The sequence below is a fragment of the Protomyctophum parallelum genome (genome assembly GCF_964188405.1).
Source record: "Protomyctophum parallelum genome assembly, chromosome: 13".
In the NCBI taxonomy this organism is placed as follows: domain Eukaryota; kingdom Metazoa; phylum Chordata; class Actinopteri; order Myctophiformes; family Myctophidae; genus Protomyctophum; species Protomyctophum parallelum.
This window is the reverse complement of record NC_139708.1, coordinates 4,566,717-4,638,805: the sequence shown is the minus strand read 5'-3', so window position 1 is coordinate 4,638,805 and position 72,089 is coordinate 4,566,717. Positions and strand designations below refer to the sequence as shown.

The 72,089-nt window shown below is 41.7% G+C and overlaps 1 protein-coding gene across 1 annotated transcript; it reads left to right on the top strand.

The window, feature by feature from the left end:
* Positions 1-18,780: 18,780 nt before the first annotated feature.
* On the top strand, positions 18,781-65,056 carry LOC310868949 (protein tweety homolog 2-like; the record flags this gene model as incomplete). Its single annotated transcript, XM_083779446.1, has 15 exons — positions 18,781-18,909; positions 27,558-27,730; positions 42,063-42,174; positions 44,991-45,211; positions 49,588-49,683; positions 51,958-52,030; positions 58,624-58,693; positions 58,909-58,964; positions 59,611-59,703; positions 59,807-59,899; positions 60,193-60,335; positions 61,507-61,692; positions 63,152-63,230; positions 64,379-64,400; positions 64,836-65,056. 15 exons carry the CDS (start codon positions 18,781-18,783, stop codon positions 64,874-64,876), a joined length of 1,587 nt encoding a protein of 528 aa, XP_083635572.1. The 3' UTR covers positions 64,877-65,056.
* Between the last annotated feature and the right edge of the window lie 7,033 nt (positions 65,057-72,089).

Here is a 72,089-nt window from a genome sequence, read left to right as displayed (position 1 = left end):
TTAGATGGGCTGCATCGCTCCACATCACACGGATGGCCATTAAGGGAAAATCAGTTCCTCCCACCTCATCCTCACATAAAACGAGCTAGCTCCGCAGCTCTCGCCAATCTGCAGACACCCTCCTATTTCATGGCCCCAGTTTATGTGCTGCGGGTGTCCCTCCTGTCAGCATCCCCGTCTATACCGCACATCTGCCATAATGAGAGGCTGGAGAGAGAGAGAGGAGGGCGAGGCTTGGATTCAGGGACACAGTGGAATCCATATATTGTCATTGCTCAGCCTTGGCCACACGGTATAGCTTTTCTGCATATCAGCTCTGCCCATCATAATGTGCATCACGATCTCATTTTCCGAGGGTGATTGAGGCCTGCTGTGTAAATGAGTAGTCGCGGGCACTCTGTCGAAAAGCACAATGCTGATGTCAGGTCACTGCAGAGACAGAGCTTAACGTCGCTCTTTTCCCTTCTGATTCCCTGCATGCCGCATGCACATTTGTAGTCTTTACTTCCTTTGGAAACATTGCCAGGCATTCATTATCCAGCTGTGCATTCAAGCCATCTGTTTTAAATTCAATCGTATAAAGACAGAGGAACTGCACTCTCTCTGCTCTTACACACATATCCGCATGTACGTACATGCAGCTCATCGTGCCAGACAGCTCCATGCATTAATGGTGGGTTGGGGCTCACGATGCCATCTCCTGTCTCCCTTCAGTGCAGAGACAGGTACAGGGGGCCTGCCAACGCTCCTGGCCTCAGCTGTCTATCCTGCAGGATGCCTTCCAGAAACTTCCCAGCAGTGCTGTCCGTCTTGGCACTCTCACACAGTGCTTTGTAGTCATTACATGAAACATAAAATATATTCTGCTACTAGTATTCTAAGAGGAATCACTGGAGAGACGCCGGTAATACCATTGCCTCGCCGGCATCAGCTTAATGGAGTTTTTTTTCCATCGGTACAGACTAGAGTAGACACGACAGAAACTTACTCTCTGGCTATTTTTATTGTAATTCATATTTGGCCTTAGATACAAGGAATCCTAATCCCCTCTAAGAATTCGCCAGACTGTGGCAGCATATCTGTATCGTGCTCTGAGGGGAAGAGGGTTCATGTGGGCCTGCAGGGTAGGTTTCAGTGATGGATCTTTAAGCAGTACTCCATTCACATAGAGGCACGTGGGCTCTGGTGTGTTAGGCAGGGGGTGGGGCAGTGGCGGCAGCAGTGTGCGTGCGTGCGTGCGTGCGTGCGTGCGTGCGTGCGTGCGTGCGTGCGTGCGTGCGTGCGTATATGTGTCTGTGTATGTGTGTGTGTGTGTGTGTGTGTGTGTGTGTGTGTGTGTGTGTGTGTGTGTGTGTGTGTGTGTGTGTGTGTGTGTGTGTGTGTGTGTGTGTGAAAAGCTTTGGCAACCCCTATGCATGGCCCAGGCCCCGGGATTAGTCAAGAAGAGTGATGGTGTGTTCAAGGTGAAAACCAACTCTTGAGTGTACGCTCATCTATCTTCCCTCTCTCATTCAGACGATCATGGCACTCAATAAAAACATGTTCTGCACCAGCAGCACCGGCCAAAAAACAGTCCTGTTGTTTAAAACTAATGAAGACCCAGCTGGCCCAACTGTCCTCAAGCTGTAATAAACTACTCAGTGATAAGCCCCCTCTGCAACGTGCAAGACCACATATCAACAGATTTACATTTTGTCATACGACGGATTCAGGTGCTGAAATACATAGCAGATCTATACAGTACAAGCTCACAATGTGTTGTGTAGCAGTATAGCACTAATTTATAATCTGAAATAAATATGGAATTCATGTCATAATAATGTGTATCATTTTGTAAAATTTTATAAATCATGTAGCTATGGCATAGACTGTAAAAAATATGGACAAAGCGTTCGCCGGGTCTAACATGGACGTAAAATGAAGCCTGTTATTCCTGCACTGTAAGTCGCCATCTTTCTAGATCCGTTTGGTACCAGCTGGCCATTGGCTGGCTCCGTTTTGGACCAGCTGGCCATTGGCTGCCCAGACAACGAGGCGGGACTTCCCCCCTTCTTCTCTGTTGGTTTTAATTTTGACTCGAGTGGGAGGGGAATCCCGATCATAGACTGTAACGGTAGCCACGCCCCTCAGAACATACGCGATGTTTTTTTTTCTTTATGGTCATTTTTGTAATTAATGGGACCATAATTTTCCAAAAAGAATATTATGACATTAGAAATGAGACTTTAAACTAGTGACTGGAAGAAGAAAGTATTCATGACCATGTTTATTAAGGTAATACAGTCTAGGTGAAGTTGGGCCAAAATACATGGGCCTCTATGGAGCTATGGGGCTTTTTGGGTCCAGTCCAGCGCCACAACAGGCCATTATATGAACTACCGATTTCAAATGAGGCTTCACGAAATATCTGGCTGACTGCCCCCCTGAGCTATGGCCTATTCAGATATTCATGCTCACACCAAGGCCTAATTTTGAATTGCAGAAAACCTATATGTCTGTGTACTGAATTGTACTGAAATGTCCTAACAAAATCTGACCACTGATGTCTCGAAAGACCGTCTCCAAGCTGGCGGACACAATAGGACACACGTGTAATGATAGCAACATATTGCTCTTATGAAAATGTCCTTGGATTGAAAACATTCTATGTCTGAAATGTAAAACATTTCTTAACAATGTGATAGCAGCATGTGGTATAAATTGTGTACGATTTGAAGTAGTTGTACTTCAGAGAACACTCGAGAACAACTGACGCAACCTTCTAAAGCTGACGTAAGACTCCATCCTTGTCTTAAACTTGGCGTTGACGTTCAGTCTCTTTGAAACATTTCTTTCAGACACTGCTACAGCTATCCCATAATTCAACATGCCGGCGGCTAAACAGATAGGCAAGCCATTTTGGTCCGTCAGTGTAGAAATTATACTTATCTTTTCATTTTTTTTCCCCATAGAAAATCCATTCTTGAAAGTGTGTTCTAATTATATCCTGAATATGTTTGTCTACATAATGACGAGCGGCTAGGGAAGTGAAATGCAAAACAACACAATAATTCTTGCTGTAATGAAAGTGAAACCACGTGATGGAGAGTGTGGGCAGTATCTGTGCATCAGCGGGGAAGCAGGATGGTTATCACTGGCAGTGGACCTGTTCCCCATGGCTGTGTTCCAACAAGCAACACACGCACGCACGCACACACACGCACACACGCACACACACACACACACACACACACACACACACACACACACACACACACACACACACACACACACACACACACACACACACACACACACACACACACACGCACACACACAGAGAGAGCAGAAATTGATTACCACCTCTCCCTGATTGCAGTTCCTCTGTCTGCTAAATCTAAATTGCAACTCCAGACACGAAAGCAGTCCATGTTGCTCGAGTGCACTAAATCAATCTCCCACTTCCAGCCTCTCCACTGCCAAAAGTACAACAATCGCTGAGAGCTCCAAGGCCTTGGAATATAAAATATATGCCATGTCAGAGAGGTTCTCTGCGTACTATGACCTTGTACTCACGGAAAAAATAACTTATCAAAAATAAATGGTCTGTATTGGTAATTGACTCAATTTCTATAGCTTTAAAATGAAGGTTCACAACTCACTTTTTCACTCGGTACAAAACTTTATTCCTCCAACTTTTGTCAAATCTTTTTATGTAAAAAACTGTATGTTGTGGATGTGACTGCATTGAAATGTTGTTCGAGAAATAACGCTTCATGGACTTAAATGGTGGGCAGCGTGGGCTTTAAAGGAGGAGATGAGAGGATAAGGACAACTTATGCGAGTTGTGAGTGCAGTTCCATAGAAAGGGGGGCAGCAAGGCCCTGTCACCCCATGTTCGGTGCTTCCTCCTGGGGACTACCAGAGGATCGGGAGGGGGCATGGTGGTGGGGGAATGTCAGCGAGGTAGTGAGGACCGAGGTTGTTGGGGGTCTTGTTTCTTGTAGGTATAGGCAGTATTTTTTCATCTGTTCTGAATTTGACTGGGAGTCACCCACACCGAAATAACTTATATGAAACTTAGACATATATGTTAGACATATATGTCTAACACACACAGTGTCAGTGTTAAGATGTGGATGTCGGGGCAATTGGTATAGGCTAGACTCTAGAGCAGGGGTGCATGCCCAAAAGGTAGATCATGATCTACCAGTAGATCACACAGGCTGTGCAGGTAGACCACAAGACATGCCCATGACTAAAATATACAATTTTGGCACAATCTTTCAAGTGGCATCTGCCACTTGAATTAAGGTGACTTCATTGGATTGACATAAAAAAGGACAGCTCAAACCCACAATGCAATAGTTGTCAAAAGTGTTTTGCACAAACATCAGTTGTACAAAAAAGGAAAGAAAACTGCATTTGTCTAATACGTAACTACTTTCAGCAATGGAATAATATATATTTTTGGTGGGTAGATCTGGTTTAGCTGGTCATTTTGAAAGCAGCTTTGAAAGCAGCTCTCAAGTCTAAAAAGTGTGGGCACCTCTGGGCTAGAGATGAAATATGACAATGTAATTTATTATATTTTGTAATGATAATAATCTTCTCTTGTCAAGTAAATCTACTACCTGAGAAAAGCTATCAGTGAATCATGGCATACTGTGTCATGGTTAGATCATTGTGTATGCACAGCGGATGTCCATGCTTCTCTTGACAACATAGACATCTGTTATGAGTTTGCCACCTCAGACCTTATTCCGATTGTAATGACCCTAAATGTTGAAAATATCCCTATGCTATCTGTGTATCACAATAAATCCTCCACAAGGATGCTGGAATTGCTCAAATTAAGTGAGGAGGATATTAATCACTATACGCTGCTTACTGGCTTACTTTAGCCTCTGTTGAAGCCAAAATAATTAACCTAAATGCTCTGCAGAGACACCAACTGTAAAAATGAGCAACATATTACGTTTTACTTATAATTTTATTGTTAATGTTTTAAATGCTTCTAGTGAGTGAGGTACACAGTGCTGCTGATGCCTTTAAATTATGGGCAGAATCTGGTAGGTCATAAAAAATAGTCGATTTGCTCGTCCACATATGACTTAATTTCTCCATTCATTGTCAACTTGTGTTTAATTGCCCCCTCCCCCCATCAAACACAAGTGTTTGGTCAAACCACGTGACTTCCATTGGAAAAGCATTGAAACACAGACGGAACACAGAATGTTCGTTTGATATGTGTGTATGAGGCCATGGAATGTGTGGATCAGACAACATTGCTGAACTGTGTCACTGTGTTGACTCCACTGAGAACAGACACTTAGATCTGAGGAGGTACTGTATACAGTTACAGTATAATACTAATTATGAGTCTAGAAAATAACAAATCATGTGGCACGAAATCCCGGATCTCAGCTGAACACTTAAGATATGCTAGTCTTAAACTTTTTCCTCTTATAGCTTAGCTATAGACTTACTGGTTTCCTTGGTGTCATGGTGTCTCACCAGAGTCCATGTTATCTGTGCTGCTTGTGCCAGTCATCAAGTATAAAGCTGGGAAAATTAATAGTATGGACAATTATCGACCTAATTAATGCTCTAGCTATAGTAGGCTATATACTCCAAAGTGCTGGAGAAGATATCCTGTTGAACAGGCTGGAATGGTACATTTAAGTTCAGTTTCGTTTTATTTTCTGAATAAAATTTGGACATACTGTAGAGATATTTGAGTGTCTTTTCTACAGGCTTGTCAAAATGTCAGAAAAGGAGGCAGTTTACTTCCTTCCAGCTGGTTGTGAACAAGCCCTTCTAAGAAACGTAATGTCTATGCATTCATGTGTTGGTTTCAAGAGTCTGACAACGGTGTCATTATGATTTTAACCAACCTGTTAAGAGTTCTAATCGGTTCTCTTCCATGATTTTGAGACATTGGTGTCTCTACAGACAGTGAGCATATATTCTTTATGGTTTTCATTTATCATTGTTTTTTGTTTGGGTTCATATCACACACATACAAAATAACCACACAATAAGATGAAAACCAGAGTCTGAAATGTTGAATTGAATACTACACATTTATTTTTTAGAACTTTAGTTAATAGTTTATTTAGATTTCAATTACTACAAAACATACATTAACCACTTCAGCCATATACATTTCGGCCATTTGAAAAGAGCGTGTAGATCGGCTATTTTCAAATTATTTTTGTATACATTTTGAAAACCTGAAATAGGACATTCTGCATGTGTACTTTTACTTTTGGTAGTATAAGTACATTTTAATGCCAATACTTTTACTTGTACTTTAAATCAAGTAAAATTTGAATTCCAGAGTTTTACTTGTAACGGAGTATTTCTACATTGCAGTATTGATACTTTTACTTAAGTAAACATCCGAGTTCTTTACAAAAGTTTTACAAACCATCTTATGAGGAATGATTTGCATATTTACGTATCATGTCACAAATGGCTCCGTTTGCAACAAAGAGGAAGCCCACACAAAGAAGGAACGTTTAAAATTATTCATTAACCATAGCATGTTACAGTAGATGGAGTAGATGGAGACTTTTAAGGGACCACTCGGGTGGTCAACCAAAATCACAACAGCGACTACATACCTTCCCCATCTTAAAGACAATTGGGCATTATTCCACTAGCAAGCCAGCTATCCGTCTAATTACCCATGGTCTCTCCACCCCATTGGTTTGCATTCTTAGCTATCCAAATTATACAAACCATGCACTGCTTTTCAAACATGCGCAAAACCAATTAAAATTATGTGTTTGAACCCACTGAACTGAGGCATATCAGCAGTTTTAAGAGTTACAAAGTTTATGGTGCCGATTCAAAGAAAATCTCTCCTGTCCTCATTCATTGCATTTATCAACCACCCATCCCAGGCCCTGACCCCCCCCCCATGCATTCCCCGGGGCTGGACATGGGTATCATTTGTCATCACAGCCTGGTCTTTAATGTGTCCTTATCGTTCACTCAGACAAGGTACTTGAATGAATCAGAGACCTTGTCCATATTGAATGGCTGGGCCATTATCTGTAATAGCTGTCAGCTGTTTGGAATGCATTACCTGTTTGCCACTGAAACTCTCTCATTTGTTCATACGTTGTCTTGTCTTGTTTTGCATTCACATGTACGGATGAGGACTTCTGGTCATTTAAAAGTGGGCACTGGAAACAATGGTCCAATGGTCTGAATCGATGCTATGTGGCTTCGACAAGTCTACACATACTGGCCATAACATCGCGATGGCTGAGCGGTGTCATTTTAACTAGATATTTGTATAAGCATGTGTACATATCATCATATAAGATGATGGCCCTCACCTGTTTGTCACGATCAGAGTCAGACAGGTGTTGGACCCAAGTGCAGACAAAGGCAGGCAGGTCGAATGCAAGGGGGGTTTATTAACCAAAATCAGGAACATACACTGGAGTACGAGGAGAGCAAGGCAAAACACTAGGAGCTAGGCGAAACACTAGGAACATGGAAATCACTAGGAACAAAAAACCACTGACAACATTTTACGAACGAACAAGGAACTGAACACACAAGGGCAAACTTATAGACATGGGAAAACTAGACACAGGTGAACACCACAGACAATCAACACTGGGATAGGCTGAGGAACTAATATGACCCAGGAGGAAACACTGGCAATCACAGGACTAGTGAGACAAGACAGGAACAGAACTACAGGGGCAGACAGGAAGGCACAAAACAAGACTACAAAATAACAGTTAACAGTGTAAAGCAAAACTGCAACTAAGAAACAAGGAAAAATACAGAGTACAACATCACAGTAACAACGTAAAACACTAACTAACTAAAACCATGAAAACAGGATACACAAATAACATAACACAAGTCACAGAATGTGACACTGTTAGCCTTACATGAAGTTGAACACTTGTTTTCTCCAAGGAAGTGCTTATCACGGACATCACCAAAAGCACTTTCACTTTTCTATTAATAATAATAGCTCAAATGTATATAGCGCTTTTCTAAATACCCAAATTCCCAAAGCGCTTTACATAAGAACACTAGGAACAGACTATATTCAGAAAAAATCAAAGCAAAACAAATACAACATCAGTGCAAGGTTAACAGTAGATAAAAGGATAAACAAGGGAAGGGGGGACATCTTAACCAGACCTCAGCTGGGGAAAGCTATCCCGAAGAGGTGGGTTTTGAGTGAGGTTTTGAATGAGAGGAGAGAGGGAGAAACTCTGAGATGGTTGGGGAGTTCATTCCAGAGGTTGGGGGCAGAAATATAGAAGGCCCTGTCCCCCCAGGTGCGGTAGTTGGCCTTGCGGACCTTTAGGAGGTTGGCTTCACTGAACCTGAGGGGTCTGGAGGGGGACATAGGGTTCCTCTCTGACTTTCCCAGCTGCTGAAGTTGGTTGGTGCCTTGCATGGTTTCCGCCGCCATCCGTGTATGAATGGGAGAATGTAATGCACAATCTATTATGTAAAGTGCCTTGGATAAAGGCACTATATAAATGCACCATTTACCATTTGAAGAATCCAAATATGTGTGATGAAAAGGCTGTTTATGTTGCATTATGATGCAATCAAAATGTTGCACATAAGAGCCAGCACATTTCTGTGTCATGTTGTCTAACAAACAACGGAAAATAAATTCTCAACACTGCTCCTATCTACTATCGCTACTATCTATTGCTTTCATGGTGTTCCAACATCGAATAAAGGAATGCAAGGCATCATAGATGCTTTTTCATCACTGCCAGACAATGAAAACTTAAAAGCCTATATAGATACTTTATCTCAATGCCTCACTATTACATCTCCACAAAGAGTAAGACTATAAACACACCAGCCATTATTGTACACATGAAGCACCAATTCTCCTCTCAGCGTGCTTTGTTCTTACTCTGTGGACCCACTAGAATAGATCAATACAATGCTGTTGCAATTATTACCATCAGCAACCATTTGGAATGATTGGATTTGCTCCAAAGGCTGAAAAATAGACTTAAGTCTACATCATGTAGGACTTTTTGCACCGCTGTAATTCTATAATTGGATAAATTGCGGGCCAAGAAAGCCATTTCCTCGAATAGAAACACACAACAAATATGTCAATAGCAGTTTTGTTTGTTCTTGACTCAAAAAAGCATTACTGCGTGAAATGTACCCCTGGCAGCTGGGTTACTGTCCCGATGATAACTCAATCATTGCAAAATGTACTGCAGGAGTCAAATAAAAAAAAGAAATTAATAACTATTTATGAAAATATTCACATGCAGTTATTATCTAGCTGTGTGCGGTGTAACCGCTGTGTGTGATAACCTATGGGAGGGCCCCACTGATCAGCACACATCAGCGCTCCAACAGAGACAAGGAGACAAGAGGGTCGAGAGAGAGCAGGGCATTTCTAAAGTTATCTAAAATACAAAGTGAAGTCATACTATTGTCTTCTGTATAAGAACCAAAATTACTCATAAAGCTCAAATGGGAATATGTATTTGTGTGCTGATGCATCTTTGACTGTCAACGAGGAGTTTGTGGATATGGTACGATGTAGATGTTATTAATTATGTTATTTATACTGTATGTAGCGAAATCCTGAAAATCTGCAAAAATTGATTAAATCCAATGGATTCAAACATTAACAATTTAATGCTCTCTCTTTTTTTTTCCTCTCAGAACATAAGTTTTACACAGCCTGCTCTGCTACACTGAAGTCCACTGGTTGAGCAGAGGGTCGATCTGTGCTTAAACATAGGCTATTTCAGTCGGGTATGCCTGGAATTGGAAATTGGAATATTCATGAACGATAGAGTTGTTCAAGACAGAGCTTAAATCGGACTGGTACAGTGGTATACTCACATAAGTACAGTTTAACAGTTACTGTATGCAGATTTTCTTTTTGCCCACCTGAGCACCATTATTAGCCTACTTATAATTTTGTACCACCACAGTACTGCTGAATCTGCTTGGTACTGTACTGTATAATATGCATGAGGGGAAGCCATATCTGCATTTCATTTGCCTGCACTACCATCACTGGCACTGCAGAAGAAGTGAACTATAGGCAGTATGATGGGTCATTCACTAATGATTTGGTCAAAGGTGCTATTTTGGGTGAACTAAATTAACAAATCACTTCCTGAAAATAAATAACTGACAGAGAGCCCGAAACTGACTGACTAATAACTTATTTGTCAGACAGTTGTCAGTTGCAACATTTTAATTGGCCTAAAAGACAATTCAATACTCTTTCCTCGTGGACTAAAAGAATATAGCCCTTATAGACATTAGCCAAATTGAGCTAATTGAGGGCTAATTGAGAGCTAATTGGCCTCTCCAGTGTAGCGTATCCCTGTGAATAAGCAACATACTATTGAATGCTGTCAAGCGATCTGTCAAGGAAAACATACCGGAATGTGTGACCCCCTCCCCTTGTACACTTGGTTTGGTGAGAACCATGGGGCGTGAACCTGCAGTGTCAGCTGTCAGTCAGTGGAGTGGAGGTGAGTGCTGTGCAGCACTGCAGGGGTTGTGAAGGATGCAGGACTGAGAAGGAAACATGCAATTCCGTCAAAAATGGGCAGAAAATAACATTCAAAGTTTTGACCTTTTAAACTTCAAGCCACCATGTGCTTTTCATTCTTGCTTCATTCTCTCTCATCGTGAATCAGATTTCCCCTTTTATGATCTGGGCCCAATTACATTCTTTCTAGTATCTGGGTGAAAGAGTTAACATTTTAGTGGGCCTTATTATATTCAATATATTTTAAATAGAAATATAAGCTATAGTTTCTCGACTCATTTCAGGTGTTTCCTTGGAGTTGTCAACTGTCTGTTGTCACCTGTCATCACGCTCTATAGTGTCTAATTTCTTCCACAATCTTTAAATGCTACAGTCTAGAGTCTGTAGATTAATTTCACCATGTAAAAGTTGAGAACAGGAAGCAGTTGTCAGTCATCTGTTCTTCAGAAAGCTAGTCAAACATGGTGTACACTAAAGTGTGTATAAAGATATCTTTAAAATATATTCGTGTGTGTGTGTGTGTGTGTGTGTGTGTGTGTGCGCGTGCGTGTGTGTGTGTAGCTGAGTTCTTCTGGTAAAATAAAAAAAGGTTTCACACATCTCTGTGTATGTACACAGTATACCACCACCTTCGTTACTGCGAGAGTGAGGTCTAGCCAACACCAACTTGGGATTCATGGATCGCTGCCCTCCACAATTTCCTTTCTAACATCTTGAGCTCTAGTGTTGTTAGCTAAGCTGTCGTGTGCTTCTTTCCCCTCCTGGCTTTGCCCTGGGTTGGCTCCCATAGAGTCAATTTACTTGCCTCGAGTTCTGGGTGCCTGACGCAGTGCCCTGCCAGCCTCATCCTTCTCTCTCTGACATAGAGGTCCACATTTCTGATGCGGTCCGTCCATGTGTCACCTAGTGCCATCTGTAACATTCTTGTTTAGACTCCATCCAGGGCTCTTCCCTGTTGTAGGCTACTGTGAGGGTCCATGTCTCGGCCCCATACAGCAGTACTGACTCCACAGTAGATATGAACAGCCACCTCTTCTCCCATGTCTGATTTCCACACTCTCCTCATCCCATGCAAGGCTTTCCAGGCAAGTGCTTTTCGAACCTTCCGGTCCTGTTCAGTTGAGGCAGTCCAGGCCCAGAGGTATTTGAAGTCCTCGACTGGCGTCGGCAGTCTCAATGGTTTTGTCCTCTGTGTTGACTTGTTTTCTTGGCATTGAGCTTGAGGCCAATCTTCCTGCACTCCTTTTCAACCACCAGATAGTACTACCACCAGATTTCCCAAGTTTAACTCCAATTATGGTCTGGAGCTTGCCTTCCTCCCCAGCTTGTTCAGTTTGTTTGTTGCCATCCTTTGTATTGACAATTTATAGAGGGACAGACAGTATAGGCTGACAGGAAATGGGGAGCGAGATGGGCGGGGGGGTGACATGCAGTAAAGGCCGTCGGGATCGGGAGTCGAACCCGCGGCACACTGATTACCAGCCAGGGTGCCTGGACCTCTGAGCCACAGCCCAGGCCGAGAGTTCATTGTTTGTGTGTACTCCGAGGATCTTGTAGGTGTCCACCATCTCCTACTCATCCCTACAGATGGTGACTAGGACCTGTGGTAGTCCACCGCAGGTCCTAGTCACACCACCCATACAAAGCTCTCCACTATAGGGCTGTGTATACTATAATACTCCGCTCATTGTGAGTTTGTAGGGTGCTAAAACACTTCTGCTAACTGCTGGTGCTTGAACTTTTGAGCACTTTGGGTTATCTAAACAGTGGACACCGGTCTATAGCTTCCAAACAACAACAACACATGATTAGATAAAGAAAAGGGGAAAAGGTAGAAAACTAAGCTGCACAGAAGGGCTGTCTGTCATGACCTCGTCTACAAATGTAGATCAAAACATTTGTAGCCTATACATTTGCACAAATTCATTATGTGCACTGCAAATGTACAATAGCAAATACCCCATCATCAACTAAAGGGGACACAATGATTATTGTTATAGTAGATTGTTATTGTATTTTGTATACAATTATTACAATGATTATATGTATTTATGCTGTTTGTTTAGGCGCCGTACCCGTACATGTATTTTTTCAATTGTATGGGAATGGTGCGTATGCTTTCTGTGAAGTTTGGTGAACATGTAATGTATGCATGTTTTCATTCATTGATTACACTTTGGACTTGAAGCCAGCCACATTGTGTCTGCTTCATTTCTTTCCAGCTCCCCTAGAGGGGGATAACACCTATTCATTACCTCAGCAATCTCCTGCAAGCCATGCAATGAAACATTTCCTAAATAGACAAATCCCCTTGATCACACCATGAGGATATAGCATTGCAAGGACCTGAGCTTTTTAAAGTGGCAATATCCTAGGGATTGCTGCATTGATATTACACCTTAATGCAATCTCAGGAGCCACTGAGCAGTCCAGTTTGATTGGATAATGCCGACACATTGAGCTCTGAGGCATAAGTCTTCATTCATATGTATAATATCACTCAAAATAGAGCGGGTGGGGGTGAGGCGGATTTGAGTCGCAAATCCCAAAAAGCAATAACCATGAAGGAACAGGAAGTCGAATCCAACACATATTTCCACATTCTACTGAACAGTAACCGCTTTGGCGTGGAAGAAGCCCAGCAGTAGTAAAATAAGTAGAAGATGGAACACAAGGCACTTCAAAACACTTTTAAACGAACCAATCATCCCGAGTAGTTATGGAGACAGTCAAATCGGGAGATAAATCCTCCACCCGTTTGACGACACTTGAGCACATGATGAGGAAGAGTTTAATATACAATATATAACCGTGCTGCAAAAATTATAGACACCAGCCACTGCAGACAAACAAGGGTGAGTCATGTTGTGTCTGGGCAGCTCGTACATTTCTTATTCTATTAGTGAGGTGTTTGGGTATGACAGAAAAAGTCACTGGAACCGTGACTGAATGGGGTTCATTGGAAAGTCCAATAGGGCTAATCTGATATTCAAGGCGAGCCAAAGGTGCATGCGACACTATCCTTGAGCCGGTGCCAGCCGGGCCCGAGTGACATGGGACCACTTACAGAGTTCAAGGTTGGAGTACCATTAGTTCCTATGGGATGGCGTGGATTTGCAATTCAATAGGCTTCAGTGCAATGTGCAACATTGCACTATGTATGTTTGAAGACATGCCGACCTTCAGACATGTCACATGTGCCTTTTCCTTTCAATCCCCTACTTTTAGTTTTCCAGAGCTCAGTATAAGCTGCAAGTCACTTGACTTCAAAGACCCCTTTGATATGCTGTTTCTGTAACATCAGTAGCTGATCAGTGGGCCCAGGAGATTCTTTCTGAAGCAAGAAGTGGGTGTGATCTATCAGTCACATATAATAGAATAATGCACAAATGAGCTCTTCCAAAATGTTTTTTTTTTTTTAATGGAAACAACAGTGAGACAGAAAAGGTCTCAGTCAACAGGATGAATGAAAAGACAGGCTATAGAAGCTTCAGTCTTGTGGCTGTACGTGACAGTGTTGGGGTGCCACCTAATGGTTCACGTTCCTTGTTTGTGCTTAATAAGGGTATACTTATAGAGAACAGCTACATATTCAGTGTGTTTCTTGAGTTCAATTAGAAAGAGACTCAAGGCTGTAATTTGGCTTGAGCATATATTGAACAGGTGGAAAAGTGGAGATTTGGGTGCAGGATAACAATATAGTATTGATGAAGAGGCTTCCTTTATATTTTATAATGAGTGTGCCACATTGAAAAGGGTGGTGTTGTATTTTATGACGATTTTATAACCTGCTAAGCAGATACTATGGAGTCAGGCCAACATTGCTAAATGACATCATCCAGGAGGTTGACAGGCTTTATACAATATTTGAATTCATTTGAGTGATCTCTTGATCCAATGTTCATATTTTATATAGCATACTCTCTCTCAATTTTTTATTATAAGATTTATTTACAATACAATTATGCAAAGTACAATAGCATTAACCTGGCATGACACAGGCATTCCTCAACACCAGTGAAATATCGAACCCCTATCTGAGATTTAGTGGTAGCCTACTTTTTAATCTATTAAGTACAGTGAGCACTGAGCAGTGTACTGTTAGACAGTGTGATATAGAAATTTGTAAAAAGAATAGTAATCAAAGTCAGAGACAGAATTTCAACATCTCAATAATTCTCATGCTGTCATGAAAATTGGCCAACAAAGCTCATATCACACATTAGGGAAATTGAAATTATTGTAGTTCTACAATAAATATAAATGATATTATACGTACAAAATATCATGGTATAATTAACGTTATTAGTAACAAAATATATTATGCCTATATATTTTTTGTTTTGTTTTACTGTTATGACTTGTACTAGTACTCCATTACATTTAATTGTACTTTTTTACTCCACTACAATTATTTATTTATTATTATTATATTATCATTACAAAACATAATTATACATTTCGGCCATTTGAAAATAGCCTATCTACATGTTCTCAAAGCGTCGCATCACAACGCATTGTGAGCTTGTAGATCTGCTTTTTTCAAAAGATTTATTTTTATATATTTGAAAACTTATTCTGCATTATGTTATTAACGGGCATTTATTGGGCATTCTTCTCATCCCAGCTGTTCCATGCCGTGAGAACTATGTTCACACAAAAATAATAAACACATAATCAGCAAAGTGCATCACAATACATAATATTGATCAAAACAATATGAAAATACAAAACATGTAGGATTGCGCGATGCGCAGGTGAACGTGTCCGTCAAAACACTACAGTACAATACATACAACACAACAAAGAATAACTCTCGAATATAATACCTCGTTGGCCGCTTGTTGTGTAAAGAGGTTCTTGATTCTTGCGTTGCTTAGAGTCCTTTGAATGTCTCTTTGACCATTTCTCCTTGACTTAATGTTCTTATAACTTTAGCAGTGCTTTCTCAGAGACTCAGCCTTTTCCATAGCTCCAGTCATCACCCACATAGTTAACCTCTCCATCAAAGAGGGACAGGTCCCCCAAGATTTTAAACTGGCCAAAGTAACCCCCTTGTACAAAAAAGGGAGTAAATTAGAACCCGGCAACTACCGCCCTATTTCTATTCTAAGCTCCATCTCGAAAGTGATGGAAAAAATATGAACAGGTTGAAAAGTATCTTGCCACTAATAAATTGCTGTACGAGTTCCAATCTGGTTTCAGAACATCCCACTCCACTGACACATGCCTCCTCTATTTGAGCGACCACATCAAACACGAGGTGGATGTGCTGGAAAATACTGCGGCATGGTCATGCTGGACCTCCAAAAGGCTTTTGACACTGTGAACCACTCCATAGTCCATACTGGTTAACAAGCTTAAAGCTATTGGTTTTGATAGCACATCAACGAGCTGGATGCAATCCTACCTGGAGGGGAGAGAACAGATGGTGGAGTTGAACGGAACACTGTCCCCCCCCCTCCCAGTGAGCTGTGGCGTCCCACAAGGAAGCATACTAGGGCCTTTACTGTTCCTAATATATGTTAACGACATGACTTCAGCTTGTGACTTCAACTTGTTCCTGTTCGCAGATGACTCAGCACTGCTGGTCTCGGACAGAAACAAACTGCAGGTTGAAAAGACCCTCAGCTCTGAACTCGGTAGAATCTGCACCTGGTTCGCTGATAACAAACTATCCTTACACCTGGGAAAAACTGAATCCATTCTCTTCAGATCAAATAGTAATCTCAGCAAGGCAGATGGCTTCTTGGTTAGAGTGGGTGACAATATTATCACACGAAAAGATGAAATTACCTACCTAGGTTCCATCCTGGAGGCCAATCTTTCCGGTGATAAAATGGCCACCAACGTAATCAAAAATGTCAATCAACTAACAAGATTCCTTTACAGGATCTCCTCACTGGTCAACAAAAACACCTTGAAGACCTTAACAGGAGCCCTCGTACAAGGTTTCTTTGACTATGCATCCACCTCTTGGTACCACAGCACCTCAAAGGCCCTTAAAACAAGGCTCCAGACCTCCCAAAACAAACTGGTCAGGCTCCTACTTGGCCTCACCCCCCGAACCCACCTCACCCCTGCCCACTTTGACAGGCTGGGATGGCTTAGGGTCGACGACAGAGTACAGCATCTTGCAATGTGTCTGGTCCACAAGATTCGATACACCACCAAGATACCCATGTACCTGTCTAAATACTTCCTTAATGTAAACGAAGTGCACACCCACAACACCAGAGGGAGTACAACAAACCATGTACAACCCAGATTCGGCACAAACAAGGGACTAAATTATTTTCGCTCCTATGCCACCAAAATGTGGAACGCCCTACCAACAGTCATTAAGACATGTGAATCCCTTGACTCTTTCAAACCGCTCTCAAAGGGCACCTACGGATGGCTGCAATTCGAAACTGGCCTCTGTAGAATCTGAATCCCCCCCACCGCCCCCCCCCCCCCCTTTTTCCCCTCACTGTATATGTATCCTTTCCCTTTTTGCTTCCTATATGATGAATTCCTGTTCTGTTCTTTAACTACATAGAAGTGTCTATTTGTATGTCTCTAAATGTTTTGATGAATTGAACAATGTGGACCCGGTTGTAACCAAGTGTAATGCTTAATTGGGTCGTCCACTCACAGTTAACAGTCTTTGTATTGAGTTTGTGCTTAAAATGTACTGTCAATTCTACAAACTGTTAATAAATATTTCAATCAATCAATCAAAGTGCAAACGCACTACACTGCAGCAGCAAGTGTACTGCTTCCTTGTGCAGAGAGACCAGAGTGAGACAAAGTTTGTAGCACCTGAGTGCAATGCCATGCAATCATGCATCAATCAGTCAATCAATCATGGTCCAGTGTTGCTACTGACAGACACAGGGAACTTGGTTCTGCCTCAGAAAGTTATCAACACATCATTTTTACATTTTAACCTCATATGAAATCAATTATGAACCACATATTTATTATACATCATGAAATTATTATGAATTATGCTTTGTGAACTTATGACCATGAATTGTTGTATTTTAGCTATTTAGTATTTTAAAGTAAGCATTTTAATAACAGCACTTACAATGAGGATACTTTCCATCTACTATAGGCTACTTACAAAGTAGGCTACATTTTTATGACATTAGCACTTTTACTCGAGTGAATACCAGACTTTTACTTGTAACAGTGTATTAATTCTACATTGCAGTAATTTAATACTTTTTATACGTTTTTAAGTAAAACATGTGAATAGCCTACTACCACTGTGACTGTCTGAACAGTTAAATCGGGATGCATGGAAGCATGGTGACCCTTGTCGTCCACAAGGTGTCAGACACAAACAGCATATGTCTTCAGGTTCATTATGAAGGTCTCTGGCAGTTCACTGTTCACTTTAGGCCTACTATAGCTAGGCTACTAACTGTCTAGCGCTCTTAAGATTTTGATTTGAGCCGGCCAGAAAGATAAAGTGGAAAAGAAGGTCTGGGCGTCTGCTACTGCAGCAGGTCAAATATTAAATAGGCTAATAACCGAGTGAATATGTAGGCGGCTAGGCCTAACTGTGGCTTGCTTGTCCCAGTATGAGACTAGGCCAACTGTAGAGCCGCAGTGATTTCAATTATGCAAATTATTCGTCTCTGTGTAAAGTGGGGACAGCAATTTACACGGTGGAGTCTCCACATCTGTGCCAAAAACGGTTGTAAAGCCATTTTCCTTTGCACATGGATAGCCCTGAAACATGAGCGTCACGTGAACCATGGCTAGGATATAGACTACTACTAAACTCCATTTGATACCCAGGCCAGAACTATAGAACACAACGGAAAGAGGTTGATGTGATTATGTCGTCATTGGTGTGACGTGTGAGGTCTCGGGCTTCGTGCGCTAAAGTCGTCCAGTCAAAGAAGCCGGCCGACCGTGAAGTTAATAGTGAAGTCAAAGTTAGGTCTCACATTATGCGCTCACGGGCAGATCAGTCATACGCACGCAGGAGAGTTCCGACAACAAATCACATCGAAATATGGAAACAGACCACCAGGATACTAATAGTATGCCTTGTTTGAGAGGCACAAAGCGAAAGGAAGTACTTCCTCTCTAATGTTCCGTGCTCATTACAGTCAAAATCGCGGATTTTTGCTTGCTTTGCGCAGAACCTGGAAATATTTAAAGAAATTAAAGGGTATCGAGGACGCTCTCCTAGAGGTGGGGTCGGGTGTGACTGAGTGAGCTTTCAGTCGTCTGTTCGACCGACCTTTCAAGCAGGTATGGCCATCGCAAGGCTCGACTACATTGCTCCGTGGTGGACATACTGGCTGCACAATTTCCCGCACTTCAATCTCACTTTCCAGCCGGTTGGAAACACTTTCAGACCAGAAGATGCAAGCTATCAGCAGGTTGGTAAAGCGTGCGTAAAGCGTGCGTAAATGTAGTTTGGGTGCGCGAGTCGCGACTGCCGTGCTTAATTATAACTAACTTCAGTATTAAAATGTTTGACACAGAAACGCTTCTGTGGTTCTCTCTCACAAGCTTCATATTTGGCTAATCAATGTCTGTTTTTGCATTTTCTTAAAAAAATAAAATAAAAAAAAAGTTAATGGTAGCCTATATCTTTCAACCTCAACTGTTAGAAGTAACTATTTTACAAAATACATTCGCTTGGATTTAATTGGAAGTGCTTTTTGTGTACAGTAGTAGGCCTCAAGACTCATCTTTTGAATGATTGCACATCCCATTATTGGATTATAAAGAAAAAATCACACCTGTGTGAAGTGAGGGGCGCTAATATATTAAAGTCTAACTCATGTTGATTAGGTGATGTAATGGTGATGTAAAACAAACGGTGCCAACACAAACATTAAACGCCGTTAACAATAAAGAGACAATATTATGACGTAATGAGGCACATTATGACGTAAATTTTCCCTTCATTGTCATTTACAAAACATACATTGAACTAAAGAAAAACATTAAATCTGTATACAAAAACAACAACACAGTTTTTAATGTTTTAAGAAGTTTTGTGCCAAGAATCTATTGATTTGATTAAACAAAGGTGGTCATTTGTCTCCCAATCCAGAATCTGATGCTGTGGCTTCATAGTAAAAAGCACTTGTTGTATGGCTAACATTTGTGGCCATGTAGATGGTATACATTTCCCTAAGAAGGATTAAATGAACAAGATGTGGGCTATAAAGAAACTAAAATATTAAGGCAAGCTATTGGTCACCACTGCCTCACTGAAGGCAGTATGTGTAAAGGACTTTGATATTTTGGCCTTTTGGATCTGTTGTAATTAAGTTATGTATCACACAATTAGAATTGTTTACACAATTAGAATTGTGTACAAATTGGTCCATTTGTACACTCAGAATTACAGACCTGTAGGCTCCATTTGGAACAACCTAGGAACCAAGAAAGTCCCTGGACCCTGGACCCTTTTCCACCGGGTTTGAACCGGTTTCCGCCTAATTTGGAAACAAATGTATTGATTCAGATCCCTAAAAGTTGGTTCGGAAAGGGGGAGTGTCACTATTCAGGTTGGAAGATTCAGATGTGATAAACCATCTATCTATCTATCTATCTATCTATCTATCTATCTATCTATCTATCTATCTATCTATCTATCTATCAATGAACCACGTCTCTGTGTGTATACATGTGTATGTCTGTAATCCACGTAACTCGAGAACCGTTTTCCCCACCGACAGTCAAAATTGACACACGTCCCAGACCACCACAGTGTGGGCACTGGGCACTGGGCACTGGGCAGTGCCCGCGGTGTCGAGTCTGTCAGACCCATGGTTGTCCAGAACCAGCACAAAAGGCCTCGGACCAGACAGGCTCCATATATGGAGCTGGCCTGTTCTGACATCACAATGATGTGCTGGCATCTGCATAGACTCCATATTTGGGCATGCCTGACAAAGAACTCCATATATCCATAAAAGGGACAGACATAATATCTGGGTGGGGCATGCATTTCCAACTTGCATCGTTCCAAGTAGGCCAGTGCCCAACCGGCACCGCTCTAGTCAAAAAAACTGAACCAGTTCTAGAGCCAACGTTCTTTTGGTGGAAAAGGGAGAGGGCCTCAGAGTCCTAGATTCTGTTTAAATTACACTGATATCTGATCGTTTGTATCGTATCGGAATTGGTATCGGGAAGGAAAAAATGGCATCGGTACATCTCTTATGTTTTTGTCCTTTACTTTACATCACAATGAAAAAAGCTCACATGACATCAGATTGCCGTAATGTGAGAGGCGTAACTAATTGGATTAAAAAAAGAAAATCACAAATTAATGTCATGTGCCAGACTAAGAACACAGCGTGCTACTTACAGTGTATGTGATCTTTCTCACATAAAATGAGATCAAGGGAGGTATTCTAGTACAGAAAACTGCATTTTACTTCATTTGTTATTTTTTGAAAATATTGAACACAAAATTGTAAATTTAGCCTCGCAGGAAACTGGAAATGTATTCTTGTATACCTTTTCATCAAAAGCCTTTTAGTAATATCAAAGGCTTCATTTTCTAATTCTAATTATTACATGTACAAGAAAATGCAACTAGAGGATGTACAAGAGTTTCGCTCTTATCTCTGTACATAAAGTACAATACATAAACAGTGTGTGTGTGTGTGTGTGTGTGTGTGTGTGTGTGTGTGTGCGTGTGCGTGTGTGTGTGTGTGCGCGCGCGTGTGTGTGTGACACTGTGTGTGTGTGTGTGGCTGTGCATGCATGTGTTTGAGTGTGTGCATATAAGTTTCATTTATTGTCCACGTGTGGAAATGTGTCTTCAGTCTCAACAACAGTAAAAAACAAACGGCAACAACACTTACACAATCATTTTCTCATGGCAAAAAAGTGCAGGACAACAGTGGCAAATACATTGGAAAAACAACAAATCTAGCGAGACATGGTATCATTTAGTGCCTTAATGGCATTTGGTACTTTGGTACTGTCTACCAGAGGGAAGTAGTTCGAAGAGGGAAGTAGTTCGAACTCCCTGCAGAGTGGATATGCGCACATAATAGGCTATTTATTTGCTCCAACACCGTTGTAGACAGAGCATAAAATAAGTATAGGCATTCGTCTCTCCAGATCAGATTTTGTGTTCTCTTAAGTCTGCTCCAAACTCTTCCTCCATGCATCAGCATACATGTGGGTCACTGAATCCCAGCAGTGTCACCATAGTTCAGTTGAGAACCAGTCCAACCAGTGCCATGTAGACTCAAGCCTAAATTATACGTATATTCCCTCTGAGGGAACATAGGGATATGGGAACATAGGCCTGACCGGATATATTCTATGACTATGACGGTTTCACTCGTCGGACATATAACAAAATGTGGTATTATCACTGAGAGAAGCAGCTGTGCAATGAAGTATAAAGCTTCCCTGAGCCTTTTTACTACTGTCTAGTAGGACTGACACAGTCTGGCAACCTTGAAAATAACCCTTGTTCTTTTAGTTTCTTGATGTGGTGTTGCCGTAAAGGTACATAAGGATTTCCAATAGCATACCGTCTCTCCTGCGAAATTAAATCAGCGAAGCCTTCACACTTTAGGCCTATAGTTTCAAACAGCCTTCATGAAAACATCTTCAGAGAAAGAAAAATCAATGAATTTCCGGTCAGTGAGCTGTGATACTATGCTCAATCTCCCCCGTTCTCTCCCTCTTTCATTCTCTCACTTCCTTCATTTCTTTCTTCCCTCGGCCCCTCTCCGTTGCTCTGTTGTGGCATGGCAGTCAGTGGAAATTTGACAGCCTGCATTCTAATTAAAAAACAATGGAGTGGAAAATTGGGGGAGGAGTGGGCATAAATGGGTGCAGTGGGCTTGTAGTCTAGTCTGGACCGAGCTGTAGTGACAGTCAAATGAGGGCCGAGGACACTGTAGTAAGGCTCTTTAGCCACTTACTGTAAGGCCTATGTACTTCGTCATATGACAAATGTAAGCTCACGATGCGTTGCATTGCGATATGTTGTGAGCTTGTAGATCTTATGTTTTCACCATTTTTGAAAATTGGACATAAATTGTAATTAATAATTAAAGGTAGAGTAAGTGATATTTCTGTTCTAAAATAAGTGTTAAATAGCTCTATATTCTGTTCGTACTAATTCCTATAGAGTGTTTGTTCAGTAACAGGGGTATCCTCGTCCCTCTTTAGGAAACAGAAACGGTATTTTCTATTTTCAGGGTGGGACACCAATTTTATCCAATCAGGAGAGAGAACTCACACGGCATAATGTATACAGTATTAAACAAGTGAAATTTACACAAAGAAATGAGCAGAGTAAATTGGAACACTAAAATTGATGCTGATAAATGGGATTGGCTGAAGATTGGCTACCCCACCTGAACATGTACTGTATTTTCTGTTTATTAAAGATCTGGAGAGATGCAGAGAGCCCTGCTATTAAACACTATATCAATGATAGAGCAATTACATTTTATTTTATTGTTACCTAACATAACCTATAATGACATGGCCAAAAATTGAGACACTAGGTTGAACGTGGTTTAAAACTCTTGAGCTCTTGGCTCAACAAAAGAAAAAATATTGATGAACCTATCACAAGTTTAGGCAAATGTACGTACGTACGCGACTACACGTACATCGACACTTCTTAAAGATATTTTTTTTTTGCGGCTTACGCCTTTTATTGATTTTTTAAGGGACAGACAGTAGGCTGACAGGAAACGGGAGAGAGATGGGGGGATGACATGCAGTAAAGGCCGTGTCGGGTCCGGGAGTCGAACCCGCGGCACACCGCGACTGGATCACTAGTCCGGTGCCCAGACCGTTACGCTACGGCCTGGGCCACATCGACACTTCTTTCAGTTGAAATGACCATTTCCATCACATAGTAAAGCCAGTAAGGTATGCTCTTCTATCAACACTGCCCATTGCGAAATGGGGACTTTGGAGCATAAAATGCAAATGTGAGTCAGTAGAACGGATTGCTTGGAATTTACCACAGATAGAAGGAGATGACTACATGAAGTACTTTATTTTACACACGAGACCAGCATCTCATCATGAGTCATGACACATACTCGTCTAGTATCCTTTGGTCTATTTCCTCAATGCCAGCTATAGGGCTGGGTGTATTGAATTTAAATCAGTAGCAAGATTATTTCCAACTTTTGCTTTCATTCCGATTATGGCATTACGAATGATAGTGAAAATAGCTGATCTAGAAGCTCACAATTCATCACGTTACGACACGCAAGTTTGTAGATCGCATACTTTTGCTATTTTCATACGCCACCAGTGTCACACAAAGTATAACATATGGTTAAGGGGTACATTAGACTGATTTAGTAGATTATTAAAAAAATCTAATACATTTATAAAATAAATCTAATAAATTAAGAAACAAATAGAAAACATGCTTCCTCTATTATTCAGTTCACCTACATGAGCAAGACTGTTATTGCTTCCAAAATAATGTCTGTTTTGATATATTTTCAGTTAATTGACCAGTCCTACTACATTCAGTATTTTATTTTTATAACACGAGAGCAGCATCTCATGATACATACTTGATATGCTCCTTTGGCCTTTTTCCTCAATGACGGCCATTAATCATGTTATAACAAAGCTGTCACAGGAAGGTCACTCTAGAATTATACAGTACAGTATCATTAACTTGTACTGAACAATTAACTTAACCATTAATTCAGCACGTGGTATTTGCCTTCCTCCATGGCAATCACAGCTCCTCATTTAGCCATATCAAATGTATCCATTCTCAAACCAACTCGCGTGATGTTAATTCCTGACTGTAAAAGCAAGTGCTGCCATGTGCAACTTAGTGCTCCCAGCGGCCTATCCTCTCTATTGTTTCACAGTGCAAGCCTTACAAAATCTGCTGGTTGAAGACCAAACATTTCATTCAAGCACATTGTCCATTCAGGTGAATTGCAAGACATTTTAAGATCCATAGCAGGCGCTTAAATGTCAGATGGTAGTGCCGTATGGGTCCTTTTCTATTTCTTTATAATTTTTTATTTTCTAAGATAATTTATTCACACAAGTCCTGATCTTATAGTGTACCATTCAAACTACTGGTCCACTCTCAGGTCCTCTTACCAGTCATTTGTTTTCTTCTGCAGGCCCTGACTGTTTTGAGAATCACAAGACTGTATGGAAGACATTTAGTCACATGACACCCCCCCTGCTACAGCCACACAATTCTCGTTTTCGCTCTTAACCCCAGTCTGTACTGTTGCTATGGAAATGAGCCCTCTGTCTGTCTGTCTGTCTGTCTGTCTGTCTGTCTGTCTGTCTGTCTGTCTGTCTGTCTGTCTGTCTGTCTGTCTGTCTGTCTGTCTGTCTGTCTGTCTGTCTGTCTGTCTGTCTGTCTGTCTGTCTGTCTGTCTGTCTGTCTGTCTGTCTGTCTGTCTGTCTGTCTGTCTCAGTCTTAGTCTTATCTGTCTACTAGCAATTGCCTTGTCTAGGAATTGTCTCGGCATCAGGCACTGATAATGCTGATTGATGGATCAGCCAGAAACGCCATCCCTTGACCTCTGTATATATCTTTACATAGGAGTGTTGACCTCTTGACCTCTGTATATCTTTACATAGGAAGTGTTGCTTGATCCGGGTCGGCTGTTCTCACGCTGGTTGTTGTCATGGCCAGTGGCCACGCAGAACAGATACACAGAGTCACTTACGCAGATGCAGCTTGTTGTTTTGGCCACTGGCTAACATCTTGTCTTTGTATTAATGGACAAATTCTACTGTAAAGACGAGATGTTAGCTAAAGACAAGGTTGTCTCACGTTGCCAGACTGTTGCCTCTCGCAATTTCCAAATGCTTCTGTCGTACAGTCTGGAGCAACGGAAGCTCTATCATGAGTACAATATAAGGCGGAAGTGGAGACTCCTCCCACTTCCATTTCGTCTTTACAGTAGCGCAAATGTATCCTAATATAAATAGAAATCATCTAAGCATATATAGCTTGTTTCTTAGCAGAAAAGGAAATATATATATATATATTTCTTAATATATTTTCGTGAATGGAAATAGCAGCTTCCTCGGGACGTGTAGTTCCAGACTCTATATAGCATTCGGAGATTGTGGAATAGTTGTCTGGCTACGCGAGACTTCTAATCTAAAGGCAAGATGGACTCAAGAAAGCTGGCATGGGCCCCAAAGACCTAAAAGCTTTCTACAGAGGCACCACAGAGAGCATCATGACGGCATGGCTGCTTCACTGCCTGGTATGACACCTCAACCACAAAGCAATGCAGAGGGTCGTGCGGACACTGGACAGTCAAACACATCAATGGATGTGTATGACGAACGTTGTGTCAGCAAAGCTGGTGGAATTATGAAGGTGCAAGTTGGAAATGCATGTCCCACCCTAGCTCTGTTCCATAGCCTTCCTGCTTCGATTCTGCGAATTTCTGCCCTGCAGTAAGGCTATGCGACTTACCGGTTTAAATCTCAAATCGAAATCAGACCAGCCTCTCCTCTTTAGTGGAAATCTCACAAACGTTTGACCTACTCACCAAAACAAACACGGGTTGTGTCAATAGAAAGCCTACTTTCCTTAGTGGACGCACTCTGAGCCCCCCCCCCCCCCCCCCACCACACGTATAAACGGTACTTTTTGGCCAGAAAGGGATTTTTTGCCACCGGAGGAAAAATATTCTCTATGATGCAGTTCTCTGGGCAATATCAGTAGAGGGCGCAGCGGAGTAACTAAAAATGTTTTTTTTCCGGTGGAAACAAAATCCCCTTTTGGCCAAAAAGTACAGTTTATACGTGTGGTGGGGGGCTCAGAGTGCGTCCACTAAGGAAAGTAGGCTTTCTATTGACGTGTTTGTATTGGTGAGTAGGTCAAACGTTCGTGAGATTTCCACTAAAGAGGAGAGGCTGGTCTGATTTCGATTTGAGATTTAAACCGGTAAGTCGCATAGCCTTACTGCAGGGCAGAAATGTGCAGAATCGAAGCAGGAAGGCTATGGAACAGAACAGAGCTAGTCCCACCCAGATATTATGTCTGTGTCCCTTTTGTGCCCGACGTCAGAATGATGTCAGATTTCTGTATGTGTCTCTCTGTGTCCATTTATTCCTATATGGAGTTCTGTGTCAGCCATGTCCAAATATGGAGTGTTGGGATGTCAGAACAGGCCAGCTTGCGGAGTTCTGTGTCAGGCATGTCCAAATATGGAGTGTTGTGAGGTCAGAACAGGCCAGCTCCATATATGGATGCTGGGTAGGGGCCAGGTCCAGAGCCCGGGCAGAGGCTTTTTGGGAGCGGTTCTGGACAACCGTGGGCTCGACCGACTCGACACCGGGAACTGCAGACCCCTGCGGTGGTGTGGAACACGCTTGTGTCGAATTTGAAGTCGGTGGGGCGAACGGTTCTCGAGTTACGTGGATTACACACAGACAGACGTACAGACAGATAGACTGCATTCATAGATAGATAGATTATGGAACATGACCTCAATTGCACCTTCTTAAACTAAATTGTGTTGTATATATGGAACATAACCTACTGTGAAGCTGTTCACAAAACGTTGACCTAATTTTGCTGTGTTTTGGTTATTTTGAATGTTATGCTATCTACTGTATGCTGCTGCATTGTCTGAAGGAAGCCAAACAAAAATATGTTTTACTCTCATGTACATGTACACAAGATGTAACAATAAAGTACAACCTTGAACCTTGAACCTTCAGTGTAAGATCACCAGTTTCACCATGTAAAAAAGAAATAGCAGATCTACAAGCTCGTAGTGCAGCACTTGGTGCCGCGCTATGAGCTTGTACATCTGCTATTTTTCAGCTGCTAAAGCATAACAATGTTTAAAACACATAAAGGGGTTCTCGCCCAGTATGGGTTAAAGCACTTTGAGCTGCATTTCATGTCATGAAAGTTGCTATACAAATAAAGTGTTATTATTATTATTACTACTACTGCTACTACTACTACTACTACTATTATTATTAGTATTATTATACTGTATCATGTACTGTACTGATGTCCATGGGTCTCCCATGTTTTCCCTCCTTCACCCAGTCGCTGATCGTCCTAGCGTGTGTGGGGGCGGTGGGTTTGGCTCTGAGTCTCCTGCTGCTGGCTGGGTACCTGTGCTGCCTCTGCTGCTGCCGCAGGGACGTTGCCGATGAGACCAAGAGACCCCATGGCTGCTGTGTCACCTGGGTCGCTATCATCACAGGCCTCATCATATGGTACGTCTCTGTGGTTGTCTGTCTTATAGCCCAGACTGAGTCTCAATAGTGTCCTCTGTTTCAGATTAAAATTAATAAACAATATTTACTTTTTATTGATTATGTTAAATTGTAAATTTTCTACCAATTTAGTAGATTGCACTGATCTGCTCCGTCCGATGCCCTGCAAGAATGAACAAACGTTGTGTTTTTACCTTTCAAGACGGGAACCATATTTGTAATTTTTGAATAAATATTTTTTAGTTTTTCAGAATACTTAGGTCTGGATTTAGAAGACGTATTTAGAATCTGCCTCATGTCTAATGGGTAAAGGACAATTGACCAGCCGCTAGGCCTATATGAACAGTTTATATAAGTTTTACTTAGTTATGGGTCGATGTGCAAATTTGCAATAACAATGGATGATTATTATTAGTATTCCCAGTGCATTCTCAGTTTTAACCTGTTCCCCATTATTTTGGTGTGTTTTAACTAACCTTACTGCCTGTATGAGGTATAACTTGCTTGACTTATTCCTGTAGGCTCCTAGATGGTGCATAGGGCCGCAATCACACCATGGTATGTCGCCATCACACTCTGTTTTGGGCAGCTTTCTTCAGCTGGACCCGCAATAATCCGGTTGTCTTTGCCTCACTAGTCTCAACTTCTCTGAATTTCTCTCGACTCTCGACTGTCTGAATTCCCCTTTGGGTATTGATAAAGTATATCTATCTATGTGGTTGGTCTTCGCGAGGGTGTAGACCTTAAGCACTTAACCTCCTCCGATTCACGTGACGTCAGCTGCCGCTACTTTTTAACTGACAGTGAGTTTCACCAGGAGGGCGCAACATGTGTGGAGGAACACAGTGTTCTACCCAGCTTGTCTAATTCAGTTATCTTTAGACAGCTATACGGTGCCAGAAATCTGGAAAAAATCTATTATAGTTCCAGTCCCCAGCCCTGTCCACAAGAGAATAAGGACTGCCAGTAGCATTAACTTCCAATGTGGTCAAATCCCTGGAGAGAATCCTAACTGAGGAGCTCCGAAGAGCGATCACTAGATCCACATCAATTTGCATATGCACGGAATTGCACGGAATCGTGGAACTAGTGATGCGATTTCTACATCAACACACTGTGTATTGAAGCCCTTAGAGAGGGAGCTAAAACATATGCAAGACTTGATTTTAGTTCAGCTTTTAATACAATCCATCCAGACATTCTTCTTCGTATGTTATCTGAGATGAAGGTGAATCCAGTTTTGATTGGATGGTATTTCTCCTTTCTATCTCATAGGCCACAACAGGTGAGATTTAACTTGGCGCTCTCTGATAAGGCAGTATGCAGTACAGGGGACAGTCAGTTCCTCCCTTTTGTTTATCCTATACACCAGGGGTAGGCAACCTTTGGCACTGGTGCCAAAGGCACAAAGGAGGGTGATCACTGGCACACTGGCATAAAAAAAAAAACAATTACCGGTAAATAAACAATTAAAAAAATGTAGTCAAATAAATGAATTCACTCATATTTGTATGTAAATTACATCCTGCACATCATTCTACATTCATTAAAACTCTGAACTCTGACTGGGGGAGGGAGATAGGAGGCCTATGCTCTGAGTCTAATGATCATTATAACAATGTGAAAGAATATATAACAAGGGAAAAGGTTATATTCGTGGACAATCAAAACATGTTGGAATTGTGGTGTGGTGGCATTAAAGTGACACACTGACTATCCAGAAACTAAAAACATGGCACTTTGTTTCAAAAAGGTTGCAGACCCCTGCTATACACAAATGACTGTGTCAGCTCACAACCCAATCAGCGTGACGTCACTGTTATCCTTAGTCTACTCACAAGTGAAGGTAACATCAGTAGCCACACAACTGGAGTGGACAGGTTTGTAATCTGGTGTGATGAACAATTGAACATCACTTACAAATTAATGTAAGGAAAACCGAGGAGATTGTATTGGATCCCAGGTCTATAGGTGACCACACCACGATCACCATACATGGTCATGACATCAAACAGGTCACCTCCTATAAATATCTAGGAGTGCATGTTGATTGTGATATGAACTGGCACTCCCATGTGACAAGTATGTGTGCAAAAATACACCAGTTTAAAAAGTGTTACAAATAAGTGTTTAGAACCTAAACGCTTGGGTCTAGTGTGAAACGGAAAAAAACAACAACTTATTTTCCATCGGCCATGATGATTATAAAAACATTTAGTCTCTGTACACTTCCCATCACCCCCCAGGTCATCTTTGAGCAGGCCACCATTGAGCAGGTTAAGAACATTAACATTTTTGTCTGACCCTATACCCTGAGTAGGCTGATGCCTTCAGGTAGGAGGTACGAGGTCCATGCATGCAAATATAATAGGTACAAGCATTCCTTTGTCCCTCTGTCAATCACAGTCCTTAACCGTGTCCTTGCAGAGGGCAGACAGGGTAGGGGTAGAAGGTTTTGAGGTGATGCTCTCCTTTTTGCACCAAGTATGTCAGCGTGTGTTATTAAATGTTGTACGAGTCACTGTGTACCTCTACCGTTTGTAATTCATTTAATGACAGAGAACGTCCTTCCCACCACGCGTCGCACGCACGCATGCACGCACACATGCACAAACGCACGCACGCACACACACACACACATGATCATCATCATCATCGGGTGTGAGGTGCTGGGGGTGGGATGTGGAACGGCCTCTCTGATGGTTGTTGCTGCTCTCTCCTTTCGTTGCTGCCTCTTGACTGTGGCAGCCCGGTGGAGATTGCGTTCATGGAATATGGCTCCCTCATAGAGACACACACACACACACACACACACACACACACACACACACACACACACACACACACACACTCCCCAGGCTCCACGTTGGTTGGAAAGATCTGTACCCCTGCCTGCACCACTTGGATGCCCATGTGGTGTACATTCCATGGCATTGACCTGGTTACACACTAAATGTTGATGTAGTCTGTTGTGTACATATTGACAGGAAATCCTTTCGGTCTCTCTCTGCATGCACATGTTGTACAAACAGCTTGCAGGTTTGCCTCGCTGATCACAGCACTGATCGCTGACTTCATGCTATCAAAACACATGGTCACTTGCTGGTCACGGCATATTTCGCCGGTAGATTGATTATCCGGGGTCACTTTAACAAGGCTCATAAAATGTCAAAGGCAAAGGCGATCAAAGCAAACTCAATTATATATGCAATCATTTAGCTCAATCTGCTGTTTATTTTATCCAGGGTTCTTGTAATTAGATTGCCACATATACTCACTGTCAAATCTATATAAATAGATATAAATGTAAATAATATAAATGATTTAAATAAGCATTTATTTATGGCAGACAGAAAAGTATAAGCATAATGATGATGCAGCCTGACTTAGTGAGAGAGCTTTTTGGGAGGCGTTCCTCTTGGTTTCTGTAGAACAGAAATGAAGGTAACAAATTATTCCTCCAAAGAGCTTGATTGAATCTTAATCTTGTGACTGTCATCTAAGTGCTGGGTCTTAATTGAGTTAGCTTGCTGTTAACATTCCAAACCCCCAGTTGCAGTACAGAAAGCAGGCTTGTTGCAGTGTTAATTGCCTGGGCATGATACCGCTTATGCACAGAGCAATATTAACTCTTCCCTTTCTAGACACCTCTGGTTTTTTGGTCAAAGGAACGGGATATTCAACCACTTAAACCCACTATACTTGAGTTTACCTCTGTACTACAATATCACAACGTGTCACTCATGTCGTGGTGTGTTGTTAGCTATTTTGGGGGAATGTTCCCCACCAGAACAGGGATGCTAGAGCTCAAGTGGTTAACGACCAAATAAAGCAATGCATACAGCCACACATTACTGATAAATGAGTATGAGCACAGATAGCTGTTGGCTTCCTCTATTCGGTGGTGGAAAGAAAGTCTTAGTGATATGGATGCTTTTATGTCCTTCCTTGTGTAGTACAAGTGTGGTATCAGGACGTACAGTATAGACACTGCAGGACGGTGTTTCTTTGAATAAACTACTCTCCTAGCTATCTAGCTGGTTCTCATCATGGGGTCTCTGGGGGACCTTGAGGGTTCCAGGGGGTCCCCAATGACTGATAGTTAGGAACCAAATTAACAGACGTGTTGGGTTCTGTAATTAAACCCATAATGCCCGACCTAAAACTCTAACAGGGGACTGTGGTCTAATGCAGAATCAAACTGCAGAATCACTGTCTAGAGCCTATATGAAATCGTAGCCTGGCTAATAAGCCAGACTCAAATCACACTGTCGTGTGCAGGCAATTTTTTTTGCCAACGGCTGATTCGGTCTGGCTTATTAGCCAGGCTAATGAAATCTGAACCTGAATTCATTCATTCTGACATAACTGTCAGTTTTGAGACTGGATGTGTTTCACACTGGATACACAGTATCTCTATAGTCATGTGATCAAGAAAGATGGATAAAGATAAAGACAACTTTATTGTCAATTAAATGTACATAAAATGAAAATGTGTCTTTGGCACACTGGCAGTCAGTTACAACAATAAAACATTAAATAAGATACACAGAGAGCATTGAAATACTATATACAATGCATTACCATAAACACAGCAGCAGTGATTATGAACAGTGGGGATTAGGTGAACTATTTAAACATTTTCTTATTTAAAATGTTCACAGCAGTTGGCACAAACAATGTTTTGTAACCCTTCTTTTTAGCAAATTTTGCCCTGGCATTTCATATTTCATCCTAATTGGTTAACATTGGCTTCCAAGGTTTGCAGGATTGGCCTGTTTTGAACAAAATGTCTCAAATCATAAATGCAGAGTGCAATTTGAGGGGATTTTTTGTATGCACATTCCTACAAGGCAGAGGAATAAATCCCACCCTTTTCACACTGGCTTGTTATAGCGCCACCAGCAGGTGGACTTTTGCAAAACACATTTTTGGAACAAAACGTCTCGATTGCCATCAAAGGCGTAATGATAACCTCCCTGACCTGGTGGAGACCTGTGCTCCGATGAGCACTTTTTCTAGTTACAACTGCAACATGTACAAAAGAAACACACAAACCATCCTCTGGCCTGACCTAATGCTTTTGTATAACACTGCTCTAATCCAATTACACAAATGTGTCCTTTATTCTGTCCCACTGCATCACGAGAGTTTTATTAGTTAAAAAAAACAACTCCCCTTTGGTTGCTCTTAAAAAAGCAAATTATATTTTGTGTGTGTGTATGTATAGTTTAAACCAGGGGTGGGCAACTCTTTGGGCATGTAGATCACGTAACAATGAATAAGTCAATAATTTCATGTGAATAATAAAGGCAAGTTACTACATTCTGACTAACTGGGGAGAAAGGTACTATGCACACATGATCCTGTTTCATATACAAAGTTTTGCCTAGTTTGGTTTTAAAATTCAATATTTGACAGGAGTTTTAAGTCAGTCAGGCTGCCCCATATAGGCACATCATATATGGGCATAGTGGTTAAAGTCAGTCAGGCTGCCCCATATAGGCACACCATATATGGGCATAGTGGTTAAAGTCAGTCAGGCTGCCCCATATAGGCACATCATATATGGGCATAGTGGTTAAAGTCAGTCAGGCTGCCCCATATAGGCACATCATATATGGGCATAGTGGTTAAAGTCAGTCAGGCTGCCCCATATAGGCACATCATATATGGGCATAGTGGTTAAAGTCAGTCAGGCTGCCCCATATAGGCACATCATATATGGGCATAGTGGTTAAAGTCAGTCAGGCTGCCCCATATAGGCACATCATATATGGGCATAGTGGTTAAAGTCAGTCAGGCTGCCCCATATAGGCACATCATATATGGGCATAGTGGTTAAAGTCAGTCAGGCTGCCCCATATAGGCACATCATATATGGGCATAGTGGTTAAAGTCAGTCAGGCTGCCCCATATAGGCACATCATATATGGGCATAGTGGTTCAGTCAGGCTGCCCCATATAGGCACATCATATATGGGCATAGTGGTTCAGTCAGGCTGCCCCATATAGGCACATCATATATGGGCATAGTGGTTCAGTCAGGCTGCCCCATATATGGGCATAGTGGTTCTATCTGTGACTCTAGACTAGTGTTGATTTCATCGACTAATACTGTTCGTCGACTACCTTTTTCACTGACGAAAACTAAATAGAAACTAAATGAAAATTAAGCTATGACAACTAAAACTATGACTAAATATATTGACAATTTCATCAACAAATAAAAGCTACACTAAAATGTTAAAAAAGGGACTAGTGGACAAGAGATCCAGTATAAGTCCATTTACACTTGATTGCATGCTGAAAAAGACTAAACTATGACTATCACTAAAACTAAATGAAGTTTCATTCCAAAGACTATTACTGAACTAAAATAGAAATTTGCTGTCAATTGAATCAACATTGCTCTAGACAACCGGATCTCTGTATCTATCTATCAGTCATGGATCTGCAGAAATCGTTGTGCATTAGTGTGCATGATTCATCACTGAAATAGAACTGTGTGTAATGAAAATAACTTTCTGATCCCCTCCTCGCATTCATCAAAGAGCTGATCTTTGGTCACCATTTAACCCATTCTGAGTGTGTGTCCACTGGACACACACTGGTCTGATCAACCCATTCTGACCTGAGATCAGATTCTAGAAATGTCAGTCGCTGTTTGATTTTTCAAAAATAGCAGATCTACAAGCTCATATCGCGCCACTCGGTGGCGCGATATGAGCTTGTAGATCTGCTATTTTTCAATAGCTAAAGCATAACATGATGCTGACACCAAAATGGGTGCCCGTTCAGAATGTGTTAAAAACTCTGAACTCTGAAGTGAATCACTCACGTTTAATGGTTTAACGGTATAAGTTGTTGGATGGCTAATGCTGCTAGATGTTGATGGAGGGCCCAGCTTCTGTCTTATATCCACAGCCACCCATACGGCAGTGGCTCAGGGGTAGAGTGGCCGGTAGAGTGACTGGATGCGAACCGTAAGGTACCCAGAGTTAGGTGCTATTTACACGAGGATGGTGTTCATATAAAACGTCAAAATAAAGTATTGTTTGCTGCTGTCATTTAGACGAGAACCGTGTTCTCAGGAGGTGAAAACGCAACGAAGTGAAACCGCCTCCCAGAGTGGAAATCTTTCAGAACGCCGTTTCCTATGGTCTCCATATAAACAGGCAAAACGGTGAATCCGCAAAACTTGTGACATCATGGCTCACGTTGGCTCACAGCGCATATGTTTATTACATTGATGCAGAGCAATATCATTATGATATAATGGAGTTCCTGAACAAGCCTCCCTCCTCGCCTACAAAGTGATGCTCATCAGCGATGTTGAATGTAAAACCATGATGTAAATAAAAAGCCTTGTGATAGACGGCAGCCGCGGCAGCAGCGTTTGTGCCTTGGTTGGTGCCTTGCATGGTTTCCTCCGCCATTGCTGTATGAATGTGTGTGTGTGTGTGAATGAGTGAATGTAATGCACAAGCTGGATAAAAGCGCTATATAAATGCACCATTTACCATATTTACACTAATACACAGTAGTCACCAAATGGACCCTTTTGCTTAGATACAAATGGATACATTATTTTACTGTGTAGATACCCTGGAAGCTAAACGTAGAATATCTAGTGTCCCATGTCATTACAGTGTCAGTAGTGTGTCATTAATGCCATTTGTGTCTGTCAGAGAGGCCATAGAAAAATCGACAGGTGGGTGCTGGGCTAAAGAGACTCCAGTAGATGGATGGAGCACAACTATAGGTACACCTACTGTATAGGTACAAAATACTTCTTTATTCATTTGTCTGACAACATTTCGATCTAGTTGAACTTCATCAGGTCATGTCAGTCTGTCAGACTCACAAAACTGGATGCAACTTTAATGTTTTCAAATAACTCGGAGCCAGAATGAAACCTGCTGCTGTTTAGATCCTCAGATGATATACTGTGCACTCTGTGCACATCGAAAAGCAAGTGATTAGAAAACAACATGTGATATGTCTTCTTTTATTTTCTTGAACTGATTATATGACAAAGGTCTCAATTGTTCAGAAATAATATTTCTCCATGCACTGCCATGTATTCATTGAACTTCCGGTGTGAGTTTGGTTCCCCTGAAAGTGTCCATGAAAGTGTCATGGCGCAGCCCAGTCATGTGAGTGACGTGACCATTGCCTTTCCTTCTCAAAGCTTCCTTGCTTGGAAGTCAGTTATTCCCAACCTGTGGGTAGTAATATTTTCTCATCTCTCATCTGACTGTGTTAAGTGGTCCGATGGGTGAGCCCTGAGCCAGAGTAGTTTGGGAACCACTGCAGTAAGTCATATTTATCTATCCATGGCTTGTGTACTGAATTGATGTAATGGTCTGTGATGCTGTCCATGCACACATGTGACAGGACAGGGACAATGACATGGAAAGCAACTTCCCTCCCCTCAGGGAGACTGTGTGTGTGTGTGTGTGTGTGTGTGTGTGTGTGTGTGTGTGTGTGTGTGTGTGTGTGTGTGTGTGTGTGTGTGTGTGCATGCTCATGTGTGTGTGTGTGTGTGCGTGTGTGTGTGTATGTGTGTGCAGTGCACGCTCGCGCGTGTGTGTGTGTGTGTGTGAAACTTTAGGCCGGTAATTAGTGGTCAGAAATTTATTTTATGACACATAGCAGAAAATATAATTTACCCCGACCTCCAGACATCCGCTGGTTAAAAAAACAACAACACGGTACTCTCTCTCTCATTCACTCACTCACACTCTCTCGCCCTCTCTCTCTCTCTCTCTCTCTCTCTCTCTCTCTCTCTCTCTCTCTCTCTCTTACACACACACACACACACACACACACACACACACAAACTTATCATGTATGAGAAGTTCGGTTTAGTATGCCTAATGAAAACAAGGTCAAATGCAAGCTGTGCAAAGCCAAGTTGTCCTAACACTATAATCAACAAGAACAATGCTCATGCATATGAAGATAAAGCATCCAACAGAGATACCTAAAATTAAAAAGACTTCACAACAGCTGTCTGATACTAGTGTCACTGTGAGGTCGCATTGCAGGTGAAACCACAGCGTGAATCACAAAATCGAAAAAACGGTTATCACACTACAATAAAGTACCTCTTATCAGACACAACACTCACCAGTCACCGCTGAATATGTGGCCTGTGATTAGCCCATTTTGATTTATGATACGTAGCTTGCGGAGTTAGTTCAGTCAGATATACTCGAGCGGCTTCATGCTATGCTCAAGGGCGCATACATATACTCGAGGGGTTAATATGCTGCATTTCTATGTGGGTGTGTTTGCAAGACCCACATGTCAGACATACGCTGATGTGGCCAAATGGGTGAGGTATATATGCTCACAGACTGCATGCTTTCGTCCTGCCTTCCTTCTGCATATGATTCCTGGTTGTTGTTTATGTGATGTTTCGTCCCACTCTGCTATTTCTGTTCCCCATGGGGGGTTGTTATTGTTTATCTCCCTGCTCTTAATGTTTAACTAGAGTGGTGCCCGTTGGAGCCTCTACAGCGGTGCCCGTTGGGAACTGGCCTACTTGATATTATGTCTGTGTCTCTTTTATGCACATATAATGGAGTTCTTTGTCAGGCATGCCCAAGTATGGAGTCTATGCAGACGTCAGGCCAGCTCCATATATGGACACTGAGCATGGGCCCTGTCCAGAGCCCGGGCAGAGGCCTTTTGGGGCGGTTCTGGACAACCATGGGTCCGATCAATTCGACACCGGGCACTGCACTGCATGCGCTAGTGGCCACGACCTTGGCTGGACCTGGTGCGGCTGCACTAATACAGTAACTTTGGGGCAACCGTCTAGAGTTTGAAATTTGAATGGACAGGGTATAAGTTAAAAGGGAGACATAGAAGAGGAAGGATGGATGGATGGGGAAGGATCAACATATGGAATGTCAGGAAAGGTCTCAAATATATCCATATATGGAGATCTAAGGGTTTGAGGTCAGATGTAGAGTTGATGGCCAATAGTGATGACATCAGGGATCTCCATATATGGGCTGAACTGTGACAGCAGGTCGCATTTACTATGACATCAGGGATTCCATAGTTAACTGCAGTCGCAATAAATATTGGTTAAATCTATTTGTGAGTTATCTGACTGAAATTGCAGTCCAGCTGAGTGAGTCAATCAGCGTTATGAAGGATTATTATGAAATATAATAAAACATATTGCTCTCGAGTTTTGGGTTGCTCTACTCGATACTAGAGCAACACAACTCTATAATAAAGGTGAACAACACTAATAACACCTGCATCCGTATAGGGCACTTTACAGAATCCTTTAACGAAAAGCACACATGCACATGACTGCACACACACTTTACAATTTATAAATAATAAATAATAATAATATGTAATAGCAGCACTGTTATTCAGAGCAACTTGCGTGTAAGTACAGTACGAGTAATTTAAAGTAGGCCTATCTAGGATACCCGGTAAACAATCAATCTATACAACAACATGATTTTTTGATCAAGCAAAGTATGGAAAGTATGCTATAAAAAGACATGAATCAACACAGTGTGCATGTGTCTCTGGTCAAATGCTAGATAGCCCTAAGCTATGTGAATTTATAGACCTGCTATTTTTGAAATATTTAGAAAGTGGAAGTGGTCTTGTCTGTGTCAATATTTAACCAACAAAAAGTATTAACAAGAGTGTGACTAAATAATAACTGCATTGGATCTATTGGACCACAGGTTCTTTTTGGCCATTTTGGACGATATACAAATACACAGCAAGCAGGTATATATATCTATAGATATGACAGGATTAGCCCTGGGCTTACAGCGAGTCTCTCTCTGACGCCCTGTGGAAGTCTCTTCCGCAGCCCTCTGGTGATATTCTCACTCCCGTGCGAGGGTTTTCAAATCCCAGCAAATAAACAAAACGACGTAACTACTCACCGAAACAAAGCCTGCTAGACCTTAAGGTAAAAGTCTTTTCTCGTAGCTGGGAAGCGTCTCAGGTCCCCAGTTTCTCTAAAATGCACTATTTTAGTCATTAAATAAAATGAATCCAACCAGATCGGCGCAGGCAAAACCCGGAAATGCCGTAGTAGAAGAAATGACTCTGCCCGGTAAATTCAGGGTACATTGCGTTATTAAAATGGCACAAAGTGCATTTTAGAGAAGCTGGGGACCTGAGACGCTTCCCAGGTTCGAGAATAGACTTTTACCTTAAGGTCTAGCAGGCTTTGTTTCGGTGAGTAGTTACATCGTTTTGTTTATTTGCTGGGATTTGAAAACACTCGCACGGGAGTGAGAATATCACCAGAGGGCTGCGGAAGAGACTTCCACAGGGCGTCAGAGAGAGACTCGCTGTAAGCCCTGGACCAGGGCTATGACAGGATGTGCATTTGCGCAAGCCTTTCCCCAAAGTCCTCACCTCACTTGCACCCCACCCCCATCACTCACATTCTCACTTCAGAAGGTGATATCATTGCCTGTGGTGTCCATCTGGCTGTACGTGGATGAGCATGGCCTATATTTATCGTGTGGCTTAGTAGACAACAGAGGGTGCTAGGCGACATCGACAGTGTGACACATGATGAAAATGTAAAAACAGAAGTTGATATCAGTCATTTCATCACTTCCCACTTCTTGCTGAGAACGGTGTGAATTAAGAATGATGTAGCTTTCAAGTAACTTGGGGGTAGTTTTATGACTTTCAGAATAATGTAACTTTGTAAGTAGTTACATCATCAAGTAGCTATTTTCTTTTGCTATGTAGTTGGGCAGCTTGACAAAAGCTACATCACTACATTTTCAGTAGCACTATGGCACATCAACATAAAGTAGCACAAGTTGCACAACAGATGAGTTTTGAGTGTCTGTCTATCATATTTGTCTCTGGAGACTTGGATCACACACTGTTCCGTCTCAGCTGTCACGGGATAGCCTCGTTTGGTTGTCGTTCCAAAAAAAGCAATATGATGTAACATTGAGTTAAATATTTTGTGTGCCTCATCCGCCTAACATGTCGGTAGCATTCAAAGACTGTGAAAGAGTTGTCTGGCCTGACAGACTGCCGTCACATCAAAAAGAGAATTCTCCATCTCCATCAAGTTGTAGCTTTGATGCAGTTTTATTTAATCACTCAATGTCATAATATGTCCTCAGCCACTTTGCCAACTATCAATATACTAGTACTAGCTATAGCTAGTACTTTTACTGAGTAACTTATTTTGAAAGGGAGCTTTTGGTATAGCTCAGTTACTTTTTAAAGTATATTAGTAGATTAGTAGTCACTGCCCAACTGCCCAAATTATATACAACACACTGTAAGTGTGTCATTGTGTGCACGTGCATGCAACCGCGCGCGCGCGCACGTGTGTGTGTGTGTGTGTGTGTGTGTGTGCGCATGCGTGCATGTGCGTGCATGTGCGTGTGTGTTCGTGTGCTCACCGTGCACATGAGCATGAACGTCTCAGTAACCACAATTGTGTCTAGAATATGATGGATGAGCTTTTGCTCCCAAGGCAATGTGACCCTCCCCTAGATGATGCCCAGAGTGCACCAGACCACTGCCGTCTGATCTCACTGCTATCACATACAACAAAGTTGAATCCTTCATTACTCTTTCGGTCAATAGTACAGCCTAGTGCGGTAACGGTAGTGGTACACACACTGATGACGCTGGTTATACATAGTATCAGAGGCTTAATGCCTGACGTGTACAGTATGTGGCTGTGCGTCGTCCAGAAGTGCACAGTTCAGTGACCACGACAAGGTCATTGGCCTGATTTAGTTGACTACTGTATGACCCAAAATGTTGTTATCTTTTTGGGGCAGCCAAATGACCATTCCAACCAAGTTTCAGGGAAATCCGCCCACTCGTTTGCGAGTAATTTTGTTTGCAGACAGACACAGAACACACAGAAAAACCCCTAATGATGTGACGCATCTTCCAGAATACTCTGAATACTCTTTTTCTGTATGTACTGTAGGAAAACTGTTATTCAACAAGAACAGTTGTTTCTTCATGCAAAATAGATTATGAGTTCAAATTCAATGAAGACACTTCACCATAATAGGAAGCTGCTCATTTATGATTGTTGTGGGTGCATAATATTATGAAGATTACACAAGGGTTAGAGCTTTCTCAGGAGAGAAACTTCATCAAGCATGAAATGAGAGAGATATCATGTCTCCTTCCCTCGGCTTCAGTGTGTTTCCTGCCAGGCTAGGTCAGCCAGAAAGAAGAGAGAAATAGAAGAAAATATATACTAACTATGAATGCATGTGTTTTGGTCAGATCCAGGCCATAGACTGTAAAAGATATGGACAAAGCGTTCCCCGGGTCTAACATGGACGTAAAATGAAGCCTGTTATTCCTGCACTGTAAGTCGCCATCTTTCTAGATCCGTTTGGGCCCAGCTGGCCATTGGCTGGCTCCGTTTGGGCCCAGCTGGCCATTGGCTGCCCAGACAACGAGGCGGGACTTCCCCCCTTCTTCTCCGTTGGTTTTTATTTTGACTCGAGTGGGTGGGGACTCCCGATCATAGACTGTAACGGTAGCCACGCCCCTCAGAACATACGCGACTTTATGGTCATTTATTTTATAAATGGGACCATAATTTTCCAAAAAGAATATTATGACATTAGAAATGAGACTTTAAACTAGTGACTGGAAGCAGAAAGTATTCATGACCATGTTTATTAAGGTAATACAGTCTAGGTGAAGTTGGGCCCAAATACATGGACTTCTATGGGGCTATGGGTTTTCTTGGGTCCAGTGACAGCGCCACAACAGGCCATTATATGAACTTTCAGGAGTTTCAGGCTTCACAAAATATCTGTCTGACTGCCCCCCTGATCCAGGCCCAATTAGTCCCCACTCCCCTTCCATAAATAAAAAATGGGCATAACATTCTTTACAGTGCCATTGCTCCCAGAATCTGTGGTTTTAGTTCAATAAATGTAATTGTTTGTCCACCCACAGTAGTAGCTGCTTTGACCCGAGTTCATTGCTGGGAGTTGTAGTCAGTAGCTTGTTAGTAGTTCTTTTTTTTATTGTGGGTTTAGAGAAGACGAATAGAAAGAACAAACACACATGTTGGACAGGGAGGCTGGGACGCTGGCAGACTTTAAAGAACTTTTGAAAAAAATAACGAAGCCAATGTAAAGTTATCTCTTTGCCTCAAGGCTCTACCTTCCCCACAGGGAAATTGAAAAAACGACACTGTTCCGTCTCAGCTGTCACGGGATAGCCTCGTTTGGTTGTCATTCCAAAAAAGCAATACGATGTAACATTGAGTTAAATATTTTGTGTGCCTCATCCTAATCACCTGTTTTCACAGTTCCGCTGTTGGGGTGGGTTTCTATGGAAACAGTGAGACCAACGACGGGGTGTACCAGCTGACCTACTCAATCTACAATGCCAATCACACGTTGGGTGGCATCAACAATCTGGTGAGAAACACACACATGCCCAACGTTAGGGCTGAGTCTTGTTTTAACACTGAGCGTGTACAAAAAGGGTTTGTTTTTGTTACGCATTATTATTATACACACACTGCTTAATTGATTATCGTGCTCACCGTTTTCCCTGCACATTAACATGCTATTACAGTTAGTAAATAGCAGAGATAACCCCCATTGATTAATGTAATGTGCATTTGCAGCTGACAATCATTGAGGGTTTGTTTTAGCCTCTTGGCCCTGGGTTGACCTGCATCCAGGGTGGGCAGATTTGCCAAGCGTAGCGGAAGAATGAACAGGGGGATAGAAGAGCAAGGGAGGAAGAGGGGTAGGGGGTCACCTCAGAGTCCAGGAGGAAACGGTAATCACAATAAATTAGCAGGGGATTAACTCCCATCTGCATTGGATGAAAGGTACAGTAAGGCTCTCTCTCTCTCTCTCTCTCTCTCTCTCTCTCTTTCTTTCTCATTATCTTCAAACATGCTCTCTCCTTCAAACTAGCTTTTATCCCACAATGTTGTACACAAATAGCGCAAAGTAGAAACCGGATCGCATATTTATTTTCGACTGTGTGCACTGAATGGATTTTGATGATTTCATAGTTCATTACTGTGGGGTTTTGATGTTGCCTTGGTATTGATTTGATACTATAGCTGCATGTTGCATACTGGGGATAGCTTGTGAGAATCACAGCTATTCTCCAGGGGAGCAAACACTTCCTGCTAGAAAACATAATGACAGCTTGAGTAATACATTTGCAGAGTTGTCTTGCTGTCTTTCCCAATCTAATCATAAACATGACTTGGATGATTCCACGGTTTGAGTTGGAGAGAAAATAAGCTGTTATAGAGAATGGCTATATTTGGCATTACAGAAGTCTCTGTAGCAGTATTGGGTATTTGGGGTATTTCCGTAAATCATTATGGCATTTTGGGTCTATGTACAGATCACAGAATAAACTACCAATACAAGGGCCATGTCCCGAGTGCCTTATTTCAGTATTTCAGTGCCTTACAATACATCAACTGTTCCTCTTTTCTACTGCTGTGATTGTACATCTTATTTGTGAACTTAAGGCAACTTTCAGGTGCTTGGTATCCCCAAAACCATCACACTAGCAGGTGAGGTTGCAAGGAAATAGTTTTTTAAAGAAGTGCGCTGCAACCCTCCAGTGTGACCCATCTTGTTAAAAAGGTACGCCCAATCTAGAGAGGCTTGTCTTACTATCTTTTTGTAAGTTAAAAGACCAGATGCATTTTAAAGGTGTACATGATGGTTCACACCAGTTAAAACACCCAGCTTCATCCAGATGCATTTTAAAGGTGTACATGATGGTTCACACCAGTGAAGGTTGAGGGTGCTGAGTGCCGTGCAGACGAGTAGATAAGATTCACTCAGAGCTCCATGGCAGGGCTGTGAAACATGATGAACATGGAGACTGGGAGTGTTTTTACGGGCAATCAGGTCTTTCTCCCCCTGGGGAGTACTGGAGTGCAGGATGAGTGGGTATTATCTCAACACATGGCTGCTCTCTGGGGTCGCACGTAGACCGAAGACAGCATGGATTCACTCCAAGCTAATGGAAGGTGTGTGTGAAAGGTTTAAGGCATAGTGATACCGAGATATGTTTTCAACTCGGTTGTGTCGAGTACCTTATAGCGTATACGATCCTGGTCAGAATATGACTTGATTGTATATGGTCAGGTGTCTTATTTCTGCCCACTGAATTAGATTAACAAGACCGTTTTTTGTCTTTTGCTTTGTTTTTTTGGTCATAGTTCTGACTTTATATGATATACTGTACAGTAGAAGGGAATAATATTAGATAAAGTCCAAATTAGGTGAAATTAAACTCACAATTCAGGCCCTTTTCATTTTATTCAGGGTCATACATGGGCTTCCAATCCTTCCATATCGATTTCAATTGTAGTCAGTGTGAAATCAGAGATATCAATCATTTAAGTGCTACAGCAACAACAGCAGTCAAGTGGATTCTTAACATTGCAGTTTATAGTGCTTGTTAAACTCCTATAAGTGATTCAGAACAAAATCTGTTTGAAACGTGCATTTGTAAATTATTTTGTTTGATGAGAATGTATATTTCTATTTCATCCAAAGCACATTGGTCACATCAACATAATGAGGTGTAAATATAGAAATCAGGTCCTTGTTCATGATATACTCTACTGTATACCCAAACACACATCCAACCCACATGCAAATATAGACACAGATGTACACACAATCACAATAAACAAAGAGCTGTGCAAACAAAAGCTGCAGGCACATGTGTCAGGCAAATTCTTACTACATGCAACAGCCTTGAATTCCATTTGAAAGGAAAAAAGGTGGCAAATGTTATGTTAATTGTTAGTTCTGCTTCAGTGGGGTTTTTTTTAAGACAGTATCTGGTGGCTAAAATTGACCTGCTGTTAGCTGTATTGATGTGTTTCTTTCCAGGGGTTTGGTTTTTTATAACAATGACAGTCACTCTATCAAAGTAATGTACACAAAGAAACATGTGTTCATTCCTCCACACGACCCCCTAGGCTCTCAACTTCACACACATCAGTGTGATACGATCTCTCACCCAGTGTTATCATCCTCTCACACCATTATTGTTTATCAGAATAATACACAGATACTCCATTACAAATAGTTGCTAGTTTCTGTTCATCTCTTATCTCGTCTCCTGTTCCCACCCCTCTCTTGTACCCTATACTTCCTCTCCACGTCTCTTTCTCCTCTTTTCCATTTACTGCAACCCCACCATAACATGCTGTTGCCCCCCTGCTTTTGTTCCCCAGGTTGGGGGTTCCCTATCCAGTATGGAAACTGGTTTAATGCAGCACCTGGAGCGACTGGATGAGATCTTTGCCAAGAGGAAAGACTATGTCAAGGTTCTCCGCTTCATGCAGCTCATGTCTTCCAACATCATCAGCCAGCTGACAAACCTGCCGGATATTGGCAAGGCCAATGTGGACCTTGCAGCCATTGCTGACCAAACAGCCTTCTTTGAGTATTATAGGTTGGTGGAATTAACACATCAACCACTTAAACCCTCTATTCCTAGTAAAACTGACCTGAGTTGCAACTGTACTTGGACCTCTTTTTTTCCATGATAACCAAATGTATTTTCTCAAAAATAGCTATTCCCCCCAGAATAGGGATACTGGGGTTGAAGTGGTTGACATTGCTCAGCTTGGCCCAGGCGGTGGTGTAACCGTCTGGGCACCCGACTGGTAATCCAGTCGCAGTGTGCCGCGGGTTCGACTCCCGAGCCCGACACGGCCTTTACTGCATGTCTTCCCCCATCTCTCTCCCGTTTCCTGTCAAAAAACCAATAAAAGGCGTAAGCCGCAAAAAAATAAAAAAACATTGCTCAGCTTATCAACAATTTCAACTTTTGAATATGCACTCGTGCATTTTGAAAAAGCTATTTAATTGAGAAATAAACAAATGCACCAGGTATGTTTTGGTCGATATCTGTGTCTCTCTCTCTCTCATGTGTCCTTCCGTGCACACATGCACAAACCATTGGGACCGTGTAGAGAGTTATAGAGAGAGCGAATAGAAATAATTTCTTTAATATTATTTGTCACAGCTTACACAAAAACGAATTTCACCCAATTCTTTACACTTGTAAACCAATGGATGAAATTTTGTGTAAGCTCCATGATTATAGATATCGTTGACTAATGCAGTGGTTTCTAATAAATGAATGAAGCAAGAACATGATTGGTTATTTAATTAACTCTATCTCTACCGCTAGCTGTTAGCATAAACCCCAGTTCCCAGTGCCAGCATACGCGTTCACTTTAAAAGACGGTGTTTGCCATCTTTTTGCCTATAGCCTTCTAAGTGTAGCCTGGTAGGTAAACCATCCTAGTTGCATGAATTCACATTATCATGTCTTCTGCAGACCGGTCTGGCCCCAAGTGCTGGAGGTTGTTTACTTTAGTAGAAACCAAAAAGTGGAAGAGCCAATCATGTGTCTGCATTCAGGTCCCTGCGATTGACAGACCTCCCCAAACCTTCACTATTAGGATTATGGTGTTGCATTCATTGTAGCAGTAGCGCCAGCGGTCATTGGAATTGCTTACTGAATCTTGACATGATTAAATACAGGCAGCGACTGCTGTACTGTATCACAAGGCAGTGTTACCTCCTTGACCTATTTATATAATTAATGTCATCAGTTTGTCCTCCATTGCCAGCTCCACATGGAGCGTTCTCTATAGCCTCAGGACCTGCATGGTCTCACTGTTCTGGACCTGCTGTTGCTGTGTGCAACCTGACACCAATCTCCTGTGTAATGATTGGGTTTCATAGTTACTACCAGTCAGTGAGCTATAGTCTATAATGCTTGTGGAGAGGACTGTACACTGCAAAATCCTGAGTGTCTGGAGTGGGTCCATTTTTACACTCTCAGCATTAACCACTTAAACCCTATATAAATTACTTTATTGATCGGGAGTCACCCAGGGGCCTATACCAGCCCCCCCCCCCTGTTTTTTCCCTCTACACCAGGGGTTCCCAAACTGTGGTGCTTGCACCCCTTGTGGTGTGCGAACACCCTCTAGGGGAGATGTATAGAGCAGCTGCGGGAATATACACCAGCTGCATGCTGTGATTATTTGCCATAATAATATAAAAAAATTATAATTCTCGGCCAAATGCAACGAGACTTAGGGCCTATTTTACCACTGTTTCGGCGCTGTAGTGCCAAAATGATTTCGGCTCGTCAGAAATTTTCAGTAGCACCGAAGAGCCGACTTTAGGACGGTACCCCCCCCCCCCGAACCTCAAATGACGTCAAATGGTAGGCTCTACAGCGCCGAACCAACTTTTATTCTGCTCTAAAATAGGAGTATGAATCGGCCATTAGTGTTGGGGGGTGCGTAGCTAGGTCCGGAGGTAACGGGGAGGGGCACCGCTGCTCTACACCAAATCTCTTGGCCGAATATAGCCGATCAGATCTGCTATTTTCGCTGAAAGGTTGCCTCGGAATAGGGACCCCAGGGTTCATGTGGTTACATTGACACGGATGATTTTGCAGTACGTTGGTGAAGGGCTCATGTTGCAACCAGTCATCGAATAGGGGAACAATGCCACCACTCCTTTGTTCCACTTCTCCACCCTCCCTAATGTCTCTCCATTCCTTTATGCTCCAGTGTTCACCTGAAGGTTTTTAGTACTCACTTTTTCAATTCAATTCAATTAGCCTTTATTTTTGTCTTGGGCAACAAGAGACAGCGTTATACATTACATACATACATAAATACATAGACACACAGTTCATAGTACAAGAAATACAGTTCATAGTACATAGTACAAAAATAATATTATCCTACCCACACTGTGCAAATATGTCAAGAGGTTCAAGTATTACAGTATTGCACTCTCCCATCATGAGGTCTTCCCCGTTCCCCCCAGTACTAAGTAGTTAGTTATCTGTTATTGAGTGCTTTGATTGACACTGGAACAAAAGAGAATTGATATCTGTTGAGCTTACAGTATGGTGATCTGTACCGTCTGCCAGACGGCATCAACTTATATTCTTTATGGAAGATGTGGTTCGGGTCTCGTGTGATTTTGAGGCCCTGCTTCCTCACTGTACTCTCAAATATCTCTTGAAGAGAACATGGGCGCTGCATACATACCTATGATTTTCCCAGCCCTCTTGACTAGGTTGTGAAGTTGGGATTTGAGTTTGACGGACAGGTTACCAAACCATGTGGTGATGCCATAACGGATGATGGATTCTATATTTGCCATGTAGAACAGTAACATGATGTTTGTTGCTTTGTTACACCATGGACCCTGAGCCTTCTCAGAAAGTGCATGCGCTGAACAGACGGAGTCAACATGGGGAGATTGAATAGCAATCTGTGTTAAAAGCTCTCCTAGTGCGTACACATTGTTATTCCACACTCCTGTGGCATACAATTCCAAATCAGCCATTGTAAGAAGTAGCTCGGACTCGGAGCACTCCAGGAGTATTACTTCTAAAACTAGTGACTGCTAGTTAGTGGTAGGCCTAATTTTATGCATATGCTGCAATATGCAGTACAGTATTGTGTTCCTCTTACACTTTGTTTCATTTTAGTATTCAGAAGTATCTGCATCAGCTTTATTGTCGCATCACACGATTACCGTAGTGTAAAATCTCTAAATATTGCAGTTACAGGAAGAGTTGTAATAGGGAAGTGAGGATAGAGAGGAAAGGAACAGGTAAAATTACTGGAAGGCACAGTCAAATTAAATATACAAAGTCCAATATAAATAAGGTGCTGATTAAAAAGTTAGCAATGGTTATATGGTACTACGGAAGGCAGAAATACTACACTCTTGTGTTGCAAATCAGCCATTGTAAGAAGTAGCTTGGAGCACTCCAAGATTATTACTTCTAAAAACGCAAGTGCCTGCTAGTTAGTGGCAATCTTAATTATGCATACACTGCAATATACAGTACAGTATTGTGTTCCTCTTACACTTTGTTTCATTTTAATATTCAGAAGTATCAGACTCAATTTACTTATCACACGATTACTGGTGTAAAATAGTGTGTGAAATTATTTTTCTCTAAATATTGCAGAATAGGTATAATAACTGGAAGGCACAGTCAAATTAAACAAACAAAGTCCAATATAAAGAAGGTGGATGATTAAAATGTTAGCAATGGTTATTATGTCACTATAGAAGGCAGAAATGCTTCTTGTGCAGGTGGAAAACATATCAGGCATATAAAATTAGCAGGTATACAAAATTACAGTTTCATGTGCATGGTTAAGGTGACATGGATAAAAAACTAACAACTAAACTGCACGGGGTATAAAATCACATTTAATAGCAGCAGGTCTAAAATCATGGAATTATTGACACCATTTTTTCATTTCCAACATTTGGCTTTTTATGAGTGAATGACAAATGACACACCTCTTGATTCTTGACATTAATGCTTTGTGTCCTGGCGATCGATGTTTTGGGCCGCTGTCATAAGGTTTACAGTTCCACAGGGGCTAGTGATGTTAAGAATGAGTCAGTTAAGTGCTCCCAAGCGTGTCTAGATCAGAAGCCACATTCATACACACTTTAGTTAGGGATTCAGGACAGTGTGTGGTCCATTCCTGCAGAGGACACTTTAAGAGCATGAAAGATTCATGAGTATGGATTTTGTCCTGTTAAATTATTAAGCTAACAGGCTGGAAATGACCTGGAACAGATGGGCTCTAACTAATATACAAGCTTGCTAATATGCACTGCATACATACATAGACGCCTTGAGTCATGCGTGTATCACCTTTTTTAATTGTACATGTGTATTCTGTAAACTGTCAGTCAAATTGATGGTGTTGATCATTTCGCTTATACTTACTGTAATATCCTGGCCTTGTCTTGTAGATGGTTGACCTATCTACTACTGCTGATCCTGGATCTGGTCATCTGTGTGGTCACCTGCCTGGCGGTGGCCAGGCAGTCGCGATGGCTGCTTTCTATGTAAGTACTGGGTGCATTTTAATGTGTGTGGATTTCAAACTCTATTTGAGTCCAATTTGCAGAGCACCGTTGCGTCATGCACAAATATGATGAAACATTATGCACAGCCAGCACACGTGTGTACAGTAGGTCTTACAACTAGAATGTATGGTTGATATGGTATAGAACACGCAAACGCTGCTGAAAATATGCATAGAAATATGTATATATTAAGAAAGAAATACCCATTTATATTATTACATTGTAGGTCCTTAAACCATAACCTCTTCCTACCCCACCCAGCCCACCGGCAAAACCTTCTCCAATCTGGTCACTAAAACTTTGGATAGTATTTTATTATTCACATTTAGTAATGATATTGGGCGATATGAGGAGTATAGAAGTGGGTCCTAGAAAAAGCCTAATTATTGCTTGTCGTAATGTTGCTGGGAGAAGAAGACATACGTTTTAGTAGAATTCTGAAATGTAGCCATCTGGTCCCAGTGTTTTATTTGTTTTGATGGATTTAATGGCTTCCTGCATTTCTGCATTAGAGATCTTAACCCCTAAGGAAGATTTCTGTTCTTCTGAAACGAGGGAAATTCAATTGTAGAAAAAAAGGAAAAGAAAAAAAAGATGGCTATTTTGAACACAAGGATGACCGAAACATCTGTCTTTTTTAATTCCCCTTCGCACTTGCGATTCTGGACACTGGACATTGGATCATGATTTATAATAGACATTAAAACAATTTATCATGCCTCTGGGTGTATTTTGTATTTTGCCTGTTCGAGTTCAACAGTGTGTGGATGTCCTATACCCGGTCTATCAATGATAAACCGTTCAAGTTTATCTCTACTTTCCGGTTTCCAGCTGAGGCGAAGCAAGCTAGTCAGCCTCTCTGGCACCATATATATGGTGCTGTACTGTACAAGAACCTAGAGTAGGAGTCAGGACTATCATTTCATTCTCACTTGGTCCATGTATTTATTCCACTCACATGCTGCACAAGTGGAGATTGTAGAATTATTGTGGAAGCCCAATTCATACTTTCTGAAATTGTGAATGCACTTTTCATTTGCTATTTTCAAGTTATTGTTGGACAAGCAAACCAACAGATCCGTTGCCTGAATGCGGTTATTAGGTGCTTAGATCTCAAAACTCCCCTTTCAATTTATAATAATAATAATAATATTAATCTAAGTAAAGAGAAAATAACCACTTTGGGCAATTTTCCACGGAAAGAAAAACAAGTCCAATATGGAATTGGAAGTGGCAACCGGTTTCAAAGCCTGCAAATCCAGTGGTTAAATGTCCCTCTCCCTCTAGGAGCAGTGTGTTGAGTTTCAGTGTCAGTGGATGATGTTGACCATTCTCAGCTTCTCCTCACATCCCTCTCTGATGGACCCCACTAATGTCTATTGATCGCCGGGGCAGGATGAGCCCCACTCCCCTAACTAAGTGCTTTCAGGCTACTTCATTGGTGATTTTAAGGCAATCAGGAGAAAGGGGGTTGGGAACCGAAGCCCTCGACTGCCTTTTACGTCCATCAGGGAGCCACACACTCTCTCTCTCTCTCTGCTCACTTTCTCCAGCCCGTTATCACTGTGTCACAGGGAGTGGAGTGATGTCTATATTGTCTAGACATTGTGATGTTTATTCATAAGCAGCATCTGTTGTGCTAGAGAGTTACACTGTACATTTTCTTCAGAAAATATTTAACCCTCCCAATTTAGTCATCATGACAAATTGACAATTTCCCAATTCCCCACACGCTTGTGTTTAACCGTGTCACTGCAACAACCCCTACTGGTTGGTTTGTGGACTGGTTGATCCTATGGGATGGTATTGAAACCACATGCCTTCTCCAATACACGTGGCATTACCTGACACTATTTTTCACCTGCCAGTGAGGAGTCTCTCTCAGCGGGAGAACGTATCGCATGCAGAGGAATACCCTATTCCTCACAACACTTCTGCTGACATGGATGGTGCACTTTAGGCATTCGAACTTATCACTTATCAGCGAAAATCACAGTTTTGAATCAAAGATTTCAGAAAACGTTTTGGGGGTGTCGTGTCAATCACAAAGGAGAAAGAAGGATGTTCTGGACAAAATTAAACCTGCGTTGCCGACACCGTTGACTAATCATATTACTTTCGTTCTTGTGACCTGTACAATAATGTTTATCGTAAACTGGGTGAAGTATGAATGAAATAAGGTGTATAAAATGCTCTCATGTTCTGTTTTAATGTGCTATTGTCTTGTCTCTACATGTAACTTGCTTCCTCCAGGAGCATGGCTTTTGTAATGGTGTCACTGGTCCTGAGTTGGACGTCGCTTGGAGCAGGAACCGCTACGTCTGTGGTGAGAATAGACGCCATGCCGACGCATTGATACATTTATGTATGAGACATTATCATTTATACACACTTGAAATCCATCCCGCACTTTTATCAAGGCAATGAAAATGCTAGTATTCTTTGTGAGACAGATCTATTCTATTGTATAATGTATATTGATCCACATGGCCTTAAGCAGATTAGTGAGGCATCTGGCTTGGTATTGTTGACTGACTGTGGTGGAACGGCCGTCCAAATGTTACAGTTGTGATTCTACGGTTGTCATAATTAGCAGCTGAGCACTAACCTTCACATCCCTTCTAAATATTTGCCTGGACCATTCCTAAAATAAAAATCTGTTCCGTCAGGTTAAATTAGACTATTGTGCCTGCATTTTATGTTTCCCCTATGGTCAGCCATGCAGTAAAGCTGATTACAAGCTCATGCTGTAGCCTTTTACAGTAGGTTACTCAACCTTTGGCCCTATATCGTAGTAAACAAAGCTGCTTCTGAGAGTAATTACAGTGGCAAGCTAGCCAATCTCTCTCTTTTTCTCTCTCTCTCTTTCTCTCTTTCTCTCTCTCCTCATCCCTTCACAGATTGTTTTTCTTTATCTCTCGCTGTGATCTGGCTGTGGTCAGTATATTTGGACTTAGGTGTGAATGAGCCAAACTGTATTTGGGACAGATTCCAGGGAAGCAACCTTCCCCCCCTGCCTGTCCTTCTCCTCTCCTCTCTACACAGTCGTCTGCCTCCAGCAGAGAACAGTCACATTTTATTCATTCCAGAAGACCACGACTATGAATGACCTTTTCTCAATGACCAGGTTCTGCTGAATGTGTTGGTCTTAAGTCTTAACTCTTAACCAGGCCGATTCTACAGATGCCTTCTAACTCAGTAGTTCTCAAACTTTACCCACTCCCTGTGGGGGTGTGGAATGCGTGTGTCGAATCTGAAGTTGGTGGGGCGAACGGTTCTCGAGTTACGTGGATTACAGAGACTTGGTGCATTTATAGTTCGACTAGAACGGTGCCTGTGGGGCCTCTACAGCGGTGCCCGTTGGGCACTGACCTACTTGGAACGATGCAAGTTGGAAATGCATGGCCCACCCAGATATTATGTATGTGTCCCTTTTATGCCCATATATGGAGTTCTTTGTCAGGCATCCACAAATATAAATAATAATAATAAAACTTTATTTGTATAGCACCTTTCATGACATCAAATGCAGCTCAAAGTGCTTTACAGAACAATGGAGAATAAAATAAAAGCAAAGCATAAAAGAAAAGCAAGGCAACGACATTAAAAAACAAGCAGTAATGCAATACAGTGAGGACATGAATAACACAAAATATAAGATCACTTAAAGGCAATGTTGTAGAAGTGGGTCTTGAGCTGAGCTTTAAAAATGTCTACAGAGGCTGCCTGACGAAGGTACAGAGGGAGCTTGTTCCATGCCGATGGCCCGTAGAAGCAAAAAGCTGCTTCCCCGTATTTTTTAGTTGCCATTTTTTTAGGCAAAGCGAGCAGGCCAGCAGTGGAAGACCTTAGCGAGCGGTTTGGGACATATTTAGGCAAGCAGTCATGTAGGTAGGAAGGTGCGAGACCATTGAGGGCTTTATAGACAAGTAAAAGAATTTTAAAATCAATCCTAAAAACAACCGGAAGCCAGTGCAGTGATGCCAAAACTGGAGTAATATGTTCTCTCATCTTAGTTCTAGTTAAAACTCTGGCTGCTGCATTTTGGACAAGTTGTAATCTGTCAGTTGTTTTCTTAGGCAGTCCTGAAAAAAGTGCATTGCAGTAATCAAGCCGAGAGAAAACAAAGGCGTGGATTAGCGTTTTTGCATCGTCCAAGGACACATAGGCTCTGATTCGTGCAATATTTCTAAGGTGAAAAAAGGCAATCTTGGTAACATGATTAATGTGTGAATTAAAATTCAATTCGGAATCAATAATAACCCCCAGGTTCTTTACTGTACTGTTACTGTCTACAGTCAGGTTGCCAAGTCTGCTTAATATTGATTCTTTCTGCTCACTAGAGCCGATTATGAGAACTTCTGTCTTGTCCTCATTTAGCTTGAGAAAGTTCTCACTCATCCAACATTTGATGCTAGACAGACAGGTAAGCAGCGGGTCTAAAGCACAGGGATCATCTGGAGCCACAGATAGATATAATTGGGTATCATCAGCATAGAAATGAAAATTGACTCCGTGATTGGCAATGAGTTCGCCCAGTGGCAGTATGTACAAGGAGAAAAGCAGAGGGCCAAGAATCGAGCCCTGTGGAATACCAGAACTGATGTCGTGTTTGTCTGAGTCAAACTCGGCTAGATTGACAAAGTAACTTCTGTTTGATAGGTAGGAGGAAAACCAGGACAGGGCCGTACCAGACAGGCCTATCCAGTGCTTCAGACGCTGTATTAAAATTGAGTGATCAATCGTGTCAAATGCAGCCGTTAAATCTAGAAGTAAGAGAACGGATACATGTTTCTTGTCAGCAGACACCCTCAGATCATTCATTACTTTTACAAGTGCTGTTTCTGTGCTGTGGCCTTTCCTAAAACCAGATTGGAATTTGTTGTGTACATTATTGTTCTGTAGAAACACATCCAATTGATGAAAGATACATTTTTCTAAAACCTTGCCCAGAAAGGGTAGATTTGAAATGGGTCGATAGTTACCCAAAACAGAGGGATCAAGATTGTGTTTCTTGAGAAGGGGCTTAACTACAGCAGTCTTCAGTGAGTCTGGGAAGACGCCTGATTGTAGAGAGCTGTTTACAATTTTTAGGATATCTCCAATCACACTGTCTAAGACTTCTTTGAGAAAGTTGGTGGGAATTGTATCTAATGAACAGGAGGATGATGTCATCTGTGATATAGTTTTGCGGAGTTCGTCTTCCTCAATTTCGCAGAACGATGATAGGCTCCCCCTGGAGAGATCTACCCTGGGACCATTTGCTGCTGTTTGACGGTTTGCGCTAGCAGCAGCACCATTCATAATATCGGCTCTAATGTTTGAAATTTTGTTGTCAAAAAAGCATGCAAACTCATTACACTTAGCTTTAGAGGCCGGGAATGACTGCTTGTAGGACTGGGGGGGGTTTAAAAGTCGATCAATGGTAGAGAATAGGACTCTAGCATTTTTCTTGTTCTCGTTAATAATGCCAGAAAAATATGCCTGCCTTGCTAAACGCAAGGCTTTGTTATAGGCGACTGTTGACTTTTTAAGAATCTCTAGGTGGATGGTGAGTTTGTTTTTTCTCCAAGCTCGCTCAGCTCTTCGACATTCTTGCTTCAGTGAGCGTGAAAGCTCATTTATCCAGGGTGTTACTCTGGTATTATGTTTCTTTTTTGTTTTCAAGGGAGCCACTATATCAAGAGCTGACTCTAGTTTAAGATTAAAAATTTGAACCATATCATTCACTGGGGGGGTATCGGGCATTGGGGGACCCAGGTGACGAGAGAACTCGTTGGCAGCAGAAGAGCTAAAAAAACGCTTTTTTATGGTATATTCAGTGATGTTTTTCTCTAGATCAGAGACAGTCATATTAAAACACAGCAGAAAGTGGTCTGACAGCTCGGGCCTTTCAATAGTCCTTTCCACAGTGATGTTCAGCCCTCTAGAAATCACCAGGTCCAGAGTGTGCCCATGTTTATGTGTAGGCCCAACAACATGTTGGATAAAATCAAAGGAGTGCAATAACTCTAGGAAACCCATAGCCATAGCATCTGTAGCATCATCCAGGTGAAGATTAAGATCACCTGAGATAAGAGTTCTGTCATAGTTAGTGGAGCAGATAGATAGAAGTTCTGATATTTCTGTTAGAAATATTGCTTTACTGCATTTTGGCGGGCGATAAATGCTAATCATTGGCATGGAGGCACCATGTAGTATAGTGGCCTGGTATTCAAAGGATGTAAAGCTGCCAAGGGTCAGAGCCTTGAATTTTAACGTGTCTGAAAAAATTATGGAGTCTAACAGTCTATGCAGACGTCAGAATGATGTCATAACAGGCCAGCTCCATATATGGAGTCTGCGCATGGGCCCTGTCCAGAGCACGGGTTCTGGGTACGATCAACTCGACACCGGGCACTGCACCCCCTATGGTGGTATGGAACGTGTGTGTCGAATTTGAAGTCGGTGGGGCGAACGGTTCTTGAAAATGTACAGTAGACGAGCAAATCGGCTAACCAATCACATAAATGTAGTTGTTCATGAGATGATGTATGATGATGTATAATGAATAATAAGAGCGCCCCTCACTTCACACAGGTGTGATTTTTGAGTAGCCTACTCAAAAATCACACCTGTGTGAAGTGAGGGGCGTTAATATATTAAAGTCTAACTCATGTTGATTAGGTGATGTAATGGTGATGTAAAACAAACATTACATTCCCTTCATTGTCAATGGCGTTTTTAAAACAAACATTGAACTAAAAACAAACATTAAAGCTGTATATAGGAGGGGTTAGCACCCCTCAAAAATCTAAATTGACACGGATTCTTTCCCGGTTTTACTGGGTCCTATTTTATACTTTCAGAAAGGTTAAAAAATAGCCACTCTACAAGGCAAGCTCACAAGTGCATCATGACAGCTTATAGATGACAGCTTGTAGCTGTCTATTTGTGCTATTTTCTTTACATTCTTGAGTAGGCCTACTAAATTTAAGTGCACATCCCTATACACTATACTATTGGATGGGCCCCTACCCAGATAGTCAATGAGATTTGGGTCAAAGGTAAATCCTCCGCATGCAAGTGGATTATCGAAGATCCCTTCCTACACAAGTTCACTGATGGGAAGTGGATGTGGGACAGGGCCCAGAAGCAGAAGTGGATGTGGGACAGGGCCCAGAAGTGGATGTGGGACAGGGCCCAGAAGCAGAAGTGGATGTGGGACAGGGCCCAGAAGTGGATGTGGGACAGGGCCCAGAAGTGGATGTGGGACAGGGCCCAGAAGCAAGCATGATCATTTGGGAAGTGGATGTGGGACAGGGCCCAGAAGCAAAACAAGTTCACTGATGGGAAGTGGATGTGGGACAGGGCCCAGAAGCAGAAGTGGATGTGGGACAGGGCCCAGAAGCAAGCGTGATCATTTGGGACAGAGTCACATGCATCTCTTCACCATTACCCAAATTCACGAATATCTTATGAGAAGCAACAGTGACTCACATTGTTGTGTATTAGCCCTTCTGACACCTGCATCAAGTTGAGACTCTAGAGCAGCTGCAGACCACTGCAAGTACAGCCCATACAACGACTCCACTATATTGTGCAGCTAAATGGACCACGGCATGCACCAGCGCCGGTCGGGGAAATAAATAAATAGACCAGACATTATGTAAACAAAATGTCCATGCTAGTGTTGGTGGATTGCTAGAATTTTTTGCAGTATTCACAACATTGGTGTGCATTGCTATGCTAGTGCAACAATATTATTCAACCAAAATCCATCTGTGAATGCTATTGCTATGGTTTGGATATAATATTGTGATAGAAAGGAACTATGGAACTATGGACAGTGAAATCAGGCCACTAATCATATTGTGTTTGACAGAGGTCAATGTGAGTTCTGCTTTCAGGCTATAAGATGACATGAGGCATTGATATTTGACACATTTGCTGGATTTCCCTCCATCCTTCCTTCATGTATGAATGGTAACCAGAGGGTTGTGTTGTGATTTGCCTCACCCCTTAAAACTGTAAACAAACAAGTAGGCTAGTTCCACCACCAAAATAATATTAACTAGAAAAAGTGCCCTTCTGGGCACAGGTCTCCAGGATAGGAATGTAGGACATTGCAGCTTGCCTTCATCTGGTGGTTGGATAAAAGGGCAACAAAAGTAAATTATCCACAGATCCGTGCAGTTAGAGGTAAAAACACTTTTCGGCCAGTTATAGCGCCACCTTGAGGCTGAGTTGAAATTGTTCATGTGGCATTTCGTCCTCGGCCTAGTGGGAATGTGGGTGCACAATTTCACGGAAATCACGCGATGTGTTCATGATTTGCAGCATTTTGTTTGAAACTGAGCACTCCTGTGAACTTTGGAAGGCAATCTTAACCAATCAGGATGGAGTCTGAGAAATCTGAAAGACCCGTTTCGTTGAATGGCTCTAGAGAGACTGTGTACCAGTTTGCGCGATGTTTGGACAAAATCTGTAGGTGTACTGTGCAAAAACTTGTTTTGCACAAAGCGGCCTCCTGGTGGCGCTATAACAGGCCGTTCTGGAAAGTTTGGGGCAGAGGTTCATCGTTGGCATCCAGGGAGTGTGTGTGCAAAATCTGGCATCGACCGGGTTAACGGTGGCCGAGATTAGCTGCTCACGGACACACACACACACACGCGGACGGACACACGGACACACGGACGGACGGACGGACGGACGGAGTGCAAAACATACTCTCCCCCCATGCCTTCGGCCTGGTGGAGACAGTGGAGACAATAATGACAATATTCACAATAATAATAATCATTATTATTATTAGTATTATTATTCTCTCAGCTCTTGGACTAAAATTTGTAAAATGTCACTGCACATTTGCACCAGAAATTGAGTCAGTTGATAATTATGCTCATGTTTCACATTATTGTTGCTTCTTTTTGACTGCAGGGTGCCAGCGACTTCTGTGTGTCACCTGATAAGTTCATTGTAAATCAAACCAAGGAATTCCTTACTGCAGGCAAGTTATGTTTATATTACTTATACCTACATGTGCTTGGCTACCAGAAATGTCACAGAATGGTTAGCTTATTGTCACACTGTGGTAAATATAAATCTCATAACATAATATCACAGAATTGTAAACGTGTCATAGTATGATACATAAAAATAGGAAAATGTTCTCTCTGTCTCTCTTTCTCTCTCTCTCTATCTCTCTCACTGTCTCTCCTCCAGATGTGGCACATTATTATTTGTTCTGCAGTCCAAATCTACCCAACCCCTTCCAACAGGTATTGGACAAATGTTATTTATATTAATTGTCAGCTGAGACTATCTGAAGTACTTTTCCAGATTTTGAGAACTATATTTACTCATTTCCAAAACTAAATTTTACACATTGCCAAGTAAAGCTGTTTATCAAACCCCAATCGGTTGAAAAATGAGTTTTGAACAACAATTTAATTACTTTCAAGTGATAACCCAAATAAAGTTTGATCAAAGAATATCCCTTCTTCTTCATGTGGGTCTTCAGTAATTAGCTGAGTCTAGACCGAACACGAACTGCCTGAGGGTATTCCCATGCTCATCGCTTTTTATTTATTTACTCATTATTATTTTATGCAAGGATTTAACATAATTTAATGGTATTTGTGCAGCCTCTGTTGAGCAGAAGCAAGGACATTAAATGCGTGACCAATTATCACAAGCCTCATGCCTGTCTATGCTAACAGCTTCCATTTAGGTCTTAATATGATTGCTAAGTAGATAGAGATAATCCATTCATTTTGATGACCTAGTTGATGTAAATATTGGTCTTGTATGTATGCTTGCGATTTGGGGGTAGGAATACGGTTTCTGTGGGCTACATTTTGTTGAAATGCTGAACATGGACCACTTTTTGATTGTGTGTGTTTGTGGACGTTTTGTGGGTTGCAGTCTCTGACCGTCTTCCAGCGGTCCCTGACCACTATGCAGATCCAGGTCCAGAACCTACTCAGATTCTCTGTGCCGATCTTTCCCACCTCTGAGGTCAGTGGCTGGCCCAGACACTGCTCTTCCCCGTCTGTGGTATAATCCCCAAGTCCTCCCCCGCACCTAAATGTATCTATTCATTTATTTATTTGTAACACAGCGGGATCTTCTGGGGATCCAGCGCCTGTTAAACTCTACCGAGTTCAATCTCCACCAGCTAACAGCTCTGCTAGATTGCCGTGGGCTGCACAAGGTGAGGTCAGATGAAGGCCAGCAGCCTCATGTAATTGGATACTGCATTTTGTTGTGCTGCAACTTTTCAGTCAGTACACTAGTACAGTATGTGTGTGAGGATGCTTGTAATTGTATACAGTATGAGTACGCACTCATGATACATGCTGCAAGTGCATGCCTATTGTTGTATATCATAGCATAGCATATTGTGTGTGTGTGTGTGTGTGTGTGTGTGTGTGTGTGTGTGTGTGTGTGTGTGTGTGTGTGTGTGTGTGTGTACGTGCATTTGTTCACACATGCATGTCTGTACAGGATTACGTGGACGCTCTAATGGGAGTGTGCTATGACGGTGTGGAGGGTGTCTTGTACCTGTGCTTGTTCTCGCTGCTGGCTGGCAGTGCCCTCTGTGCCATGCTTTGTGCCATCCCCCGTGCCTGGACGCTCATCGCCAGCAGGTCACATCCTGTCCTTTCTATTAATGATTTTAAAGCCAGATTTATGCTTAGTTGCTGGTGTGTCACGCATGGAAAATAACATTTTCTAGTGTGACAACCAAGTATATCAAGCACTTACAGTCAATATTTCATGTCAAGCTATATATATATATATATATATATATATATATATATTAATGAAAACATATTCCTGTAGACCACCTGTAATTATGCCATAGGGCATAGACCACCGGTAGAGAAACAGCGAGTAATGCACACATGGCATCAGGGCCATATCGGCAGCAAAACGTGGGCCAATTATCAAATAATTAGCCTATTGCTGTGGAATATATCAATCGCATTCTTCAAACCAGGAATGTGACTTCAAGCTGCCATGCTTGAGTTCACTCATGACCCATGACGATAAGGTCCTAATGTCTGAATTAACAGGCTGTTAATAGACTACTGAAGGAGTTGACTTATTTGAGTAGACATCTAGAAGCTGGGGGTAAACCACTATTCACTAATTCACCTGTGACAATCCCTGTTTCATTTGCTTCAGGAGAACAAAGTTAAAACAAATTTAAAGAAATAACACTTGTGTGAAGTGAGGGCCTTATGCATATGTAAGCTATGCATACATTGCATAGGATCTCAAAACTACCTCGATGTGTGTTTTATGCATGAGAAAGTGGTGTATATGAGAGATATATCTGGTATTATTTAGTTTGAGGAGCTGAAATGAGGTGTTTGGAAAATAGCTGTGCTACAATTTTCTAAACCACAGTTATTATGCGTATCCTACCTGCTTTTGTCAAAATGCCAGCATATTACGTCCTGCATATTGACACATTGACACACATTGCTTTTTGCTGTATGACATAGGTCTATTTACAGTATGTCTAGTCGCTGGTATCATATATTGCAAATAGAGAGGAGGGATAATTATTCTTTGCCTATAGCAGAAGTGCATGCTACCCATTTCATGCCCTGCCTGACATGATGGTGACCTGTGTATGCCACCACCCGTGTGTGTGTGTGTGTGTGTGTGTGTGTGTGTGTGTGTGTGTGTGTGTGTGTGTGTGTGTGTGTGTGTGTGTGTGTGTGTGTGTGTGTGTGTGTGTGTGTTGTGTTTGTGTTTGTGTGCGTGCGTGCGTGTGTGCATGTGTGTTTACGTCGTTGTGCTCTGCAGGGACAGAGATTATGACGACATAGATGAGGAGGACCCGTTCAACCCCCAGGCTCGACGGTTGTCTGCTTACAACCCCAGGTCCAACATCCACAGCTTCTGCAGCTATACAAGCAGCCTGGGCAGCCAGACCAGCCTGCAGCCCCCTCTGCAGTCTGCCTCCAACATCATGCCTTCCACTGAGTACATGTAAAATGATAATTTTATGATATATGCATGTCTCGTGTACCAACAACTATAGTACAATTGGAGAAATAGAAATTGTGCAGAAAGTTGTCCTGGTCCTCACAAGAGAAATGGTTGTTTTAAGTGATTTGTAAAGTTATGCTTACAATTAGGAAAAGATTCAGGTTAGGATTAGGCATTTAGAGGTTAGGTTTAGGAGTAGCCACACGTTATTGCTAATAGAATATCTTCAAATACCTCTCATCATGTAAGACAAACTCATTGACTCCTGGATTTATTTATCAGTCTCAGCTTCAGCTAAATGCAGGATCTATAACTGTCAAACTTTTAGAGCTCCAACACGACTGCACGGTATGCAGCGTCTCTGTCACCCTTTAATTAGTGGTTTTAAGAACATAACAAAGAATTAACTAAATTGAAGTGTCAAGACATCATGGATGTGTCTGGGACATCAATTAAGAGACAATGCTGGAGGAAGGTGTTATTCTTTGCATGCCCAAAATGCCACACTTTGATTTTTGATCCTCAGCAGAAAATGATTTGTGTCTCATCCAGATCCAATCTGTCTTTTTTTTTGTTGAGAATCAACAAATCGTGGTTTATTACATTCACCGATTAAAACAAATAGAATTTTGAATGAAATGGCCAATAAAGTTTCCTTTCTTTATTCGTCCCAGTTGCATCCTAGCTATCTTTATCTCCAAAGGACCACCCCACCACCCTTCAACCCATCCCCATACAGCAGGCTCCCAGTAACAATCATGATGGCACAATGTTTTTTCCAATCTGTCATTTAGAGATGATCGTCCTTAGACCGTGTAAATAGGTCCGAAAACTGTTAAATGTTTCACACAGAGCAGTAAAATCAGTGTGCAGGCTGAATGTGTTTTTCAGCCTTCATTATGAGCTACGAGCTGCTTGAAGTAACCAAAAATATTGATCTAGACTAAGTCAGGCCCATTTATTAATTAGCAAAGATGAAATGTAGATAAAATTAATTTGTAGGCTCGGTGCATTATTGATTCAAAAGTGTTGCTTGCTTTGTTTGTGTTAGTCAGAAACAGGCTGTATAATGTGGAAAAAACAGGAAATATTATCTGATCATTTTATTCAGCATTCATCTAAATGAATCATCAATGTGATTAATTTCATTAGGAATGGAGGAAATTGGCTCATGTAACTGCAAGCTGACAAGGCACACACTGGAATTCAGAATGAGTTATGGCTTGCAGTGTGCCGCTGATCATGTAAATGACTGTAGTTAAATAATGTCCTGATCCTAATTTAAGTGTGTGCACACGCACGCATGCGCGAACACACACACACACACACACACACACACACACACACACACACACACACACACACACACACACACACACACACACACACACACGCAGGGGGTGGATCTTTGAGTTAAATTAACACCAAGGACTTTGTTCTGTTGTGATCTCTATAACAGGAATCAATCCATGCTGTTTGGAGGGAACCCTCGCTATGAGAATGTGCCGCTGATAGGGAGAGGATCACCGCCCCCATCGGTGCGTTTTGGCCCCATAGGCCCTAGTGTCTTATACGTGACCACAGTGGCACGACTAATGTGAACGCCACTATAGCACACAACAGAAATGCACTGTGACACTTTGTGCATGTTAAAACATATACTGTCAGTGGACACTGTAGACTACTAGACACTGTAGTATAACTATTGACAGCATAACTATTACACTGTAAGTATTTTAAGTGATGAAAGACTGCTCTCTGCTGGACATGGACTGTGGTGCATTCATGTTTGTCAGTTGTAGTGCAGACTGCTAAATTGTGTGTATACTCATATCCTATTCATTGTTGTAAATCTAAAGCCTTTTTGATCCACAGTTAGCACAGCTATCAGTCGGGGTGAGCTGCTCTGGTCAATCCTTTTGTCAGTTTAAAGGCCACTGCATATTGTACTCTGCCCAGCCCGCTTGAACTTACCAGTCTCTATTTTTAATGGCATGGCTCATCAGTGTTTCCCTAATGCTGGCGTTAAATTAAAGCTAAGCCTGGTTAATCCACAGTTAACGCGACTATCGCTTAGGCTGCTGTCTGGTCTGATTGTTGTTCTGGGTCACAACCTTGACACTAAATCAAACCACTTGTATTTAGCACTCTCATGCTAGGAGGTCTGGTACTTAACTTGAACCATGGCACCAAGGACAGTTTTTTCAGAGCTATAGCTATATCTTCTGTGTCATTATGTGAAACTTAAGTAGATTACATTGAGAAAGCTTAATTCCACGGTATCAAGAGTCGTTCATTTTGCTCTCTTCTGATTAGTCATACTTAGTGTAGACTGAGCAGTGCATGAAAGATGGGTCTTTCAGAAAGAGAGATGGGTGGGAGCTTCTGGCACAAATTTGGAGACTTGTTCAAATGTAATAATATCTAATATTCAATAATGAAATGAACTGTCACAGTCCAAATTAACAGTAAAGTTAATTTGTGTAAAATTAACTTGTGTAAAATGCTTATTTTATGCTTTATTTTATGTTTGCACTATATATTTGTAATAGTTTTTAATGTAATATTAGTTGTTGCATAATAGGTACTAGGTAGGCTATTCAGCTACAAAACATTAATCTATATTTTGCAACTTGTGGATTTTTATTGTTTTTTTTGTTCTTTCTTTTCATTCTTTTACTCACAGACATTTAGACAGAATAGACACAGTAAGTTATGTGTTGAACAACTAAAACAAAAAATACTTTTGCTGGCTGTGCCAAACTCAATGTCTTTCCATTCCTTCAATCTAACACTATACCTCATCAGTGAAGCTTACCAATGCTAATCAGAATGACCCAAAGATCTTCTCAAAGCTCTCTGCCTCTGTCGCTGTCATATCCACACATGAATGTTACCTATGAGTGGAACTATCGCTTGCACAAATCTTGCCTTTAACCTCAGACTTCCTCCCCTTCTCCATCGTTCATCACTGCACCATCACCTTGAACCACCCCTGATTCATCAGCTTCTAAAGAAACAATAGTTCATTGTCAAAACCAATGTTCCTCCATTTTACACATAAACATTTCACTCTTGAATCTTGATGTCGCCAGCCGCTGTGATGCAAATGTGCTAAACTGTTCCATGTTGTTTCCCCACAGTATTCTCCCAGTATGAGGACTACGTACCTATCTATGACTGATGCCCAAATCAGACACTTTGGGACTGATTTCCAGGTATAGCCTGCCACCTACTGGTACATTCTCAGGGAGGAGCTGACTGGGAGGTTGTCTGAATCCTTTCAGAGCCAAGTGTCTTCATGACCTTTAAACAGTTCACAAACAAACGCCATAGTGCAATGTCTCAGTGTGGGACATTACAGCACAACCAGAATAACAAGTGTTCATTTAACTCAGAGTGTAGTGTACCCAAATGGATTCAATTTGGTATTTGTACAAATGGCTAATTTAACACTGAGAATGTTACAGTGTACACATACTCTGAAAGCCCTGCATACGGTTTTGAGTGCAGGTTGATGATACTTGAGACAATGTTGGTGTCATTATGTACAATGATGAATAATGTGGCTCTTAATACACAAGGATTTATTTTGAGCCAGAAGAGACTGTGAAGTCATTTATGGACCTATAAAGAAAATTGTGTGATGACTTGGCCTTTGTGAATATGATGGGACCATGGACAATGTGACTATTTTGATTTAATATTTATGGGGGAAATGAAGTAATTGCCAGTGCCACCTATTGACAGACCTTTGATAGTGACACTTTTACAGTCAGCTAAACCATACAGCTCTAGGTTTCATTTTATTCCTTAAAGTGTCCATGTCTCCTCCCAACGATGTCCAAACTACAATGAATATGGGTGCATATCTAGTCACTAAAAGTCAGGACGCAGAGCTGGCAGAATTGAAGATGTTACGATTCTCATTAGAAGTTACGAGGAAGAACAAGATCAGGAATGACCAGATTGCAGGCACTGGGGATAAAGTAAGGGAGGCGGCGAGTTTGAGATGATTTGGGCGGATGTGTGGAGGACCGATAATGGCTTTATTGGGAGAAGGATGCTGACGATGGAGCTGCCAGGCAAGAGGAGAAGAGGAATGCCAAAGGAGGTTTATGGATGCAGTGAGAGAGGGCATGCAGGTGGCTGGAGTGACTTTTTCATTCAAATAAGTCCCGGATTGTAGCTTTAATGCTTTGAGGACTTTGTGTTCAGGGTGATGAAAGTGAGTTAGGCACCATATTCTTCTCTGCTCAATGTAGCATTTTATTAACATCAAAGAAATGTATACAGATATTATTTGTAAGTGCCAGACAAAGATGCTGTTCATGCTGGTCCATTGTGATGTCTTTGTTAGTTCTGTTTGCACAGAAAGGTTGCATGTTGGAGCTATCATAAGATTGTGTCTTTTGGCCCCCATATTTGTATTTAAGTGAATTACTGTTCATCAGGGATGTTAAATATTAGCTTATAGCTAGCTGAGGGGTAAACAGCCTGTACATTAGCATGTGAAACATTGCCCTTGAAACATTTTATTTTATTTTATTTTGTTGTTTTGTTTTTGCAATACAGCTACACATTAGTAGCTACTGCAGTGCCCAATCGCAGAGAATATAGAAATGCACTGGTCTTTTATTTTATTTTATTTTTTAATTTTCTTCCATGTGGTTATGAACTTATGATGTACAACAAAGTAGCCTATATAGGTTTAACGTGTTTTGTGGTTAAGTTTAAGATTACCAGACTGAACTGTTGAAAAGTGTATACTATACACTTTTCAACAGTTCAGTCTGGTAATCTTAAACTTAATATATAGGATAAAAGCCAATATGCTGCTATAACAGCAGTGTAAATCTGTCCTGCATCTGGTAAAACGTGACCACTGTACCACTGAGAAGTTTAGTATTACCCACTCTATAATCCTATTGTGAGTGAAATATGCCAACCTTTTCAGTTCATGAGATAGGCCATCTCATACTCTCATGCATATGTTTGAGTATCAGGCTGAATTGATATGAATTATTTTATGCATAAACTAAATTAAGCAAATGTGTATGTGTGTGTGAGTTCATAAATATAATTATGTGTTGGTCATACTCTAGCATAATACCGTGCCACATAAAAAAATATGCAACATACACAGTAGGCCTATGCTACTTTAGGATGTTATGGTTTTATATCACGTTATCTGTAGTGACATAGCACTATATTTTACAGTCTATGCCTCTATGGCATAGCAGTGGTGGCAATTTTGTGGTGCCACAGATAGAAACCCCATACATTTTTCCTGAATAAATTAGAATAGTCCTGAATAAATTCTGAATAAATTATTTTATTAAAGCCTGGAACAAAGCTATATCCACCACAGGCTGGTGAAATCATGCACATAAAACATTTGATTAGTTAAATATTTGAAGGTTATTTAATTAATAATTATTACATTACATTATTAGTATTATTATTACATTACAGTTAGTGTAAAGACACACATTATGTTTCTGTGTAAAAATAAGTAATTAAATAACATCAAAAAGTTATCTAAATGGATAAATGCTATTCACTGGAGTGAATATTCTATTATATTCTAAAAACGACTTATAAATCCTAAAGCCTTGTTTATACTTCACTGTGCAACGGTCCTATGCTGGACAATAGCAGATATGCAAACTCACAGCACATCTCATTCAAGACACTGAACTTGCAGATCTGCCATTTTTGAACACACTATAAAGTTAACCATTTATCATGCTGCTCTACGTGGCACTGCATTCTGTGACATTAAACCAAATGGCATTTTCCACTCTATGACACTACTGTTCTACATTTTTGTCTAATAAAATAGGCTATTAATTTAATCAATCAAACTGCATTAACTAACAGAGATACTACTAACCAAGCTATCCATGTCAACATGCTCTATAGGAGTCTCAATAACAGGTATAAGTAACGTTTAATGTTTAGTAATGTTTAATGTAGCAGAAGAGGCCATTCATTGAACAGAGTTTTGCACAATTTTAACATCCCAGATCGATTGAAATATGAATCTACTGTGCTGTGCTACACCATGATATATTAAGAGTACAATAACATTCCATTGTGAATAAAAACGTATTAACCACAGTGTAATGCTAAAGGTTTCATCACAGGGCTGTCTGCTTCATGTAATATCATTAAAAGTGTTGTTGGTGACAGTTATATGAGTTGGAAGCATTAAGACCCATTTTAACCCTCAATGGCTTCCTTTCTGACAAATAACGTTATTGTAAAAAAAAAAAAAAAAAAGGATTCACGCGTTCATATGTAGCTATTTTGCATTAGAAGCGGATGGGACCAAGGGACCCGGATGTAACGTAAGAGGACTACAATGACTACAATAGATTCGCGGTTAAATCTCGCGGGCGTGGCCTCACACCGGAAGGAAGTGCCGCCGCCCTCAAATACGGAAGAGACGCGTGGAGGTAGGTTTGGTCAGTGTTTGTTTGGAACGTGCCACGTCACCATCGCGGGTCCGTCTTCGGAGCAAGTAAGTGATTAAATGTTATTTAATACTTAACGCTGTTGTTGTTTGTGTGTTCAAACGTCTATCACTTGAAGTTACTTGTTATGATGTTTATAAATGATGTTTGTACGAAACTGTAAAACAGTGTTTCAGTAGCCGAATGGTTAGTGTCGAAGGTTTATAAACAACTATGCCCGGCCTCAATGTTTACTAACCGTCGACAGTACCCACTCGACTACCGAAACACGGCTTTAAAGAGTAGTATTTACATATCTAAACACAACAAGTAACTTCAAAAGTGATAACATGTTTGAGCCACGGACCACCATTTCACATTAATAGACTCTCACAATGGTGGTCAGTGGCTCAAATGGGTCTGAGAGACTAGATGGCCTCAAATGTTGGTCCGTGGCTCAAACGCTGAATAAATAATCGACTAGAGGTGAGAAGAGTATTGTCTGGTAGGTAAAAGGACAAACATTCTGTGAAAATTGGCACGAAGCAACAAACATTCTTTGAAATTGGTGGGAAACGATCCCGGGCACTCATGTTAACAAAGCTCAGTCACTAACCACTATCGCTATGCTACAATCAGCATTATATAATCCAAGGATCAAAAGTAGCAATCTTCTACATTCTCTAATTGTGTAGTTTTTTGGAAATTAAGCAGATGCTTAACAACAATTGAACTATTGAGAGTGTAAAGATCTACTATTGGGGTCAATTTGGTTACCTAAATTAAATTGCTCTGTATTGTGACAGTAATCATTGCTATAGAGTGTGTGTTCAGTAACAGTGTTAAATAGCTCTATAGTGTGACAGTAATCATTGCTATAGTGTGTGTTCAGTAACAGTGTTAAATAGCTCTATAGTGTGACAGTAATCATTGCTATAGTGTGTGTTCAGTAACAGTGTTAAATAGCTCTATAGTGTGACAGTAATCATTGCTATAGTGTATGTTCAGTAACAGTGTTAAATAGCTCTATAGTGTGACAGTAATCATTGCTATAGTGTGTGTTCAGTAACAGTGTTAAATAGCTCTATAGTGTGACAGTAATCATTGCTATAGTGTGTTCAGTAACAGTGTTAAATGGCTCTATATTGTGACAAAATCATTGCTATAGTGTTTGTTCAGTAACAGAGGTCTCCCGGTCTCTCCAGTTTTTTGTTAAACAGTCCCATAGTCACAGTACCTCCCATTCACTCCCACTCAGTCCCATTCACTCCCATTCACTTTTATTCACTCCCATTCAGTCACATAGTAACAGTACATCCCATTCAGTCCCATTCACTCCCATAGTATCAGTCCCATAGTAACAATACCTCCCATTCACTCCCATCCACTCCCATGCACTCCCATAGTATCAGTCCCATAGTAACAGTACCTCCCTTTCACTCCCATTCAGTCCCATAGTATCAGTAACTCCCATTATCTTGCAACACAGCAGCCAAGTATATGCAGAACACGTATACACGCATTTGACATAACACAAACAACAAGACAATTTACATACATAAAGACATGAAGACAAGAGCAATATCCACCGCTTTGATTATCCTGTGGCTACTACAACTCCTGATTAAACCCTTTTCTATTTATTAAAGAGCTGGAGAGACAGGAATATTCCTGTTACTGAACACACACTATAGCAATTATTACTGTCACAATAACTTTGTACTTTTGCTACTGATGTTTGTGTGCAACATTTGAGCTGGTGTCAAGTCACCTTAATTCAAGTGATAGATTATATACAGGGGCATGCCATATGGTCTACCTGCACAGCCTTTGTGATTACTGGTAGATCACGATGTACCTTTTGGGCACCCCTGCAATACAGGATTCCTGTCCAGAATTGTTTTTTATTAAATATAGAGGGTTTAAGTGTAGGGTTTGTCATGTTGGTGTTCTCTATAACTTTTCGTCCTGGGCATGACGTTAAACTGTCCAGTGTAACTCCAAGTTACATGGGGTGGGTATGGTTTGAGAGTTTGTGATGCTCAGTTCTTTTTTTGCGTCTCGGTTCCTCAGGTGGAAGCTGCATATTTGGGTTTTTGATGGGTTGGGTTTCAAGTGGCTGGTCGTTTGTTTAGATATTGAAAAGGAGGGGGGCGAGCGCGCTACCTTGTGGGAGGCCGTTCTTTTCGGCTTTCCATTTACTCCTCTGGTCATTTAACTGAACATAGAAGCGCCTGTTGTTGAGGAGGCTTTTCCTGACCATTGTGCGGTGTTGGACAGTGTCGTAGGCAGCAGAGAGATCTCTGAATGCTGCTCCAGTTATTTGTTTCCCCTCAAACCCATCCTCAATGTGTTGGGTGAGGTTGAGCTCTGTCCAGCACAGGAGCGGCTGGGACGGAAACCAGCTTGGTCTTTAGTCAGCTTGGTATCTATGAGTGGCAACAAGGCGTTGGAGTAGCAGCTTCTCATATAGCCTTGTAGGTGATGCAGAGGGAAATGGGTCGGTAGCTCTTTGTGGATAATGGGTCTATGCCAGGTTTAGGGATTGCAACCACGTTGGCCTTTTCCCAGACAGAAGGGATGGTTTTCTGTGCTATGCATGTGTTCAGCATCCCCACAAGCCAGGTCTTTGCGTTGGGTCCCAGGTGCTGTAACATTTCTGCCAGTAGGTCATCAATCCCTGCTGCTTTTCCGGGTTTCAACTTTCCCATTGCAGTTTCAAGTTCTTCTAGGTCGAAGGGTTTGGTTTGAGGGCTGGCTGATTGTGGTTGGTCTGATATCACTGTGCGATGGTATTCTCCTGTGGGTCGGTGGCGGTCTTGGTCACAACTGGTGGCCAACAGTTGTAACCAACACCGCCACCGACCCACATAGAATACCATCGCACAGTGGTATCAGACCAACCACAATCAGCCAGCCCTCAAACCAAACCCTTCGACTTAGAAGAACGTGAAACTGCAATGGGAAAGTTGAAACCCGGAAAAGCAGCAGGGATTGATGGCATACTGGCAGAAATGATACAGCACCTGGGACCTATCGCAAGGACCTGGCTTGTGGGGATGCTGAACACATGCATAGCACAGAAAACCATCCCTTCTGTTTGGAAAAAGGCTGGAGTAGTTGCAATCCCTAAACCTGGCAAAGACCCATTATCCCCGAAGAGCTACCGACCCATTTCCCTCCTCTGCATCACCTACAAGCTCTATGAGAGGCACTACAATTTCTGAACAGACTATATTTACATCAATATGTCTGGGTCCCCACCTACTCACTCAGGGTTGACGTGTCACACCTGCAGTGATGGGAGGGGCACCAAAATGTGGTATTTTGATTGTTTAATGGGGGCACTCCCTTAGTATAAAAGTGTATGTTTTGTGTACACATGACCTGATGAAGATCAAATGGATCGAAACGCTGTCAGTATTTCAACAAAGAACGTCTTTCTTATACCTGTGGTGTGTGGGCTCCATCCAATACCTACACCAGTTGTGATGCAACAGAGTTTTCTGTGACCGTTGTGAATTATGGGTGGTGTGGTTTTTGCCAAGACGGTGGATTGTGGCCCATGCCTTCCTGCTGTTATTTGACATGTTGGTGTTCTCTATATCTTTTCGTCCTGGGCATGACGTTAAACTGTTCCGTTCGAGAGGACCAGCGACCCTCGAATGTAAACGGCCACGAAAGGAAATTATGTGTGTGTGAGGTGTTCTCTATAGGTTGGGTTTCAGGTGGTTGTATTGTAGTAGCTTGACATTTCTTGGAGGGCACTTTCAAGGACAGACTCAATCTTCTGGAAGTCTGCTTGTTGGGTCGTAATGCAGAGGTTGTCGGCGTAGATGAAACGCTGGCATTAGGCATTGGGTAGTGGCTGGTCGTTTGTGTAGATATTGAAAAGGAGGGGGGCGAGCACGCTACCTTGTTGGAGGCCGTTCTTTTGGG